Source organism: Harpegnathos saltator, unplaced genomic scaffold (genome assembly GCF_003227715.2).
Source record: "Harpegnathos saltator strain DR-91 unplaced genomic scaffold, Hsal_v8.6 scaffold206, whole genome shotgun sequence".
Taxonomy (NCBI): Eukaryota; Metazoa; Arthropoda; class Insecta; order Hymenoptera; family Formicidae; genus Harpegnathos; species Harpegnathos saltator.
Genome location: NW_020229991.1, coordinates 106239 through 178327, shown reverse-complemented (window position 1 = coordinate 178327; position 72089 = coordinate 106239). Strand labels below are relative to the sequence as shown.

The 72089-nt window shown below is 38.6% G+C and overlaps 1 protein-coding gene and 2 long non-coding RNA genes across 3 annotated transcripts; all 3 read right to left on the bottom strand.

The window, feature by feature from the left end:
• Nucleotides 1-40863: 40863 nt before the first annotated feature.
• On the bottom strand, nt 40864-41592 carry LOC112588391 (putative nuclease HARBI1). Its single transcript, XM_025298119.1, has 2 exons — nt 41570-41592; nt 40864-41500 (listed from the first exon to the last, which is right to left on the bottom strand). Exons 1-2 carry the CDS (start codon nt 41590-41592, stop codon nt 40864-40866), a joined length of 660 nt encoding a protein of 219 aa, XP_025153904.1.
• Nucleotides 41593-52130: 10538 nt separating this feature from the next.
• LOC112588388 (uncharacterized) lies at nt 52131-52619 on the bottom strand. The gene is made up of 2 exons (XR_003112823.1): nt 52570-52619; nt 52131-52211 (listed from the first exon to the last, which is right to left on the bottom strand). It is a non-coding gene; the product is annotated as an uncharacterized LOC112588388 (long non-coding RNA).
• Nucleotides 52620-53097: 478 nt separating this feature from the next.
• Nucleotides 53098-53701, bottom strand: LOC112588393 (uncharacterized). Its single transcript, XR_003112824.1, has 3 exons — nt 53660-53701; nt 53449-53589; nt 53098-53136 (listed from the first exon to the last, which is right to left on the bottom strand). It is a non-coding gene; the product is annotated as an uncharacterized LOC112588393 (long non-coding RNA).
• Nucleotides 53702-72089: the final 18388 nt, after the last annotated feature.

Below are 72089 nucleotides of genomic sequence, written 5' to 3'. Positions count from 1 at the left end.
TAATACCAGCGCTTCTAAGTGGCGCGCGTGGCCTGATGGGGACTGCCTTCAAAATCGGCGTGGCGCTCAACGTGTTAAAGACTTTATATTCTAATCCAAATAATATTTGTGCGCAGCGTCATTGAAGGCTTCCGTCCGCGGTACATTATGTATCGCGTGCATTTTTGCATCGAAACATTTGCCATCAAAACCTTTACTATTGGCGGTTAGACAAAGCGCATTTTCATGTACATATCGTTTGGTTGCAACGTTGTTTAAATGATATCTCACACCTGCAACTCATTCTTCCACGTATCGTTTAGTTGCAACATCACTGTCGGCTTCAGGTTGCGCTACATGTTTTATCTTGCGCGACTTTGCATCAAAAACTTTGGCAGTGTTTAAACAAAGGGCATTTTCATGTATGTAATTTTCAATATGTTCATCCCATTGATGCGCTCGATCAGTTTTCGCACCATTACTCTCTCGCGATACTCCAAACTTATTCATCGACATTTCGGAGCAAGTTGTTCCGACTGACAGACACGTGTCAATGCCATCCTGCTTAATTTATAATGAGACCAGCTTCGTGGAGTTCTTCGATAATCGATAAAATTTCGTGCTCGTGCGAGTTGTTTCCAGCTTGGCGCGAAACGTCAAGCAATCGCAGACGATCCACCAGCTCGTTGGGATTATCCCAATGCACGTAATCAATATTACTGTCATTTAAGGTCATCATAGTTTGCGATGCATATAAACCTTTTCCTTCCACTTTATTGCTCGATGCATCTGATACTAGGGGCACGATTATATGTTTATATTTGTGTCCCTTGTTACTGAGTATAGGATTTTGCGGGAGGTACCCACGTCTGTGAGTATTTGTCGCCAATAGTATATTTTTGTATTTTTGCATATCAGCTTCGGTCAGAATCGTCGGGGATTTTTTTGAATAGTAGCTCGTAAAGACCGGGTGTTCCAATGTATCCTGTTTCGCTTATGATTATATTATTGTCTTTGTCCACATCGATACGTTTATCGCCAAGCATCGCTCCATCGTTACTAAGACGTACGCCGTAAACATATTCTATAGTGTTATCTTTTCCACTACTTAGCACAGCTCCCATATATTTTTGACCCAACGGACCAAAATGATCCTGTAAAGTTTGTTGTCCTTTGTACGTTCGCAACTGACGTCTAACGGGTGTCACTACCGGTTCATCGGGGGTTTCGGAAACATTCTCATCATCATCGTCATCAGTGAGTAGATTGTCGATCGGTGAAGATTCATGTGACATTCCATATAGTTCTTCATATTGTAGAGCTCTCGTCGATGTAGGAACTATCAAAGGATCGTTTAATAGTATCTGTTTCGGTGTAGTCAATGCGACTGGTGAAAGTTTTGCCTTACGCTTTATCCTTTTTTCGGGTTTTTATATTATACTCTTTGTTTCTTCGTACTGATTGATAGTGGTTCAGTTTTAACATCAATGTTACTTTCCACATTAGCGCTGCTTCCCGCGATTTGCTTGAGAGGTTCAATAATAGGTTTAAAGTGTCTCTCCAATGCAGCATTTTCCACCATTCTACTGGTTTTCAAAGCGCGATATTTCTTGCGGGTCGATTCGCACATTTTCGCAATCTCTTCCGCTACCTTTTCACGATCCATGATTTTCACGCTACTGTTCATTATTGATATGTTTGTCTTGTGGATGTTGAAGATGTTACCATGTTGAGGTTACAATGACGATTGTGCATCTCACAGCACAGCAAAATCGTTAAATCCTTTCTTGTATCGTCCGTCGGTCATTGAGCTGTCCTTATCAATCACTGTGAAACCATATTTATCCTCCCAACATTTGCAACACAATGCACTGAAATCCTCATATGACATGTCAGTGTTCACGTGATCGTTGTACACATGTTTCAAGTTGGTACCATCCTGTTTAAAGAGAATCCGAAGATTTGCATTGTCCATTTTATAAGATGCTTGAGTATTTTTGTGTACGTCTGACAGAGATAGAAACAGTCAATGCTCGAATGACGACCCATTGCAAAGTATTCTCTTATCGTATCTTATTTGTCACATGCAACACCATCAAAGATAAAAATAGAATTTTTGAGCACTTCGGTCATTGAAATCACATCGCTGTTATTGGAGAATGTAAAGCATCCAATTTCATCTATAGGTGTCAGCAAATTTTCCAAATAGCGATATTTAGGTTGTTGCAACGATTTCGAGTACACATACAAGTTCTCGAAACGTAGACCGTGCTGACTTTCCAACACGCTGATGAGAACGTTCGTTTTGCTGCAATTCGTGGACCGCATATGATGTCGCGTATTGTGTTCGGAAGCATGTTTCCATGCCTTCGCGCCTCTTGCTCAAGCATTGATTGCGTTCTATTGTCGAAATTTGTTACGCATATCGGCATCGGTTGGTTCACGAACCGCATATTTCCCCGTGAGTTACAAAATTGATTTCGCTAACGGATCGTTGCGATTTAATAATTAGGTGCGCAACTAAGTTCTCGCTGTTTTTTGATGAAAATGCAACTTTATTGTGAAAAAATGGTTACAAATGAATCATTCAAAATATTGCCCATCGCTAGCGACAACTTTTTCCCATCTTTCTGGCAGAGCTCGAATACCGTCACGGTAGAAGTGTTCGTCTTTTGAGGCTATCCACGAATCAAGCCATTTTGAGATGTCTTCATATGAGCGGAACTGCTGATTAACCAGACCATGTGCCATCGAACGGAACAAGTAATAATCGGACGGCGCAATATCTGGGGAATATGGCGGGTAGGGTAGGACTTCCCGTTTGAGCGTTTCTAAGTAGGTTTTAACGGGTTTGGCAACGTGAGGCCGAGCGTTGTCATGCTGTAGAATCATTTTTTCGTGCCTCTGCTCATATTGTGGCCGCTTTTCGCGCAGTGCTCGGCTTAATCGCATCAATTGAGTTCGATACCGTTCCCCAGTGATGGTTTCATTCGGTTTCAACAGCTCATAATAAATAACACCGCCCTGGTCCCACCAAATACATAGCAAAACCTTCGCAGCGTGAATATTCGGCCGAGCCAACGACGTAGAAGCATGACCGGGCAGTCCCCATGATTTTGTTCTCTTTGGGTTGCTGTAATGAATCCATTTTTCATCACCCGTAACGATGCGATGAAGAAAACCCTTCCTTTTTTGCCGCTGGAGCAGTTGTTCACAAGCGAAAAAACGACGCTCAACGTCTCTTGGCTTCAAATCATCGTAAGGAACCCAAGTTCCTTGTTTTTGAATCATTCCCAACTCATGCAATCGCTTGGAAATGGCTTGGCGGGTAACTCCTAATGCTGAAGCAAGCTCTTTTTGCGTTTGGCACGGATCCTCATCGAGCAATGCCTCCAATTCAGCGTCTTCGAAGGTTTTTGGCCTTCCTTCACGCGAACGGTCGTCAACATCGAAATCACCGTCTTTGAAGCGACGGAACCAATCACGGCACGTTGTTTCACTTAGAGCAGCATCTCCGTAAACTTTTTGGAGTTCTCGATGCGCTTCAGCCGCCGTTTTCTTCGAATGAAAGGAGAAAAGCAACACTTCCCGCAAATGACGATTATTTGGCACAAAATAAGACATTTTCACACAACCAAAAGTATATGACGCAAAAACAAAATCACTAATGTGTCAAAGCGGTTTGTTTACCATATGTCTAAGCTTGGTTTATGACGTTTTGGTTATGTCACAATCGACCAGCACTTACTACTGGAGCCATTTCTTGAAAAATAGCGGGAACTTAGTTGCGGATCTAATAAATGCGACGTTGATTTAACTATATATAAGCGCGTCGATCTTGGAAACACCCATTTTAGAAAATGTTGCTCCTGCTGACAGATACTCATAATATTCGAGAACTAACCTCCGAACAACTGGAATACATACCGAGGACTGTGCTGTTACGAGAATTTGCAAAGTATATCGATGATTTGCAGGACAGACCCCCTGAACATTTAAGAGTCGATCCAGAGGTTCAGCAGTTTCGTTGGTGTTTGGAACATTACAGTCGTCCGTGGCAGCGAACGCATATCGACGGTCCGACACCGCTGATCAAGGACTGTAATGAATGTCGTCGACAAAAGTTAAAGTCGACAGTGGTCTATTGAATCGCGCGATAAATGGGCTTTCTATCGAACTGCACATTCCTGGCACGTTCCCGGATATCAATTTTGTGGACCTGGGACTCGCCTGGTAAAACGATTAGCCAGAGGTGACCAAGGCATTAATTTATTGGATGCAGCGTGTCGTGAGCACGATATAACCTATTTGCGTAGCAACAATCTCACCGATCCGCACGCGGCGGATGAGACTCTCGCTGTGAAAGCACGGAAACGCATAACTTCGAAAGAATCAACTCTAGGCGAAAAAGCTGCTGCTGCAGTCGTTTGGGCTGCTATGAAAGCCAAAACGAAAATCGGCATGGGCATGGGCACGAAGAAAAAGAAATCGTCCAAGAAAGAAATCCGAAAACGAGCACTTCCAGTAGCAAAACAGGGTGGTATTTTATCAATTCTACCATTACTGGGAGTTCTCGGTTCACTAGTCGGTGGAGCGGCGGGTGTCGCAAAAGCGGTGAATGATGGCAAAGCCGCGCAACGCCAGCTGGAAGAATTAAAACGTCATCATCGCGCCATGGAAGGTCGCGTTATGAAAGGTCGCGGAATCTATCTTACTTTGTACAAGCGCGGGCAAGGCGTTACAGAAAAAAGAAAACGTCAAAGAGACGGTAAAATTACCCACGGGTCCAATGACTAATGTACAGTTGGAAAGACTAGCGAGGCGTATGCGTATATCTTTCTTTCGAGATATGTTCATGCGTGACGCCTTACCGATAGATGTAGTACGTCAAAACGAGAGTGGTATTGTAAATTTATACAACATAGATACACCAGGTACTCACTGGATGGCGTATGCGAGAAGAGGAAATCGCGCAGTATATTTTGACAGTTTTGGTAATCTTCGACCACCCAAGGAATTGATTCGATACCTTGAGAGAGATGTAGTGAAAATTGTGTACAATCGCACGTCTTATCAACATTACAACCAGAGCATTTGTGGACAATTGTGCATGCAGTTTCTCCAAACAGTAGAGGATCAATTTAAATGATGATGATGGCATTCCACTAACAGCAGTCAGTATTCGTTCGGCAGTTTGCAAACATGTCGCTAACGCTTACGTTGACTGGCAACAGTAACACCCTTACGGTGAGCTACTTTCCCGCTATAGATTTGAGCGATGGTGATTACGAGCTCGGTTTAACGGATTTCGAAGCGTACAATACGATACCAAACATAAATTCGTCGAATAATAAATTTTACTATGGTGCTAACGATGAAGAAATTACGATTCCTGAAGGATCATACGAATTGCGCGCCATATACGAATATCTAAAATGTGCAATTTCACATTCTCCAAAAGCAGTGCGTTCCAATAATAATCCATATAGAGATGATGAGAATGAATATCCTATAATAATTCGTGCCAATAATAATACGATGAAGAGTGAAATAAAATGTGATTATAGAATAAATTTAACAAACCGAACAACATTGGCTCGCTTTTGGGATTCTCATCGAGTCGCATATTAGAACCGCACCGATGGTGCGAATCGGACGCACCGATTAAGATTATCAACGTGAATATCATTCGTATAGAATGTAGCGTTAGTGTTGCGTACAGTAACAGTATGCGTGTACATACGATACATGAATTCTCGCATAAGATGCCATCAGGATATAAGATATCGGAAACACCGGCATATGTCATTTATCTTCCAATCATCGCACGGAGCATTACAGATTTAATGGTACATGTAGTTGATCAAGAAAGACAATCGCTCTATTTTCGAAGAGATTACCGTTAGATTGCACGTACGACGGCGATGATAATAAACGTAATCTATGAAATGCTTGTGGTGAATCAAGTGGAACATGTGAAACAAGCGGGAAATATATTTTTTACGAGACGCGCGATTAACAGTACAAAATCCCTCGTTCGAAAGAAACTCAGGTCGTTGCACGTTGAATTTTTAAAATCTCTGGGATTCATCGTACGAAACGATTGAGAAAGATGATTGACAATTTGAACATTGGAAGTGAACCGGTCTTTGACGATCGCATTGTCAAGATTGAAACACTTACGTACAATCCATTCGCTAACACAACGTTTGGATATAGCGACGAGATACGAATACCCATACAGCAGCAGGATTTATACATATTGCCATGCGAAATTTATCTCTATGTCGAGGGAAAGGTAACGAAACAAGTTGCAATCGATGGTGCGACTGTAACGTTGGTATATATTGGGTGAGTGCAAAAGTTCGTGCGGAGTTTGTGAGTAAGAGTCACACAGTGATTAGGCAAACAAAAATCTTTATTCAATCAATGATATATTCTCCATCGTTTTCTATAATCTTTTCCCAACGTTCTGGCAGCATACGGATGCCTCGATCATAAAAACTGCGCGGTTTAGATTCGAAGAACGAAGAGACGCCGTTTTTTAAGGCCTCCAAAGAGTCAAAGTTTTTTCCATTTAAATAATTTTGCAATGACCGGAACAAGTGATAGTCAGATGGTGCGATATCGGAGAATATGGTGGATGCGTTAAGACATCCCATTTCAGGCTCTTCAGTTTGCGCAGCGTCTTTTTCCAAACGTGTGGTCTGGCGTTGTCGTGATGAAAGACGACTCCCTTGCGATTTAACAAAATCGGACGTTTCTCTTTTATTTCTCGATTCAGATTAGTTAATTGGCGACAGTACTTGTCCGAATCAATCGTTTCGCCAGCGGGGAGAAGCTCGAAATAGATTATGCCCTTGCAATCCCACCAAACAGAGAGCATCACCTTCATCGGGTGCAAACTGGCCTTTGGCATTGCGTCACCATGCTCACCTGATTGTTTCCATGTCCGTTTGCGCTGAACATTGTTATAGAGGACCCATTTCTCATCGCCCGTCACTAGTCGATCCAAAAACGACTCGTTATTGAGCCGCCCGAGTAAAGAAACGGCTGCAGAAATTCTCTTGATTTTGTTCTTCTCGGTCAGCAAATGGGGCACCCATATATCGAGCTTCAAATCGAATCCCATCTTTTTTAAACGCCGAAAAACGGTTGATCGGTCAACGTTTAGTGCTGTAGCAATTTCTTCTGTTGAAATTCGCGGATTATTGAGTACTAAAGTACGCAAAACATCGTCATCAATGCCAGAAGGTCGACCAGAGCGTGGCTCGTCTTCAAGGTTAAATTCTCCGCGCCGAAATTTAGCAAACCATTTTTCCACAGTTCGTTTAGCTGGTGCTTCATCCTGATAAACATCCTGAATGTTTTTTACGGCTGCGGCAACGTTTATTCCCTTCCGAAACTCGTAAAGCATAATATGCCGTAAATGCACCTTATCGATACTCATTTTTAAAGTGATATTTCTCGAAGCAGTTTGTATGAAAACAAATGATTTTTTTTTTAATAACAGCTGAAGACGTCACCTTTCCAACGTTATATAATATATAGATGGAAGTATTAATGACAACACTTTACGACGCTTATAACTCCATCTATTGAAACTCCGCACGAACTTTTGCACTCACCCAATAATTGCATTGCATTCATGTTTGATGAGATCCGTTATGAACTAGATGGTGTGGAGATTGATCGTAACAGAAACGTGGGAATATCTTCAACGCTAAAAAACCATGTATCGATATCTTTAGACCAAAATACTATCATGAAAAATGCCGCGTGGTGTACGACTGACACTATTTCGCCGGACGGATACTTCAACTTTTGTGTACCACTCAGCGTGTTGCTAGGATTCTGTGCTGGATCCTAAGATTGAGCTATTCAAAATACAATGGCGAATGCCTCACGTAATCTTGAACGATATCAATAAACTTTCCATGCTGAAAACTTTGGAGAACGGACGATACTTGAGTATGAGTTTCCGCTCGTAGGATCTGTATGAATTTCCTCTACTGCAAAGCACGACCAAACACTTGCGGACCGTCAAAACTGCTATTAATTTGGAAAAACCTCGATACGTTATTTTTGCGCAGGCCGGAAGAATGTCATGTCGGAAAATATAGCTCGTTTCGATGACTGCAAATTGATCAACGTGAAGCTCTATCTGAATTCAGAGTGTTATCCGCACGACGACATGAATTTGGACTTTGCAAAAAATAAATACGCCGTACTTTACGAAATGTATAGACGTTTTCGTAAATCGTATTATGGATGCGACAGTACTGAGGTATAGTTAGGAATTACCGACTTCGGCAGCTAGGTCCTTTCGTGGTTATCGATTGTTCGCGTCAAAATGAGTCCGTCAAGAGTGCCACTGTGGATGTGCGGATAGAATTTGAGTGTAAGGAGAATATACCGGCGAATACTACTGCATATTGTCTCATCCTGCATGATCGTGTAGTTGAATACAGTCCGCTAACCAACATGAAGCGCAAATTTATTTAACATCAGAAAGTATGTACGAGAAAAGAATAATACATGCAACAAAGTGCTATAAACAACATTTCTCTCACGGACGTGTCCAAGAATATTTCACCACGGATGTGCCGAAATGGAAATTTTGTGGATCTACAAGGGTACATGGTTGGAAAGAGATTCATTGTAAAAGAAGCGGCGATATTGAAGAATGGAACTATTCTTTCACACTACATCTTTACGAGCCCGATGTCATGGCATCTGCTCATAAGATCAGACAAATCGAGGGTTAACGGCTAATCATCATGGATTACGATGGGAAGATGGAACCGTCAAATATTGAAGAGCTGAACATTAGATTACTACAGCTGTGGTGGGCGATATGTATGGCGAGCTTGAATATGTCGCATCTCAACTTGTGTATGTAAAGGGGCATGAAGAAGCGAGAATGGTTGTTATACCTTTTGGATGACAATGTGAGAAGCAACGTGATCATTAGGACCGTGGACACCGATTAGGATGACATGCTTTCTTTGCAAAAATTGAATAATACTTTTCGATGTAATAATCATATGAAAAATTGTGCCTTACAGAATGTACTATACTTTTCAATTGGTGGTCTTGGAGAGAATTGTACGACGCTTAATAAAACATTATTTCAAATGTACAGATGTTTCTTCCAACACGCTTATCCCCTTTCACCTTTTAGGATTTTATATGATAATTGTGTTTGATAAAAATACAGTTCTTTATTTACGGTATGATGATTATTAGACGTTCGAGAGTCGTTCGATAGACGTTCAATAGACGTCCGATAGACGTTCGAGAGACGTTCGAGAGACGTCCGATAGACGTTCGAAAGACGTCCGATAGACGTTCGATAGTAATCGCGGGTTCCAGGTTCGATAGTAATCGCGCGGCCCAGGTTCCTATCTACATCCCGGCACGTTTCTCTCTCTAGACATGTGCGTGACGTCACGGTCGCCATCTTACCCGTAAACGTGACGTCTACTAACAATAAGCGACTGTGGTGTAAGAGGTTGGAGCGTTCGATAGTAGCCGCAGGACCCAGCTTCGAGTATAATAACACCCGGCCCGTTTTTCTCTGGACATGTGTGTGACGTCACGGCCACTATCTTAACCGTTAACGTGACGTCTACTAGCAATAGGCGACAGTGGTCTAGAAGGTTCGAGCGTTCGGATAGCAACCGCGCGGGGCCCAGGTTCGAGCCTACCTACATCCCCGGCATGTTTTTCTCCGGAAATGTGCGTGACGTCACGGCCGCCCGCCATCTTGCCCACAGAATCAAACAATTCTGAGGAGGAGGGAGGGTATCAATAAAGAGGGGTATCAATAAATAGGGTGGGTATTAATTATAATATTTTATTAAAAAGGTCAGGTTCGAAAAGATTTAATTAAAAAGGTCAGGTTCAAGAAGATTTCATTAAAAAGGTCAGGTTCAAAAATATTTCATTAAAATGGTCAGGTTCAAAAAGATTTCATTAAAAAGGTCAGGTTAAAAAAATTTTCATTAAAAGAGGTCCGGTTTTCGAAAATTCATTTTAGAGTGGGTTAGAACCCGCTTTGTTTTACTATTGTTAAGGTAGCTACATAGAATCCGGAGGCTCAAAATTTTATGCCTATGTCGTTCGTACTCCACAAGGTAAATTCCATGAAGTTTGCAATGTAAAAGGGATAACCTTGAACTTTGAGAATTCGAAATATGTATTTTAGTAGTATAAAAAATTAATCAATCACCAATAAAATATCAATCGATGAGAACGAGAAGGAGGAGAAGGAAGATGCGGGGAAAACTTCGATAAATCTATGTTTTAGAGCGATTCGACGTACCGCGTTTCACGACATTGTAACGAGAGATGAGAGTAAGTCATTCGTGCCGGTGTTAACAAAACATAGATTCGATGACACAAGTCACTCTGTGCCATACGGTTACGTAGTGGCGTAAGAATAGTAGAGCGTGTTCTTTCTCCTCTAAATGTAAACATTTAGTTGTAGAGTAAGAAAAATATAAACACTTATTTGTAGAATAAGAAGAATATAAATATAAATAGACGTTTCCCCAAAAGCGGTCAATCTGTATATCGCGTGTGCACTAACTCTGTAAGAAACTTTTGTACAAACTATATGTATATATTCTATTAAAATAAAGCTTTTGCAAAATAAAGAAGAAATAAGTTCTTTTACAAATATACACTCAAACGCAAAAAACCCGGTACATTAAAAATTTGGGAAAAAATTACAAAATTTCAAATGATCATAACTTGGTAAACAATGAAGATATAAATATGCACAGAAATGCAAAATGAAGCTTGAAACGTCCTCTTTAAGAATATCTGAATGGCAATTATGCTCGGCCATTTTTTTCAAAATGGCGGATGATAAAGTGAGAGGATGCAAAATTGATAATCAAAGGTCCGTGTTTGCGATGATGCATGGTGTGCATCAGGTATCGCAGCGTAATGGGACCAAATGCACATGAAAGTATAGTGTTATCCTTAAAATGCTACTTTACCGAGCTCGATGTGATCATTTTTCACTGAGTTGTTCCAAATTTTGCTAAAAATGCGGTTTTCTTGTTAAATTTGCATAATTCAGTGAATAAGTATCGCATCAAGCTCTATAACGAAGTATTTTAAAGAAAACATTCTATACATTTAGGTACTTTTCGTCCCATTGAGCTGCGACACTTACTTTGCTCCATGCGCCGTCGCACGCTCGAACCTTTTTTTAGCAACTTTTCATGTTCTTCTTTTTATCACCCGACATTTTGAAAAAATATCGTTGCGCACAATTTCGATAGATCTTTCGAAAAGTACGGTTTCAAAGCTTTCAAACCGTTTTTGAAATTTGCTGCTAGAATATTTATGTGTCGAGATATTCAATTTCGAATTTGCAACAAATGTCGATTCAACGAGGCTTAAGGGGCTAAGAGGCTCTGCGGTTCGTTTGGCTCTTTCATAATTTCAATAGCTGTGTTCATGTTTCTCTATATAATAATTTACATTACCAGCACAATATATTCAATGATTTGCATTTATTATTTTGAAAGCCAGGGAAATGAAAGTAAAATTCAATTTAGGTTCTTCATTTTGCGTAATCGATATTACGTAATAAAGATGAATTGCGTTTTAAGATACCGCTGTCATTAGCTCAAATTATGGTTGTAAGTCTTCCCAATATAAACCGCATGGAGTTTTACTGGTAGGAAAAGTTCCATTGTATGTAGTGTGTGTGTGTGTGTGTGCGTTTGTATACCACAAGGATAAGGACCCCGTGGTTCATCAGCTCCACAGTATTTCAAGATTTCACACCCTCCTTGTGGTGTGGGTGTGTGTGTGTGTGTGTGTGTGTGTGTGTGTATGTGGTGTTACAGCAGAGATAAGGACCCCGCAGTTCGTCACTCCTGCAGTAATTAATGACTCCAAACCCTCTCTGCTGTGTGCGTGGTGTGTGTGTACTAATAGTGGATATGACTGCCTCGTGCGCGTATTACCTCATTCATACGATCAGGCATACTCCTTATTAGTCTTTTAATTTCATCCTGCGTAATTGTATTCCATTCGTTTTCGAGAATTATTCGCAGTTCTCGCAGTGACTGAGGAGCAGGTACGTGATTTCGTACTTTCCTGCCGAGGTTGTCCCATAAGTGTTCAATTGGATTTAAATCTGGACTATTTGCTGGCCAATCGAGTCGATTTATGCCAACTTCATCAAAGAAATCAAGCACTCTTCTCGCAGTGTGTGGTCGAGTATTGTCTTGCATAAACAAGAAGTTCTCTCCGATGAAGGGTGCGTACGGAACAACATACAGAATGAGTATGTCTTTCACGTATACATCTGCGTTCATATTCTTGTCAAAAAAGTGCAGATCTGTATGAGCATTAGTTCAAATTCCTGCCCAAATCATTACAGAGCCTCCATTGTAGCTATGCCTCTCACTTACCGTACAGTCTCCAAATCGTTCTCCACCGCGACGATAAACTCGTTCTCGTCCATCTGGAGAATAGACACAAAAACGAGATTCATCGCTAAAGAGTACTTTGCTCCAGTCTGCGTAAGTCCAGTCTCTATGCTCAACTGCAAAATTGAGTCGAGCTACGCGATGGTGACATTTAAGCAAAGCTGCTGCTGGCGAAAGCAGATTTTGTTCCTTTAATCTTCTCCGAACGGTGTTAACGGATACATTAATGTTGCGGACATCCCTTAAATTGTTTCTAATTTGAACAGATGTTCGATGTCTGTCTCTTAACGAATTTGAAACAATAAATCGGTCATCATTGTGATTGGTACATCGAGGACGTCCCGAACCAGGCCTTCTATGGAAAGAATTGGTTTGTAAGTACCTGGCATAAGCACGTTGCACAGTTGACACTGACAAATCAAGTGCCTGAGCAACGTACCTTCGACTTCTGCCATCTTCAATTAAAGCAATAACTTGAGCAGCCTTTTCAGGATTTATCGTCGCCATAATCGACGCAATAATTTCGAAACAATCAATTATGGTTTAAATTGATGAAGTTGCACGAAGCAACGCGCCTCGAAAGGAAAAGATCACGGGAAAATAAAAGTCGCACGAGGCAGCGCTTATCGGAGTGAACACGTTCGGAAAAGGAAAAATGTTTGTCTTTGTTTATTGTCTTGGCACATACATTTAAGAAAAATCCAGTCAAGCCAGGCGTTAAAGCCCGGCGCACCGACAGAATCTCAGCCAAGCCAGAACGTAAGCCCGGCGTACTGACAAACTCGCGAAGTCCAGCGTACAAGAGATAGTGCCACTATCGGCGGTGGACCGTACGAAGGCCAAAAGCTGTACGAAGGCAATCTCTGATCGTCTCTGCGGGCACTCTTATATGCCCTGGGCAGCTCGAACTCGCGTGCGAGCCGAGGGGCTCGCGCGCGCGACAACCCAGATCGCCGCGTCGCGGCGGCTCCGTGGACTAGGAGCGCCAGGGAATTTCGACGTTCAGGTGGCGTCCAGCGACTCGGCATCCCGCGCGCCGGGTCACCGCGAACTCAGGCGCGATCCTGAACAACATATACAAGCTGTGTACCATAATGGCCAATCGTAAGGAGAAGGTAGAGAGCTAGGGACAGCTTCGCGAACTAAAGTGTATACCACAGTGATCATGCGTAACTGAAGGGTAAAGAATTATAACTTTTGATAAAAATTAAATTTCCAATTCGCAAAATTGTGTAAATTATTGTATAGAGAATAATGAACGCGGCTATTGAAATTATGAAAGAGCCAAACGAACCGCAGAGCCTCTTAGCCCCTTAAGCCTCGCTGAATCGACATTTGTTGCAAATTCGAAATTGAATATCTCGACACCTAAATATCTTAGCAGCAAATTTCAAAAACGGTTTGAAAGTTTTGAAACCATACTTTTCGAAAGATCTATCGAAATTGTGCGCAACGATATTTTTTCAAAATGGTGGGTGATAAAAAGGAGACCGTGAAAAGTTGCTAAAAAAGGTTCGAGCATGCGATGGCGCATGGAGCAAAGTAAGTGTCGCAGCTCAATGGGACGAAAAGTACCTAAAAGTATAGAATGTTTTCTTTAAAATACTTCGTTATAGAGCTTGATGCGATACTTATTCACTGAATTATGCAAATTTAACAAGAAAACCGCATTTTTAGCAAAATTTGGAACAACTCAGTGAAAAATGATCACATCGAGCTCGGTAAAGTAGCATTTTAAGGATAACACTATACTTTCATGTGCATTTGGTCCCATTACGCTGCGATACCTGATGCACACCATGCATCATCGCAAACACGGACCTTTGATTATCAATTTTGCATCCTCTCACTTTATCATCCGCCATTTTGAAAAAAATGGCCGAGCATAATTGCCATTCAGATATTCTTAAAGAGTACGTTTCAAGCTTCATTTTGCATTTCTGTGCATATTTATATCTTCATTGTTTACCAAGTTATGATCATTTGAAATTTTGTAATTTTTTCCCAAATTTTTAGTGTACCGGATTTTTTGCGTTTGAGTGTATATGTATTTCTATCCTTAAATATCCTTCGAATCACAATAAAATCTTAGCAAATTATATCGCTAGAAGCAGTCTCCTTTATCCACAAGCGTTCGCTCGTACGAGTTCATTGAATGATTATTAGCTCACAGTTTCACGTTGGAAAGCTAATATTGCTAGTGACGCTAAAATAAGCTATTCCCGCGGCCGTGAGCGCCATGTGAAAGAGCTTATTCAACGTGGCGTTTCCGCGGATATAAGCTGGCGGATATGAGCTAGCGGGACCGCGCGACTGCCACGGAAGTGCCCTCGGCGCAAGTTATAAGTTCATCGCCGTTTCTTCTTTTCTTCAGTATTTATTTAGTTTCACTAAGTAATCGAATCACTCATTTAGCAAAATGTACGCGCGCTGGAAACATGCTTGGATGTCGATTGTTTGCGGGCCTACAGGTTGCGGAAAAACGATTTTCGTAAAGATTTTTCTTCGCTATTTACACAGGATGGAGGATACACGTTTCGACAGGATCTTATTTTATTATGCCGAGTGGCAAGAGGCTTACCGACAACAGCATAAAGAGGCCAATCGGGACGATGCGTAATAGAATTTCGAGAAGGCTTACCGCGCCCGGATGATTATTCAAACGATCCACTTGTTGCGAAATTGGTGATAATAGACGATCTCATGAGGGAATCGTCATCATGCGAAGTAATCGTCGATCTGTTCACGAAGGGGAGTCATCACAAAAAACTCAGTGTTTTACTCATTTCGCAAAATCTATTTCATCAAGGACGCGGACAACGAGATATTTCTCTCAACACGAATTACATCGTAATGTTTAAAAACCCTTACGATTGTGCTTAGATTCGTTTCTTGGCCCGGCAGGTATGTCCAGAAATTCCAAGATTTTTGGAAGAAGCTTACTATGACGCTACATTTTTTGCACATGTATCTGTTGCTCAATCTGAAACAATCTACTCTGGATGAATATCGGTTTCATACATGTATCTTCCCCACCGAAACTACGTAAGTAGAATAGTAAGGCCGGTTCTAACCCAGAAGCGCTGAGGGGGGCGTGGGGGAAGCGGGGAACTCAGGGCGCGAGGTATGACGTCGCGCGGGGGAAGCGGAGAACTCAGGGCGCGGGGTATGACGTCGCACGGAGGAAGCGGGGAACTCAGGGCGCGGGGTATGACGTCGTGCGGGGAAGGGGAACTCATGGTGAGACGTCACGCAAGATAGCGACCGTGACGTCACGCATACGTCACGAGAAAAAAAATGTATTGGGATGCAGGCAGAATCGAACCCGAACGCTCGCGGTTACTACCCAATGCTCCAAAGCTCCTAGACCACCGTCGCCTGTTGCTATTAGACGTCTAAATAAAGGTTCTTAAAGGAGGCATGATGACGTCATGAGAGAAAAAATGTCAGATACTACTAGACTCGAACCCGGGCCTCGCGGTTACTACCCAATGCTCCAAAGCTCCTAGACCACCGTCGCCTGTTGCTATTAGACGTCTATTAGTGAAGGTTCTTAGAATGGGCATTATGACGTCATAAGAGAAAAAATAAGTCGAAACTAGGTCAGACTCAAACCCCCTTAGCCCTTCGTTTACTGCGCCATATCGAACGTCTATCGAACGTCTATCGAACGTCTATCGAACGTCTATCGAATGTCTATCGAACGTCTATCGAACATCTATTGAACGTCAATCGAACATCTCTCGAACGTCTAATAAGCATCATACCGCAAATAAAGAAGTATTTTTATCAACGCAATTACCATATAAAATTCTAAGAAAGGGGGATAAGGGAAAGAAACATCTGCACATTTGAAATAATGATTATTAGATTTATTATATAGTGTCATACAATTTTCTTCGAGACCACCAATTGAAAATATTTAGTATATTCTGTAATGCACAATTTTTCATATGATTATTACATCGAAAAGTATTATTCAATTTTTGCAGGGAAGGCATATCGTTGTAATCGATGTCCATGGTCTTAATGATCACGCTGCTTCTCGCATTGTCATCCAGAAGTTGTAACAACCATTTCCGCTTCTCATTATGTAAAATAACTAGTATGTTTTAACTGAAATAGTTACATATCGAACATCTCTCCAACGTCTCTCGAACGTCTATTGAACGTCTCACGAACGTCTATCGAACGTCTATCAAACATCTATAGGTATTTTTATCAATATAATTAACATAATTAACATAAAAATATGCAAAATAAATGCAACACACTTTTGTTTGGCCACTCAAAGTATTAATTTCTGAAACTTCCAATTTCTTCACTTTTTCATTCACTAATTGATTACTATTGTCACTATCATAATTACTATCATCATGAGTATATGATTTATATCTTCTTCGTCTTCTATTTCTTCGTTTTCTATTCCTTCGTCTTCTACTTCTTCGTCTTCTACTTCTTCGTCTTCTACTTCTTCGTCTTCTACTTCTTCGTCTTCTATTTCTTCGTCTTCTACTTCTTCGTCTTCTACTTCTTCGTCTTCTACTTCTTCGTCTTCTACTTCTTCGTCTTCTATTTCTTCGTTTTCTATTTCTTCGTTTTCTATTTCTTCGTCTTCTACTTCTTCATGCTCTATGTTTTCACGATCCATACTGAAAGAGCTCTGACTGGTAAATCTATATGCTTCACTTTTGCCACTCTCCTCGTTATTATAACTCCCGGAAAAACCTAGCCAAAATAGTCATATCTTTACATGATGCAACACTAAATGCTTCACAGACATCCTATGATAAGATATGCATACCTTTCTTTATTTGATACCATAATAATACTTGTAGACCTATGATTTGGTATCAGCAGTCTGGGAGGTCGACGGCTGACAAAAATATTTTGGTCAAAATGTGATATTGTAATACACAGCACCATTATATTGCAGCGTTTACAAATTGTAATAAAAGTATAAATAAATTACTTTGTTATATATTATGATACATCTTTTTACTTTAGACCAGATCCTTTCTTCCAACTTCCCTTATCCCCTTTCTTAGGATGTTTTATGTTAATTATGTTAATTATGTTAATTATATTGATAAAAATACCTATAGATGTTTGATAGACGTTCGATAGACGTTCGTGAGAAGTTCAATAGACGTTCGAGAGACGTTGGAGAGATGTTCGATATGTAACTATTTCGGTCAAAACATACTAGTTATTTTATATAAACACTGTATATAATTTCAGTTCGCTGTATATTATTTCAGTTTGATAATTACGAGGGGACATTTAAAACACATTATATGAATTATTTCTCGTGACGTATGCGTGACGTCCCACCCATGAGTTCCCCTTCCCCCGCGCGACGTCATACCCCGCGCCCTTCTGGATGACAATGCGAGAAGCAGTGTGATCATTAAAACCATGGACATCGATTACAACGATATGCCTTCCCTGCAAAAATTGAATAATATTTTTCGATGTAATAATCATATGAAAAATTGTGCATTACAGAATGTACTAAATATTTTCAATTGGTGGTCTCGAAGAAAATTGTATGACACTATATAATAAATCTAATAATCATTATTTCAAATGTGCAGATGTTTCTTTCCCTTATCCCCCTTTCTTAGAATTTTATATGGTAATTGCGTTGATAAAAATACTTCTTTATTTGCGGTATGATGCTTATTAGACGTTCGAGAGATGTTCGATTGACGTTCAATAGATGTTCGATAGACGTTCGATAGACGTTCGATAGACGTTCGATAGACGTTCGATAGACGTTCGATAGACGTTCGATATGGCGCAGTAAACGAAGGGCTAAGGGGGTTTGAGTCTGACCTAGTTTCGACTTATTTTTTCTCTTATGACGTCATAATGCCCATTCTAAGAACCTTCACTAATAGACGTCTAATAGCAACAGGCGACGGTGGTCTAGGAGCTTTGGAGCATTGGGTAGTAACCGCGAGGCCCGGGTTCGAGTCTAGTAGTATCTGACATTTTTTCTCTCATGACGTCATCATGCCTCCTTTAAGAACCTTTATTTAGACGTCTAATAGCAACAGGCGACGGTGGTCTAGGAGCTTTGGAGCATTGGGTAGTAACCGCGAGCGTTCGGGTTCGATTCTACCTGCATCCTAATACATTTTTTTTCTCGTGACGTATGCGTGACGTCACGGTCGCTATCTTGCGTGACGTCTCACCATGAGTTCCCCTTCCTCGCACGACGTCATACCCCGCGCCCTGAGTTCCCCGCTTCCCCCGCGCGACGTCATACCCCGCGCCCTGAGTTCCCCGCTTCCCCCGCGCCCCCCTCAGCGCTTCTGGGTTAGAACTGGCCTTACTATTCTACTTACGTAGTATGTTTACATTCGGCGTGGATCCATCAGAAGTTATGAATAAAACCCATGCATACGATCATTCCGCGTAGTCTTGTCGCCGTAATGGCAATGAGTGGGGGGACTAAGGCAAATGCGAAAAAGAGCGATAGAACCGCAAACGCAGCAAAACGATCCATCGGTGAGAAAAACACCTCTCTTCTGAAGGCGTTGTCCTACATGACGGAGAAACAACGCGCTGCCTTTCTGCGAGAAGCTGAGTAGCATAGCTATGGAGATTCTAACTCAGGAGTGTCGAGGGGGACGCGGGGAAGCGGGGAACTCAGGGCGCTGCGTATGACGTCGCGCGGGGAAGGGGAACTCATGGTGGGACGTCATGCAAGATGGTGGTCTTGATGACGTCACGCATACGTCAGAGAGAAAATAAATCTACTGATGTAGGTAGACTCGAAACCTGGGCCCTCACGGTTACTACCCAATGATCCAAAGCTCCTAGACCACCGTCGTTTGTTACTAGTAGACGTCTATTGAAGGTTCTTACAGTGTGTATGATGACGTCACGAGAGAAAAACTGTCAGGATGTAGGTAGACTCGAAACCTCGGCCCTCGCGGTTACTACTCAATGCTCCAAAGCTCCTAGACCACCGTCGCTTGCTGCTAGGAGACGTCTATTGAAGGTTCTTAGAGTCTGCATGATGATGTCGCGAGAGAAAATATCTATCATGCATAATTCGAGTCAAAGAGGCTCGGCCTACACAATCTAAGGTTTGAACTATGCAGTAGTTGGCATATTTTTTCGAAGAAAGGTTGTAGTCTAAAGTAAAAAAGATGCATCATATAACAAAGTAATTTATTTCTATAAATAAACATATAGCTTCGTGCATGATACTTTTCAAAGCACATGCCAGCAGCTCGCAGTCAATAAGTGACTCGTCGTCAAAGCCAGCGCTTTCACGTATTGCTTTTACCGCATAACACATTTCGGTAATTTTTTTTCTCGAAGAACTTTTACAAAAGTTTGAAATTTTGATCTAACGAGATACGACTATTCAGACAACTGCGTATACAGGGTGTCCCATTTAACATGACAAATCGTAATATCTGGAAAACTACATGTCGGATAAAAAAAAGTGGGTAATGAAATTTGTTCGTCTCGAAGGAGGACATCCAATGATATCAAACTCGACCTCCCACCCCACTCTCGGGGGGTGGGGGTGGGGGGCAACTTTGAAATCTTAAATGGGAACCCCCATTTTTTATTGCAGATTCGGATTCTACGCCACAAAATACGTAAGCTTCGTCCGAAACTTTTTTTTGATTCGTGATAGATGACGCTGTAATCCCAAAAAATTAGATTTTCTGCAATTCTCCAGAAATGATAATTGGATTGAAAAACAAAAAAATACCTGTTCCATATTTTTAAAAATATTTTTAAGAAACATAATAACAGTTATTCCCCCCATCCCCTCGGGGTAGGGTGGGAGGTAACGTTCAAATCTCAAATGAGAACCCACATTTTTCATTGCAGAATTAGATTTTACATGAAGTTTTTATGGAAACAATTTTTTTCATTCGTGGCGTTGAATTTTTCCGAGAAACTACTTTTAGCGTTATCCAGGAACAACGACGAGAACGTCCTTATTCTCAAGGTCACGAGTTAAGATTATTATTAAGGTCAAACCGGAGTATTTTAGGATTGAAAATCCATACTTCTGACCTAAAAGTGTCAAGATTGAAGAATTTTACGTTCGGGTATGACGTTTTCAACCTTGACATTGTTCTCAAAATTATGCGTTTTACGTTACTTCACTGATCGTGAAGTCTACTGAAAGTAAAGCGCCTCGGACCACTGAAGGCAAGATGTCTCAAATCCGACCACTGAAGGCAAGGTGTCTAAAACCCGACCACTGAAGGCAAGGTGTCTCAAACTCGGCCACTTAAGGCAAAGTGTCAAACCCGGCCACTTAAGGCAAGGTGTCTCAAACCCGACTACTGAAAGCAAGGTGTCTCAAACCCGACTACTGAAAGCAAGGTGTCTCAAACCCGGCCACTTAAGGCAAGGTGTCTCAAACCCAACCACTGAAGGCAAGGTGTCTCAAACCCGATCACTGAAGGCAAGGTTCAGTTAGTCCCAGCTACCGAAGGCAAAGCATCTTGTAACTCGGACTGAGATTATAAGAGATGTTCAAAATGTTCCCCATTGACCGTTTGACAGTGTGCTAAGCGGACGTACAAATTGTCAGTCGCACTCCTTATCATTTCTGGACGTATTGCAGTACATTCGTCTATGATCCGTTGTTGAAGCTCATCCAGGTTACGAGGTTTAGTGAAATAAACTTTATTTTTTATGTAACCCCAAAGAAAGAAATCAAGTGGTGCAATGTCAGGCGATCTCGGTGGCCATTCGATTGTTCCTCTTCTACCTATCCATCGATTAGGGAAAGTATCGTTTAAATAGTTCCGAACAATGCGTCCATAATGTGGCGGTGCCCCATCTTGCTGGAACCAAACATCATCAATATTATCACCAACAATCCTGTATTGATGGAACAATTTGGTCTGTTAGAAGCTGCAGATAGGTTTCTGAGTTCAAATTCCCATTAAAAAAGGCTCATAAAAAAAGGCCCAACCACTTGATTATCATAAGGACCTGCCCAAACATCCAATTTTTGAGGTCGCTGCATATGTGCTTCAAATATCCAATGAGGATTTTCGTTGTCCCAATATCTAAAATTATGACGGTTTACCTTAGCAGTAATTTCAAAAGTCGCCTCGTCTGAAAAAACGATATTATGCAAAAGGTTCGGTTGCTGATCAATTCTTTGCATCATAACTTCTGAAATTGCATCCTGCGGTCAAAATCATACTCATTCAACTCATGGTGGAGATGAATTTTTTAGGGGTGGAACTTAATGGTCTTTAGATTTTTGGAAATTGACAATACACTCATTTGAAGCTGTTGAGATGCTTTTCTAATTGACAAACTGGGATTTTCAATAAATGATTGGGCTACTTCAAATTGTTGCTCTTCTGTCGTTTGGCCTCCCAGATTTTTGGCGATTTTTATTACTCCCAGTTTCTACAAATCGTCTGATGGTGCGAGATACAGTCGTATTGAATACAGTATTGAAATACCTTCGCCTTCATTACGAAAGTTTTCATTGAACAGCAATCTCACTTCACTGTATGACCTTTGTTTATCCCCCTATCCTCTCATCATCAAAAGCGAAACTCTCTTGCTCTATAAGAGAAGCCATTTGGAATTGAAAACAAAAAATTTGCGAAAATTTGGTATAAATAATTCGGTTTCTTTACCTTTAAATAAAAATAATAAATAATGTACCTTGATATAAAAATAATAAATAATGTACATTGATCGTTAATAATAATATGATAATAATTCAAAACGGACTAGAATGACATCAAAACTTGTTAAATCGGTGAAAACTCAAAAACAATCTATTATCTGTTTGACACTGATAGAATCGAGACAAATAAAAACCTTGAAGCATACACTTTATCGATAACGAATAAATTTTTCGGATACCGATCCTGGGATGTTTGAGCTCGCTAAAACCAAATCCGACATAGGATTTTGCAAATTCAAGGTGGCCGATTCAAGATAGCGGCCGATATTTAAGAATAACAAAAACTGGATCTCGTTTAAGGAGTTTTTGAAGTCGTTTCTGAAATCGAATCCGACGTTGGATTTTGCAAATTCAAGATGACCGATCCAAATTGGCGGCCAATATTAAGGAATTACCAACAATCGGAGTGTGACCTCGTACGTAACGTAAAATCACACTCTTCACATTATGGGGGGGTAACAGTATGTGTTTCCAGCCTAAACAAATTAATTGACCTTGATATGACTGACACATAACTTTAAGAACAAGGTCAAGGTTGAAAACGTCATATCCGAACGTAAAATTTTTCAATTTTGACACTTTTAGGTCAAAAGTATGGATTTTCAGTCCTAAAAAAGTCCGGTTTGACCTTAATAATAATCTTAACTCATGATCTTGACAATAAGGGCAAGGTCACGGCTGAATGTTGACTTTTACATTCTTATTCTTATGCGTAACATTGCTCCGTCGCAGGTGCATTTTTGAAGATATTCGCCTTTTCAACCTAAAACAAGCTTAGACCTTTATGTGACCTTCAGAGGTAAAATTTGGCAGTGTTCAAGATCATATCCGAAAGTAAAATTTTCCGCGCTTTTCATTTATGTTGTCAAAAGCATAGGGTCCCATTTAAGAAAATTGACCTAACCTTGAAATGACCTTCAAGATCATTGTCAAGGTCAAATCCAAGGTCACCGTCAGATAGCCAGGAAAAAATCATAAAAATCTAGTATTGCATTGTATTGCAAATCTAGTAATGCAATACATTGCATTTTTTTCTGGGACTCATATTTTTTGAGTTATTCTGCTCTTCCCGGACTTTTGTAACATCCTGTATATATTAAATACAAGGTGTCCCATTTTAAGCGTCCACCACAAATATTTTTCTTATTTTTTATTTTAGAGAAAAATGGTTCAGATACGTTTTGTATGGTTTTGAGGGGGCCATAAGATGGTACCATTGATTTGATCTTGAAGAGTCATTTGAAGGTCACGTCAAGGTTATCTCAATTTTCTTTAGGCGGCACCCCCTATTTGTTATTACATACTCTTGTAGCTGACATCGAGAGCTTCCCAAAGCACTATAATAAAATGTTTTTTGGTGAAGTACTTTTCGAGCCAAGAGTTTTTTTATTTTTGGTGAATCCTCATAACTTTTTTCAATTTCTTGTATGTTTGGATTAAATTTTTTTTTTAATTTAATATAAAGTTAACAAGTTAACGCGCGTTACTTGCATTGCTGTTATTGTTAAGAATAATAATAACCGTGACAACCCAGTAAATAGTATCATATAACTCAGTGTTCTAATAAATAATGATAAATTTTGTAAAAATTTATGTTATTGACATATTTTGTAATTAGTTTTTCTTGAATTTTCTTGAATAATAATAACCTTTAAAAAGATATCTTTTTTAAATATTGGACACTATTAATAAACGTGTAAGATATTTATAACACGGTATCATTTTTACTTGTAAAAACTTATATTATGTACATAATATACGAGGGCGGTCCGATAAGTATTTAGCCTCACCGCCCGATGGCGCCACTACCGCAAGAGAAATTTACTATCGTGTAGTACATTCTCGTAGACGGCTACTGTCGAAATTTCAGCCGAATCGTAGTTTTGTTTTGACCGCGTGTGGAAGCGGGCGTGTCCGCGGATTTTAGAAAAATGGAAAAAGAGCAATATCGGTCGGTGATTCGATTCTTGTTTTTGGAAGGGAAATCGCGCAGCGAAATCAAAGAGCGCTTGGATGCTGTGTACGGTGACTCTTCTCCTTCGATGGCGACCGTCAAAAATTGGTTTAACGAGTTTCAACGTGGTCGCACGTCGGTTTTTGATGAGCCACGCCCCGAAAACGGCTACCACGGAGGACAACATGACAAAAATCCACGATCTCGTATTGACAGACCGCCGATTGAAGGTGCGCGAGATAGCTGAGACAGTAGGCATCTCAAAAGACCGCTTGGGTCATATCCTGCATGAAATTTTGGGCATGAGAAAGCTGTCGGCGCGATGGGTGCCGCGATTGCTCACTCCGGACAACAAGCGCAACCGTGAGACCACTTCAGAGCAGTGTTTGACGCTATTTAAGCGCAATCCGAAGGAGTTTCTGCGTCGTTTCGTGACCGTCGACGAAACATGGATCCATTGGTACACACCAGAGACCAAGGAACAGTCGAAACAGTGGACTTCACCCGGCGAACATGCTCCGAAGAAGGCGAAGACTGTCCTATCGGCCGGAAAGGTGATGGCCACCGTTTTCTGGGATTCACAAGGTGTGATCTACATCGACTACTTGGAGAAGGGCAAAACAGTCGCAGGGCTGTACTATGCCGAATTATTGGGCCGATTCGACGCCGAATTGTAGAAAAAACGGCCCCATTTGGCGAAGAAAAAAGTGCTCTTCCACCATGACAACGCACCGGCTCACACCTCCGCCCTCGCCACGGTCAAATTGGTCGAATTGGGTTACGAACTGCTGCCCCATCCACCGTATTCTCCAGATTTGGCCCCGTGCGACTTCTTTTTGTTTCCAAACTTGAAAAAGTCACTCGCCGGGCAGAAATTTGAATCGAATGAGGAGGTCATCACCGCCATGGAGGCCTACTTTGCAGACCTCGAGAAAACGTATTTTTCAGACGGGTTAAAGAAGTTGGAGCATCGCTGGGTCAAGTGTATCGAGCTAAAAGGAGACTATGTTGAGAAATAAACCGCCACTTTTCCAAAATTTTCGTTTTTCTTTTGTAGGCTAAGTACTTATCGGACCACCCTCGTATATCTTAAAAAAAAGAAATAATTTGAATTTGTAATTTTTACTTGTAAAAACTTATGTCATGTACATAATATATATCTTAAAAAAAAGAAATAATTTGAATTTGAGATTTCTAAAAATATTAAGTATACGATTTCTCAGTTGGCGGTACTATTTTAATATATCACTTCTTTTGCATAATATAATATATATTATATATCTACATACCATATAACTGTCCTGCTACTGATACTTTAGTTGTTGGGACAGTAAATTTTACATGTAATTTTACATGTAATTACTTGTAAAAATTTATGCCAATATACAGGGTGCACGATTTATCTGAAGACATTGAAATATCTCGACAACTATGCATTGGATAAAAAAAAAGTGGTTAATGAAAGTTGTTAGTCTCGAAGGGGAACATCCAATGATACCAAACTCGACCTCCCACCCCACCCCCTGGGGGTGGGGGTTGGGGCAACTTTGAAATCTTAAATGAAAACCCCCATTTTTTATTGCAGATACGGATTCTACGCCAGAAAATACATAAATTTTGTCCGTAACTTTTTTTTTGATTCGTGATAGATGGCGCTGTAATCGCAAAAAATTAGATTTTCTGCAATTCTCCAGAAATGATCATTCGATTGAGAAATAAAAAATACCTGTTCAATATTTTAAAGAACATAATAAAAGTTATTAAAAAGATAAGGTTTATCAACCTAACCTAAAAGATAAGGTTTATCAACAAGTGCCAACAACTCGTGAAAACATGGTAGAACGCATAAGAAACGCTTGCGCTGAAACTCCCACAGATATGCTTCTATCCTGTGTACAGTCATTTGAAAAAAGGATCAATAAGTGTATTGAAGTTGAAGGTAAAAATTTCGAACACTTACTCTAATTAAATGAACAGTGAGAGGCAAGGGGACTTACATTAAAAAAGCACCCCGATCTGTGAGAGGCAAGGGGACTCACATTAAAAAAGCACCCGAAGGGAACATAAAACTACTACGTCCTCGTCGTTGTTCCTGTGTAACGCTAAAAGTAGTTTCTCGGAAAAATTCAACGCTATCTATCACGAATGAAAAAAATTGTTTCAATAAAAATTTCACGTACAATCTAATTCTGCAATGAAAAATGTGGGTCCCCATTTGAGATTTGAACGTTATCACCTACCCTACCCCGAGAGGATGGGGGAATAACTTTTATTATGTTCCTTAAAAATATTGAACAGGTATTTTTTATTTCTCAATCCAATGATCATTTCTGGAGAATTGCGGAAAATATAATTTTTTGCGATTACAGCGCCATCTATCACGAATAAAAAAAAAAGTTTCGGACAAAATTTACGTATTTTGTGGCGTAGAATCCGTATCTGCAATAAAAAATGGGGGTTTCCATTTAAGATTTCAAAGTTGCCCCCAACCCCCACTCCCAGGGGGTGGGGTGGGAGGTCGAGTTTGGTATCATTGGATGTCCCCCTTCGAGACTAACAACTTTCATTAACCACTTTTTTTTATCCAATGCATAGTTCTCGAGATATTTCAATGTCTTCAGATAAATCGTGCACCCTGTATATTAGGTTTCTCAGTTGGCGCTACTGTCTAATATATCACTTCTTTTGTACAATAGAATAGTGTTGTAGAGTTTTATTATAGTTATAAGTTTTACTTGTAAAAGCTTATGTTACATGTTATGTACACATAGCGCTTGTACTTGGTGCCTTTTTTTTACCTTTTTGCTTAAAAAGATAAGTTTTATATAAATTTTACTTGTAATAATAAATTTTACTTGTAAAAACTTATGTTATGTCCATATAGCGCTTGTACTTCGCGCCTTTTTTTTACCTTTTTATTTAAAAAGGTGAGTTTTATATAAATTTTACTTGTAATATAAAGAGAATTTACAAGAACATCTTATTATAATAAAAATGCTGGCATGTATGTATTAATCAAATTTTAGTTCAATATAGTTTTTTAAAGTCAAATTGGATATCATTGACATTTCGTCAATTATAATAAGAATAACATCTTTGAAGAAAAAAATATCAAAATATGTAGAATATACACACTTTCGATATGTATATTCTATAGTGAAGGTTTATAATTTATTATAATACTAAAGGGTTTTTCAATAAGGGCGGGTCGATATTGCAATGAAATAAAACAAGTTGTGTGTGAGGTATTAACGAAATTCTTTTTTTATTTGAAAGGCCTATGTATGACATTATGTGTGGAATATAACATCGTTCAAATGTCCGCCGCGGCTTCTCACGGTGGCACGGATCCGAGTGGTCCAATTTTCAATGATTCTGCCGCATAGATCCGGCTGAATTTGAGCGATGGCCTGGGTTATGTTGACTTTAAGGGCATCGGTCGATTGCGGCTTATTGGCATATACCTGCGACTTCAGAAAACCCCACAAGAAAAAGTCTAGCGGTGTCAAATCGTACGATCTTGGTGGCCAATTCACGTCATCTCTGCGAGAGATAACCATACCCTCAAATCGTTCATGCAGAATGTCCATCGTGGCGTCCGCTGTGTGGCACGTAGCGCCGTCCTGCTGGAACCACATGTTGTCCACGTCCATATCGTTCAATTTGGGCCAAAAATATTGGTTATCATCGTTCTGTAGCGCTCGCCATTGACGGTGATGGCCTCACCAAAGTCGTTTTCGAAAAAGTATGGACTAATGACGCCGCCGGCCCAAAATCCGCACCAAACAGTAATTTTTTGTGGATGCATTGCTACCTGTTGAACCTCGTGTGGGTTGGCGTCGTGCCATATACGGCAATTATGCTTGTTAACATAGCCATTCATCCAAAATGTGCCTCGTCGCTAAAGATGATTTTTCGGCCAAAATTGGGGTCCTCTTCCAAATGCTCCGAAGCCCAGTCAGCGAACAAACGGTGTTGTATATGGTCATTAACTTTGAGCTCCTGGGCCAGTTGGATCTTGTACGGGTGCAGGCCCAAGTCCCGACGCAAAATTCGCCAAATTGAAGTCTGCGAAATGCCGAGTTCTTGTGCACGGCGAGGAATTGACTGCCTCGAGTTCTCCTGCACACTTTCACTTATAGCGGCGATGTTCTCGGCCGCGTTCCTTTGACGTACGGGTGTTGGCTGATCGTTTACCGAACCGGTCGTCTCGAATTTGGGCACCAAACGTTGGAGAGTCGACTTTTAGGGGCCACCGCGTCTGCCGTAAAATGGGCGCAACGCGCGCAACGTTTGCACTAACGAACACTTATTTTGATAATAAAGTTATATCATTTGGACGTGCTGCTCAATCGTGTAACTTGTCATGGTGATTTGGCATCAGTGACTGAATAATAAACAACAGGTTAGACAGACGCCGCCAAAACAACATGGTCGCCACAGGCTGCCAACATCAACCCCCACCAATTGAAAAATCCTGTATTATATATATATATTATATATATATATATTATACATATATATATTATATATATTTATTAAATATACAGGGTCATCGAAAAGTATCGGACCCCCCTAATACCTTCAGTTAGAACGCATTTTGGAGAAAATGTCCAATAGCAAAGTTGTATGGCTTTAAGCGGGGAGTAAGATGATGACATTGACTTTGACCTTTACCAAGTCCTTCAAGGTCATTTCGAGGTTAACCTTATTTTTTTTAATGAAACTCCCAAAATTTTATTGCATATTCTTATAGCTTATCTCGAGAACTTTCCAAAGCACTATAATAAAACCTTTTTTTGTTAAGTACTTTTTGAGTTATAAAGGTTAGAAGTTAACAATTTTTTGACATAAAATGTAAAATATCTTGTAAAATATTATTTAGTTTTCAGTAATCCTAACGTTAATACTTTTATGCGCGAAATAATGAGACTGTTACGTCCTAGAGGAGGAACGCAACCCTTTCGTTCGCGAGTAAGGCGAACCTCGTTCGTACACGCGTGTCAGTGAACGGGTCAGGGACCCGACAGGTCCCTTTACTCGGGCACCGACGTACGACGAGTGGTCCGTTTTTCGGTCAGGGACGCGAATCCCTTTACCGGGGATAGGACCATGAGTTGACTGTTGGAAGGGTATATATGATTTTGAAATCAATTGGAAAAAGAACGAAATATAAACAGATTTATTAAAATAACAAAATGAATTACGGCGCGGTTCAATACAGTTGAGGAATGACTGTGTATGTGTATGTGTGTATGTATGAGAAGTGAAAGAAGGAGGAAATAATAAAAAAAAAGGTAGGAATATGAGTAAAGAATTAGTCGGGTGAGGGGGAGCGTGAGTGGTCGGGTGAATTTAAGGGAGTGGATAGTTCGGAGAAGGAAACTGGTGAATAAGATATCGAAGGGGTTGAAGGCGGGGACGCGTGTGTAGGAGAAGAAGGCGGAGTACCAGGGGAAAAACGAGGAAGGAGGTAAGGGGATAGGAGTGTAGGATCCGGGTGATAATCAATTCCTAACGCTATATTAACTATGGCTCGGAGGTAGTGGATCTGGGACGTAAGTTCATCTGGATCGCTAATATCAAAAGCTTCCTCGAACGTTCGTCAAACGTGGTGGAGGGTTATCCCTATGTTGTTATAATGACCCACTAAAACGGATTTCAATAATATGGGGAATTAATAAGATGGTGGTAGAAAAGGTAGAAGCAAAAAAAAACAGAACTTACTGCTGACTCCTGTTATCCTGAAGGTGAGCAAAAATAAAATTGATGTTTGGTAGCTCCTGCTCGATAGGTCACGTTGTGCTCGTCCACTCCCTTCCAATTGTCCAATTATGGCACAATAGCAGTGATTCAAACTTTTTATTTTTTTTAGTCCCAAAAATAAATAAATAAGACAGAGGACGTAAAAGAATATGTAGTACCGAAACAAAACCGAAGACGAATTTGAGTCTAAGGACGTGTTTTTACAAGTCTGATTTTTGAAACTAGAATCTATGTGAATCTGTTCTTTCTGTCTCTCAGAATAGAAGTAACGGTAGAAGTTGAAGTAGAAGTGAAGTAGAAGTGGCCGCGGAGGCGGATTACCGCGGTTTTTATAGTAATAATCGGAGGCAGAAGCTATCAGGGTGGGTAGAGAGATGGCCTTTGAGGAAGGGGTGGATTGGTCTTAGTGGGAAAAAGTCTCAGCCATTAGCAAAGTTAAAAGACAACGTGGGAGGAGACAGTTAGTTTTTGGAGATATGAATATGGAAGGGCTAAAGGGTGGAGCGTGAGTGTCTCATAGTTTTAGGTGGATATATGATTGGCTGAATGAGTTAGGCGCGACAAGCGTAGAGGTGGTGGGTTCTTGAGATAGAGAAATGTATACAAGTGGACGGCTGGAAAAATCAAAATGCCGTAAATCAAAGGCTGGGATCAGATTTTACGACTATCAGTGAAGTAGGCTTTGTTGGTTGACTGATTGGGCACATATGGTTTTGGATTGGGAAGATGTGAGTTTCAAGTTTTAGAGCAGGGATGCTCTGAGTTGCTTTGTTTCACTGAAGGTTTATTAGCGCGGAGTTTCAAGTTTTTATAGCTGGGACGACGGACACACTTGGCGAACACTACCCAGGTATAGGTTTTTACAACAGGGCATTGTTTCCTGTTATGGAATTTTCCCGAATCGCTTTTCATTTGGCGCGACGGTTGTTCGCCAGATGGGTCTGTTTCCTAATTTATATTTATATATGTATATATTCCTATTATAGTTATATTAGGAGAATATAAATCTGCGAGAGGAAAGAATTTTTACTAATTAAATCTACAGGACGTAACAAGACCAATTAATTGATTTAAAGAAAATACATTAATCGAAAAGTATCGACTCCCCTAATATTTTCAGTAAGAATGCATTTTGGAAAAATGTCCAATAGCAAAGTTTTACGGCTTCAAGCGGTTATACTAGTAGGCTATGACAGAAAACTGCCCGAAGGTGATCGCGAGAAGCTGCTCGAATGCGTGATGTCCGAAGGCGTTAGCGGGAATCTGCCCGAAAGCGTTGGCGGGGCCGATCTTTATTGTCTCACTCTCGCAGGCACCAATAGTAATACAAGCTCTTGAGCAAACAATGCGGATCACTGATTTGAATCTTTGATGCAGCTCTGTCTTCTTCTTAGCGAGCAGTAGTCACCTCGTGGACGAAAATGAACAGCCCCAAAATTGTTTCTGTAACAAAAGAAGCCATTGCGCTTCAATTGATTGTCCCAAACATCTTCATTTTGTTTCCAATAGCCCAGAATTTTTTCGTAAATGTTATTAATTGATCTATTAGATTTTCAGTTGCTCAACGAGCTTTTTGCTAGTGCTGGTTGAAATAAACAAATCGAAAGTTGGACCAACACTTAATAATTAGTATTTTTCTTTACTTAATTATTTAGATCAATTTACTATCACTTACCTGATTAATTCTTCTTTGCTCTAATTAAGAATGGCGAAGCTTTCTGAAAGAGATCGAATAACACTGTTAATGATGCGAGGATGGGGAGATCAACAAAGAGGGTATAAAACAGTAACGCGATTATTTAATGAAAATTTTCGGAATGAAAATAATAGGATCTCCAAAAGTACTGTAATCCGTACTATTCAAAGTTTCGAGGACATTGGTAGCGTCAAAAGCCGTCCAAGATCTGGTAGACGTAAAACAGCAACAAATAATGATAAGGCATTAGATATTTTACAGTCTTTCGTTGAAAGTCCCCACATTTCCATCAATCGCGTTGCACACGAACACGAAATCGGTCATGCATCTGTCAGTAAAATTCTGAAATTGAATAAATGGCATCCATACAAACTCCATTTGGTCCAAAAGTTGTCCGAAGACGATTTTGATAGACGCATCGAATTTTGTGATCTTATGATGGAGATGATTGTCGACGATCCTCTATTACTTAATAATATTGTTTTCTCTGATGAGGCAACATTTGAACTGACTGGAAATGTAAATAGACACAATTGTAGATACTGGAGTGACGTTAATCCTTACTGGAAAAGAGACAATCATACCCAATATCCACAAAAAGTTAACGTATGGGCTGGTATTCTTAATGGTAGACCAATTGGCCCTTTCTTCATTGAAGACAATTTGACAGCACAAGTATACACAGTCATGCTTCGCGAACAAATTGTTCCAGCTATTTGAGACATAGCTGGTGGAAATATGGATGAAATTTATTTCCAACAGGATGGAGTTCCACCTCATTATGGTGTCATTGTCCGTCAATATTTGAATGAGGTCTTTCAGGACTGGTGGATAGGGCGAAGGGGTCATATTGAGTGGCCGCCTCGGTCTCCGGACTTGACCCCACTTGACTTTTTTTGTGGAGTTGCTTGAAAAGTAAAGTTCATGCCACCAAGCCTCAAGATTTAGATGATTTCTTGATGATTTAGATGATTTAGATGATTTAGATGATTAAGAGGGAGAATAACTCGAGAGATAGAACTAATACCGCCGGAAACGTTCCGGAATGCGGTTCAGCTGTTTACAACAGATTGGCACATTGCCAGGCTGTTGAAGAGCAACAATTTGAACATTTGTTGTGAATTGTCTGGTACAATTGAATATTTTGCCCAAGCTGACCAATTGGAATGAAATTCGCCTTAACTGGTCGGAATCACACATCACTCTTGCCTTAACTGGTCGTAATCACACCCCATTCTTGCCTTAACTGGTCAGAATCACACACCACTCTTGCCTTAACTGGTCGGAATCACACACCACTCTTGCCTTAACTAGCCGGAATTACATACCACTTAACAAATTGTTAACTTCAAACCTTTATAACTCAAAAAGTACTTAATGAAAAAATGTTTTATTATAGTGTTTTGGAAAGCTCTCGAGATAGGCTATAAGAATATGCAATAAAATGTTGGGGTTCCATTAAAAAAAAAAGGTTGACCTTGAAATAACCTTGAAGGACATGGTCAAGGTCAAAGTCAAGGTCATCATCTTACTCCCCGCTTGAAACCATATAACTTTACTGTTGGACATTTTCTCTAAAATGCATTCTAACTGAAGATATTAGCGGTCCGATACTTTTCGATGACCCTGTATAGTTATAAAAAGGTAAAAAAAGGTGCTAAGTACAAGCGCAACACGTATTGTGCTATTTTTAGAAATTTCAAATTCAAATTATTTTTTTTTAAGTATGTATGTGTACATAACATAAGTTTTTAAAAGTAAAACTTATACAAAAATAGTAATATATTAAAACAGTAGCGCTAACTGAGAAATCGTATACTTAATATTTTTAGAAATCTCAAATTCAAATTATTTCCTCTTTTTAAGATATATATTATGTACATAATATAAGTTTTAACAAGTACAAATGATATCATGTTATAACAATTTTACACGTTTATTAGTAGTGTCCAATATTTAATTTATCATTATTTATTATAACACTGAGTTATATGATTGTTTTACTTGTTATTATAATGTACTTAACATTACTTTCTACAAATAAAAGTGATATCGTGTTATAAAATTTTAATACGTTTATTAATAGTGTTCAATATTTAAAAAAGATATCTTTTTAAAGGTTATTAGTACAAATTCAAATTATCTTTTTTAAGTATATATGTGTACATAACATAAGTTTCTACAAGTAAAACTTATACAAAAGAAATGATATTAGAAATCTCAAATTAAAATTATTTCCTTTTTTTAAGATATATATTTATTATGTACATAACATAAGTTTTTACAAATAAACATTATATCGTGTCATAAAAATTTAACACATTTATTAATGGTGTCCAATATTTTAAAAAGATATCTTTTTAAAGGTTATTATTATTCAAGAAAATTCAAGAAAAACTAACTACAAAAGATGCCAATAACATTAATTTTTACAAAATTTATCATTATTTATTAGAGCACTTAGTTATATGATTTAGTTACTTGTTATTATAACAAATTAATTATTATAACAATGCAATAAAAAATATTTAATACAAAAAATCTTGGCGCGGCTGCACCAAAAACTATATTGGATTAAAACTTGTTTAATACATACATGACAGCATTTTTATTATAATAAAATGTACTTATAAATCCTCTGTCTATATATACGGTGTAATGTTTTATATCTAATTAGACTTTTATATATATACATCTTCGATATAGTTTTTGGTGCAGCCGCGCCAAGATTTTTTGTATTAAATATTTTTTATTGCATTGTTATAATAATTAATTTGTTATAATAACAAGTAAAAAAATCATATAACTCAGTGTTCTAATAAATAATGATAAATTTTGTAAAAATTCATGTTATTGACATCTTTTGTAGTTAGTTTTTCTTGAATTTTCTTGAATAATAATAACCTTTAAAAAGATATCTTTTTAAAATATTGGACACCATTAATAAACGTGTTAAATTTTTATAACACGATATAATGTTTACTTGTAAAAACTTATGTTATGTACATAATAAATATATATCTTAAAAAAAGGAAATAATTTTAATTTGAGATTTCTAATATCACTTCTTTTGTATAAGTTTTACTTGTAAAAACTTATGTTATGTACACATATATACTTAAAAAAGATAATTTGAATTTGTACTAATAACCTTTAAAAAGATATCTTTTTTAAATATTGAACACTATTAATAAACGTATTAAAATTTTATAACACGATATCATTTTCATTTGTAGAAAGTAATGTTAAGTACATTATAATAACAAGTAAAACAATCATATAACTCAGTGTTATAATAAATAATGATAAATTAAATATTGGACACTACTAATAAACGTGTAAAATTGTTATAACATGATATCATTTGTACTTGTAAAAACTTATGTACATATTATATATACAGGGTGATTCATACCACTCGTACAGCCCTTTTATTTCGAAAATAGAACATTTTAGAGAAAAATATTTCAGACAAAAGTTGTAAGGCTTCAAAGGATCTATTTACTGATGCTATGAATTTAACCTTGGGATAACCTTGAAAAGTCCAGTCAAGATCAACATAAAAATCTTATAAATGGTTACCCGAATTTTTTATAACAACGTCTTTTCGTACCAATTAATTTAAACAACTTTTGTCTGAAACATTATTTTATTTAACTAATATTTTGTGACATATTTAAGGAAAACTGAATAACTTTTTCAATATTTAACTCACGATATTTCGCTAATTATTTGTCAGAAGAAAAAATGGAACTAGATTTTTTTCCTCTATTTAGTCTCAAGAATATATTGTTCCAATAGCGCCATGAATTTGGTTAATTTGGTGATTTTGAAATTTCAAAAAATCAGCAAACAAAAGTCAAGCGCTATTGTAACCCTGGCTGCGTTTCGTTTAACGCATGATGCGCATGGAGAGCATAGAAGTCGTTCCGTTTCACTCCATGTATACTTCATGCACGCATGAAGATAGTCTCCCACCACCATGCCGCGCTATAGTGTGTAGCGCATGAGAATGCATGAACTGTCTCAGCTCCCGAGGAGATGCAATCCATGCGCGATAGCCATTTAGGCGGGAAAGATTATCATCAGAAGTTTGTAAGAGTTTATGCACACTTGATTTATTTTATAATTCTGTAAAGATGAGCGGAAAAAATTAGAAGTTTATGTCAATGATGAATTATGGACATTTAACGTCTCCAACGCTGAATTCGAAGCAGCAAGAACTGGCAGTAAGTTAATATCTTAGAAATTCTAGAGAAATTTTTATTATAACCTTAAACTTTATCGTTTTTTAACTTTGCTGAATTCACTCTATGGTCCCTCAGACCAACCAAAACACAAAACAGATTTTTTTTCCAAAACCGATCTATTTTCCGAAATTGTACACATAAAGATTAATGTTATTTACAATTTTTTCTGCTTTTTTATTAACAGATATCACGAACTTAAGAATGAAACTAAAAATGAAAGTTCATGCAAAAAAACTTCATATTATATTTCTATTGCTTAAAAATTACAATCTCACAAACTGTAGTCTGTGTGTCATAGAAAATAGGATGGGTTCAGAAAAGTTAAAAAACAGCAGCGTGATATTAATTCCATAGGGATTGTGTTTTTGTTTATATATGAGGCCAATTTCATTTGCCTCATATATATAAACAGGCAGATATTTAGATCATATATATATACATATATAGAATATATATATATATATATTTAGCATACTGAATTTGAATCGAAATATTATTTTGTGGAATAACATTCATTTTCTAGGATGCTCTAAGCAATTAAAGTCTTATTTTACTTTGACAGATGAGGAAGTAATCAAGCTTTGGTGGCTAAAGAAAGTGAAAGAAAAAGCATAGCAGTAAATGACGAAGAACAAGCTGATAAATCAAGACAGCCTATATCTGAAGCAAACGAAGCTAAGAAGGATTCTTTCATTTGGCCTGATAAGGCAATTCTTTTGCTTTTGGAGATTTATCGAAACAAAGAGTCTGATTTTGTATCAGGGCTGATACGTCATAATAAAATATGGATGGATATTGCCAGTGAAATGAATAAAGCAAAGTATAATGTCACTGCTATACAATGTCAAAATAAAATGTCAGGATTGAAAAGAACATACAAAAATATATCTGACAGCAACAATAAATCAGGTAATCATGCAAGTTCTTAGGCCTTTTACTCTGTTATGGATTCAATATTTGGAAAAAAAACCTGGACAGAACCTGCATCAATAGCTAGCAGTGATGGTCCATCTAGTCCAGGGTGCTCTTCATCCTCATTAGATAAGTCGTTAGAAGCAGATGAGCTGAAACCAGAAAAAGGCGGGTGGAATCAATTTTAGAATCGTTCATTGCAGAAATGAAAGAAGATAAACAGAAGGAGAAGGAGAAGAAACAACGGAGGAGAGATGAAAGAAGAGAAGAAAAGGAAAATAAGTGAAAGCAGAACAGTAAAACACGAAAAAGTAGAATGGAGTTCCACCAATCCCTGCTTAAACTACTTGCTAAAATAGCAGAACAAAAATAGAGGCCTATTCTATAACTTATAATGATGTTATATATAATTGCACAGCTACTGCAAAAAATCTGTGCAGTGATACATAACATCATTAAAAATTACAGGATAAACCTCTTTAGGAATATTTCAAACAGTATTGTCATTCTATGCATAAAGTGCATAACTAGTCAAGATTTGATATTTTATTTTGTTTTTGTAGGTATAGTTAGCGTCCATATGAATTATGCATATACCAACACATTTACATATTCTGCATGCACTGCGACGGGATTTTCGCTCGCCGTCGGCAAACGGCCTTCGGTCCACGCGCCTCGGTCGTTCGCGCTTGCACCAAAGGGGTTGGGCGCCAGGTGCAGCAGGCTGCACCGTTCACCAACACGAGACGATACACCCCCCCCAAGACCGAGACACGCGAATTCGACGGGACCGGTAGCTCCGCGGTATTTTACAGTTGGTAGACGGGAGGGTTCGATCGGGAGTCCGGGATATAGTCGGGAAGACACAAGAATCGAGACGCGCTTCGCTTATCTCAGTCTTTATTCTGTCGGGGATCGGCACGATCCGACCCCTCGATACGGTACACTCCGCGAGACGCTCTCGCGAATTCGAAACTTGCTCTACGCCGCTAACTAATACGAGACACGGTACGCCCGGGATACCGAAATAGTGAAGCAGGTGGACGGTCTTACAAAGTCGGGAACCCCCCCGGCGGCGTGGTCCTTCGCTTTCCTTCCGCAGCTCGCTCCTACGCCACGTAGCCGCCCCCGGTAACTCCTTGGGCGCGTGGAACTCCACCAGAGCCTCTCCTCTCGCTCCCGGCAGACGATATCCCTTTTTGTTCGGTATTAGCACGACACTTCTTTTCACAGCGATATGTTCGATACTCCAAGCGGTACTTTTCTCGCTTTAGCCGACAACAGACTAACGATCCCTGAGATAAGAGATAGGAGAGAAGAAAAAGCGAAGACGGGAGTTCGCTCTTTTATTCTCCGCCAAAAACAGTGTCGCTCCTTTCTTCATTGTTGTGTCTTGCTACGTTTCTCTCCCCGTTCCTCGTTTCATCTCCCAATACGGGAATCCTTCCGCGGATCTTTGTTGTCGATCCGCGGAACGGGTCTCGGTCTCACTCTCGCGCGTTCTCTCTCTCGCTCGCGCTCCCGCTGTCGTGTCGCCTAGGCCCGCTTTGTCTAGCCGGCGTTCACGTTTCGAGCACGGGAACGCCGACCGTTTGGTGCGATATCCCTGCAGGCCTGTGGACAACGAAATCGGCAGCGAGAATCTTTCACTACGATACGGAATCGATAATAGTATTCGTAAAGAAGTGCATTCACCTGGGGTGGCGGTCTGGCTGAGGGGTGTCGTCCTCTTCCCTCCTCCACTGGTCCCTCCGGTCTTGATGGGCGGCGCAGGAGGTCCAGGGGCACAGAGCTCGGGGACGCGGGACCGTTCCACCTGCGCGCTCCTATTACTAACACTAATTACTGCGGGGGAGGGCAAGGCGGCGCTCCCCCCTCCATAATTCTCGCGCGATGTACTGTTCGCCCCCCCCGCACCCCTGCATAAGGGCCGAAGGTTCGGCCATCAAAATGTGTTTTGATATATGCTTAAATTCATATAGAAAAGCCTTAATGATGATATCTGTATATCTGATATAAGTTTAACGCTGTTTGATATTTCCTATATATTGACTCTTTTATTTAAATGATTGCATATTTAATTTTTGTTTAAATTGGAATTATGAGACCCCTTTAAAGTTTATTGTTGCATAAAAAAATTAAGAATAATGATCGCATACTTATTTTTAATTTGAGCTCGACTGATTAGATTAAACTTGTTCTTATTTTATGCAGTTAGATGCTTTAGGGAATATAAGAAAAATAAATTTAATAACATATTTAGCATATTTTTTATATTACTTCCAACGTGATATTCAATTTTCATTTAAATTGGAATTATGAGACTCCTTTTAAGTTTATTATTGCATCAGAAAATTAAGAATAATGACTGCATACTTAATTTTAGTTTGAACTCGACTGATGAGATGCTTTTTGATTATTGTATTTAGAAAATTAAGAGTAAGAACTGTTATGTTTATATCCACTGTTACTTTTTTTACTGTTTATATGTTGTAAAATATATGTGCAATAAATAGCCAACACTTATTTCAGATATATTTATTTCCTTTTTTCAGTAACACATGAGCAAAAAAAATTGTTTTTAACACATTGATCAATTGTTATAATTAAAATACATGAAATACATTAGAATATGTGGAAGTTATTTCATTTTTATCTTATATTGTAAACATCAATAAATTTTTAATATAAATTAAATTAAAATCATTTTAATAAAGGTCCCAAACCACCTGTCCAAAGTCCAAGAAACATCTAATTGTTTTAATTTATAAATCTCATTGTCAATTCATTCATGATTCTTATTCTTTTTTGGTTACCTAAATCTGCCCCTGGTACTATAACACCAGCGGCAATATTCTCAACATTGTTAGGACAAACAATAATATCAATATTGTCATTTTGTAATATGCAAATATAGTGCATTACACAGCATGCAATAATAAATTATAGTATCTTGGTCATTGTTCGAAACAAGACCGAACATATGATAGCTCCGGAGAGCTGGCTGGAAATAAGGGATCGCCTTGCGACGTCCGCCTGCGTCCAGGTTCGCTCGAGTCCGCTCGACGACCGACCGGTCGTCCTGATCGAAGGCCGGGGCCCCGTAAGGCGACCACGGAGTGCGCCGACGCACCGCGCTCAGGGACGGCGGCGAAGCGATCAAGAGAGAGAGAGAGAGAGGACACGCACGCAATGCTGGAGAGACGCCGAAGTAAAACGCAACGAACGCAGTAGACGCAATAGAGTGTCGCGGAAGTAATGTAGTAAAACGCAAGTGGAACAACGCAGGAGAACGACGCAACTATGTACAAGCGAAACAACGTCGCTTACGCAAGTCCCGCAAAACACACGTCCGTGACGTCAACGGTGCGCGGCACCCGAAGCACGCCAAGGACGTGCAACGAAACGACCTCCGTCGTTTCGGATGGCCTGCCCTTCCGGACGTAACAGCCAGCCACGGTCCCGAGGACGCGTGGGAATGGAGCTCCGAGAGCTCCGGCTCGCAGGACGACCAAGTCGCTCCTGCGAGAAAGCCAAGTTCCCAACGGACACTTGGACGAAGGAGCGCGAACGCTCTAGGACTGCGACCGAGCCGCTTCAAAATCGCCAAGGCCCCCCCTACGGACACTTAGGCAACAAGGGAGCTCGAAGCTCCGAGGAGACGGTCGAGTTGCTCCTAAGATCACGGCAACGCCGTGAGTCCGAGATCACAACGAGATTCGAACCATTAGCCTCAACCCAGCAGGGTGTATCGGCGCCACCTTCAATTCAGTAGAGTCTATAGAGCAGTGGTTCGAATCTGAACGAAAGACCGATCGCCCTAGGAAGCCTAGAAAAAGCGCGTCGGTAATCACCAGTACACGGTGCACTAACACGTAGCACTACGTGCTACCAAAACTGGCCAGGCAGAAGACAAGGCAAGGCAAAGGCCAGGCACGGCGCGCTTGGTTATATATCCGGGCGGTCGAATCTTGCCTGCGGGCAGCGGAATCGCGAGCCGCGCCGTGTAGCGGCCGCGGTTGGACCTAGTGGGGGTCCCGCGCGCTCGCTCGCGAGAACCCGCGTCCCACGCCGCTAGCGAGAACGCCCCGGGAACCAGGCCGCCGGCCCTGCAGCGTCGACTCGCACCGACTTTCCGTACGGCATCACGTGCATATTAGTATAAGCATATTAGTAAAAGGCATATTAGTAAAAGGCAGACAGTCAAGCAAAACTCGAAATCTCATTTTCAAAAGTCCAAAAGCTCTTTCAATGGCCATGCGAGTAGATGATAAGCAATAATTAAAGTTTTTTTGTCTTGCAATGAGATGTCTATTATCTCTAAATGGCACTATGACATGTGGATGAATTGAATATGCTGCATCTCTTAAAAGATGAGAATCGAAGGGAAAATAATTATGTGGCTGTTGGATAAAGTCAGCTAGAGGAGAGTTTCTAAAAACTCGTGCATCATGCACAGATCCTGCATGCCCAACATAGCAATGAGTAAATAAACTTCGAGCATTACACACAGCTTGTAGATGAATAGCGGGATAATTTTTTCTACAGACATAAGAAGCTGCATCTTTTTGAGGACTATGTATCTGTATAAATGAGCTATCAGTAGCCCCAATAACGCCTGGAAAACCTTTTACTTTTTTAAATGCTTCCATAGCATCGATAGCCTCTTCTTTTCTTGGCCATTTAATAAAATGTGGTGCTAGACAGTGGAGAGTATGAGTTACCCGTCTCACAGCGCGCAATGCAGTGGCCTTTCCCACACCAAACTTGACGCACACAGATCTGTATATAGAATGATATGATTATAGTTGCAATATTATGCTGTTTCTTTCAATAGTTTCAAATACATACTGATATGAATCTGGAGTAGCCATGTACCATAATGTTATTAAAAGTTGCTTTTCTGCAGATATTTGTTTCCTTCCACGAGCATTTGTGGCATTCAAAGGTGCCCTCAAAAGCCTCAGAATTATTTGAAATGTCTCTGGAAACACTCTACATACTACATGAAATGAAATATATGGCAGACCTGCATTTATTAATCATTGACGAGAAATACATTTGTACAAACCTAAAATGTTCTTTAAAGTTATTTTTGAATATCCTGGAATAACTCGTTCCACATAATCGTTTACTTTTTCGACTTGACGAGTTTGACCGCGCGTCTTATTCGCCATTAACATGACATATAAGGTACGCATGTCAATTTCCTCGTCATTAACATCATCTTTATTGTCATTGGAATCACTGCTGGATGATGAAGAAATTTCGTCATAATCTTCTTCGTCAATCTGGCTGCAGATAATAGAAGACACAACAACGAGTAACTTCTTATCCGCCATGTCTGTTTACAAACAGTCCAAAGATCGCATAGGTCCGTTCCGTTTTTCTATGCGCATTAAGAGTAATGGTAAAAACGGAACGAGCCAATGCGCTTATATGATGCGCTGCTGTCAATGCGATCCATGCGTGAAACGGAACGCACCCAATATATTCTTGAGACTAAATAGAGCAAAAAACTCTAGTACCACTTTTTCTTCTGACAAATAGTCAGCGAGATATCGTGAGTTAAATATTGAAAAAGTTATTAAATTTTCCTTAAATAAAATTAAAAAATGTTTCAGATAAAAGTTGTTCAAATTAATTGCTAGAAAAAGACGATATAATAAAAAATTGGGATATCCATTTAAGACCAAGGTTAAATTCATAACGTCAGTAAATAGATCCTTTGAAGCCCTACAACTTTTGTCTGAAATATTTATCTCTAAAATGTTCTATTTCCGAAATAAAAGGGCTGTACGAATGGTCTGAATCACTCTATATATATAATAATTTATACGCGTATAATATATTAACACGTTTCCAATATTTATCAAGAGGCATTATCTTATACAGGAACTTAATACCTCGCCTGTAACAAAATTGGATATCTGAGGTATATAGTCATCGACAAGTTTCAAAGTCTGCAAAAAACAGTAAATACTATATAATAATAATATATAATATATAAGTGAATATTATAATCCGTAACCATTGAATCTGCATCTGCTTCTGTATAATCAATTGCAGTAGTAAACATAACATTTCTTGTATTATTATATAAAAATAAATATAATTCATTAATTATATTATAAAGATTATTATATTTGTTTCAGTGCAATATAAATAAAATATACTAACATCAAAGCTGAATCTGTATCATTCAAAGGATCAGATATATCCAATCCATTACTTGCATTTATTCCTATTTTCTCAGTCATAACATCTATTATTTCGACAACCTTATCGTGTGAAATATTGTAACATGCTTTAGCTTTAGAGAAATTTTTGTAATTATTAGTATTTGATATATAGTAACTAATGCATATAAAACTTCGTTCTATATGCCAGATCCAGGAATTACTCTAACTATAAGAATAAGATTGTAAGTTAATTACATACAAATAATATTAATGAATAAACGCATAAAACCTATTTCAACTAAAAATATATTAAAAGTTAAGTATAAAACTTTATATTAAAAAAAATTATACTTACTTGATCGTCTTGTTTTCGATGAGAATGTGAATATCCTCCATCGGTCGCAGATATCGCAGATACAAATTATATTATCTGTTATACAAGCAATTGGAAAATTGCCCAGATATAGCGCATGAAGAGGAAGAAGGGGCCGACGACCTTATTGAAATATATCTTTTTTTATCTTTTATTTATTCTTAATATTCTTTCATATAATTAGTTTTTTGTAATTTGAATGTATTAAAACTTTCATTTATATTACTGTAATCTTTGAAAAGATGAATCTGCATCTGCTTCTGTATAATCAATTGTAGTAGTAAACATTACATTTTTTGTATTATAAAATATACTAACATATCAAAGCTGAATCTGTATCATTCAAAGGATCGTCAGATATATCCAATCCATTACTTGCATTTATTCTTATTTTCTCAGTCATAATATTTGTTGTTTCGACAACCTTATCGTGTGAAATATTGTGACATGCTTTAACCTTAGAGAAACTTTTGTAATTATCTGATATACAGTAACTAATGCATTTAAAACTTCGTTCTATATGCCAGATCCAGGGATCTGATATACAGTAACTAATGAATTTAAAACTTCGTTCTATATGCCAGATCCAGGGATTACTTTATCTATTAATGACATACAAATAATATTAATGAATAAACACATAAAACCTATTTGAACTAAAAATATATGAAAAGTTAAGTTTAAAACTTTATATTAAAAGAATTATACTTACTTGATCGTCTCGTTTCCGATGAGAATGCGAATATCCTCCATCGGTGGCAGGTATTCGGCATCGTTCAACAACTAATGAAATGGTTCTCTTATGCCAAATATCAGGTGTAGTAAAAAGAAATCCATTATTTTTCCAATAGATGGCTTTAGTTATCTGTATCTCGCGTTGTATAAGTCCGATCGGGTTCCACTAGATGGCGTTAGAAAGATGAGATTTCGTACTAAAAAAACTTTTGTGACAGTTTTGTGATTAGTTGACTCAGTTTTGTTTGAGCGCGCGTCAAAGATGGACACTAGCAAAGAGAAAATACGCTATATTTTACAGTTTTTCTTCGATAAAGGCGAAAACGCAAGCAAGGCTGCTGAAAATGTGAATAGTGTTTATGGTCCTGATACTGTAACAGCCAATCACGCGCAATTTTGGTTTCGTCGATTCCGTTCCGGTAATTTCGATATCAAAGATGCACCACGCACTGGAAGGCCAATTGTCGAAAATATCGATAAAATCATGGACATTGTCGAGTCCGACCGTCATGTAAGCACTGTTTCGATTGCTCAAGAGCTAAAGATTGCATAAAAAACCGTTTGGAACCATTTGAATAAGGCTGGATACAAAAAGAAGCTCGATATATGGGTGCCATACGAGTTAACGCAAAAAAACCTCATGGACCGAATTTCCATCTGCGAATCGCTGCTGAATCGCAACAAAATCTACCCATTTCTGAAGCGGTTGGTCACTGGTGATGAAAAGTGGATCACTTACGACAACATCAAGCGAAAACGGTCGTGGCCGAATCGCGGTGAGCCGGCGGAAACGGTGGTCAAGCCAGGATTGACGGCCAGGAAGGTTTTGCTGTGTGTTTGGTGGGATTGGCAGGGAATTATCTACTATGAGCTGCTCCCCTACGGCAAAACTCTTAACTCGGAACTATACTGTCAACAATTGGACCGTCTGAAGGAAGCAATCGCCCAGAAGCGGCCAGCTTTGGCCAATAGGAGAGGAATTGTGTTCCATTAGGACAACGCCAGGCCACACACATCGATAGTGACTCGCCAGAAGCTCCGGGAGCTTGGTTGGGAGGTTCTTATGCATCCACCTTATAGTCCGGACCTGGCACCAAGTGATTACCATCTGTTCCTGTCCATGGCGAACAATTTTGCTGGTGAAAAATTCGCTTCAAGAGAGGCTTGTGAAAATCGACTGTCTCAATTTTTTGCCAATAGGGACGAGGGCTTCTATGAGAGAGGCATAATGAAATTACCTTCAAAATAACAACAAGTTATCGAACAAAACGGCGCATATTTGACCTAAATCGGATCATTCTAACTATGGTAATTAAAGCCTTCAATTTCATGCAAAAATAATGGATTTCTTTTTACTACACCAGATATATCTTAAAAAAAGGAAATAATTTGAATTTGAGATTTCTAAAAATATTAAGTATACGACTTGGCGGTACTGTTTTAATATATCACTTCTTTTGTATAATATAATATATATTATATATCTGCATACCATATAACTGTCCTGCTATTGATACTTTAGTTGTTGGGACAGTAAATTTTACATGTAATTCTACATGTAATTACTTATAAAAATTTATGCCAATATATATTAGGTTTCTCAGTTGACGCTACTGTCTAATATACACAGTCTGTCCCAGATCCAATGAGACTGGTCTAAAAAAAATACAAAGCGTTTATTATTTTGATTTTTTATTCTTATTTATTCAAAATAGTCTCCTTCTGAGTCAATACAGCGCTGGAAACGTTCAACAAATTTTTCGAAACATTTTTTATACTCATCGGCTGGAATGGCCTTTAGTATGGCGGTCGAAGTCTTTTGGATGACCGGGATGGTATCGAAACGATTTCCTTTCATCCCCAATTTCAGTTTGGGAAATAGCCAGAAGTCGCACGGAGCCAAATCAAGTGAATACAGTGGATGATCGATAACAGTGATGCCTTTTTTGGTCAAGAATTCACGTACCATGGCTTTATGCGATGGTGCATTATCGTGCAACAAAAACCAACTGCTTGGCTCTCGATATTCCGGTCGAACTCGTCGAATTCTGGCCCACAATCGTTGTAGAACTCCCAGATAATATTCTGCGTTCACCGTCTGACCTTCTGGGACGAATTCACTATGAACATTCCCTTTAAATCGAAGAAAACAGTTAGCATTGTCTTGATTTTGCTCTTCTGAAAGCGTAATTTTTTCTCTTTTGGCTCTTCTGGTGACTTCCATACCGCACTCTGACGTTTTGTTTTTAGCTCGTATTGAACCACATTTCATCACCAGTTACAATGGCTGACACGCTTGCCGGATTCCTTCGGGACTTTTTTAACATGTCTTTGCAATGCTGAACTCTCCAATCTTTTTGGTCGTCTGTCAGAGTATGTGGCACGAAGCGCGCACAGACCTTCCGTTTGCCCAGATCTTCGGTCAAAATTCGATAGACTGTGCTTTTCGGTATTCCAGTTTCCTCTTCGATGAGTCTCGCAGACATACAGCAGTCGCTTCGAAGAATTTCTTTGACTTTCTCGATGTTTTCTTCATTGTGAGTGGTTTTTGGCGGCGGTGCTCGGTCATCGTCTGCAAGGTCCTCACGACCGTCACGGAATCGGCCAAACCAACGGAAAATCTGTGCACGGAACATGCATTCATCCCCGTACACATTTTTTAGCGTTTCGTACGTTTCTGCACCACTTTTACCCAATTTAAAGCAGAATTTAATATTCGCTCTTTGTTCCATGTTGGTTTTTCGACCGAAGTACACAAAGTGACTTTACATAAAATGTCAAACCACAGTGAAATATCAACCGAATTCGCTCAAATTTTGAGGTTAAGTAGATGAAGGGTAGGACATTCACCTACCATCATTCCATCATAGATGTCGCTAAGAACTTTGATGGAACCAGTCTCATCATATCTGGGACAGACTGTGTATCACTTCTTTTGTACAGTAGAATAGTGTTGTAGAGTTTTATTATAGTTATAAGTTTTACTTGTAAATCTTATGTTATATACACATAGCGCTTGTACTTGGCACCTTTTTTTACCGTTTTGTTTAAAAAGGTAAGTTTTATATTAGGTGTAGTAAAAAGAAATCCATTATTTTTGCATGAAATTGAAGGCTTTAATTACCATAGTTAGAATGATCCGATTTAGGTCAAATATGCGCCGTTTTGTTCGATAACTTGTTGCCATTTTGAAGGTAATTTTATTATGCCTCTCTCATAGAAGCCCTCGTCCCTATTGGCAAAAAATTGAGACAGTCGATTTTCACAAGCCTCTCTTGAAGCGAATTTTTCACCAGCAAAATTGTTCGCCATGGACAGGAACAGATGGTAATCACTTGGTGCCAGGTCCGGACTATAAGGTGGATGCATAAGAACCTCCCAACCAAGCTCCCGGAGCTTCTGGCGAGTCACTATCGATGTGTGTGGCCTGACGTTGTCCTGATGGAACACAATTCCTCTCCTATTGGCCAAAGCTGGCCGCTTCTGGGCGATTGCTTCCTTCAGACGGTCCAATTGTTGACAGTACAGTTCCGAGTTAAGAGTTTTGCCGTAGAGGAGCAGCTTATAGTAGATAATTCCCTGCCAATCCCACCAAACACACAGCAAAACCTTCCTGGCCGTCAATCCTGGCTTGGCCACCGTTTCCGCCGGCTCACCGCGATTCGACCACGACCGTTTTCGCTTGACGTTGTCGTAAGTGATCCACTTTTCATCACCAGTGACCAACCGCTTCAGAAATGGGTAGATTTTGTTGCGATTCAGCAGCGATTCGCAGATGGAAATTCGGTCCATGAGGTTTTTTTTGCGTTAACTCGTGTGGCACCCATACATCGAGCTTCTTTTTGTATCCAGCCTTATTCAAATGGTTCCAAACGGTTTTTTGTGCAATCTTTAGCTCTTGGGCAATTGAAACAGTGCTTACATGACGGTCGGAATCGACAATGTCCATGATTTTATCGATATTTTCGACAATTGGCCTTCCAGTGCGTGGTGCATCTTTGACATCGAAATTACCGGAACGAAATCGACGAAACCAAAATTGCGCGTGATTGGCTGTTACAGTATCAGGACCATAAACACTATTCACATTTTCAGCTGCCTAGCTTGCGTTTTCGCCTTTATCGAAGAAAAACTGTAAACTATAGCGTATTTTCTCTTTGCTAGTGTCCATCTTTGACGCGCGCTCAAACAAAACTGAGTCAACTAATCACAAAACTGTCAGAAAAGTTTTTTTAGTACGAAATCTCATCTTTCTAACGCCGTCCAGTGGAACCCGATCGGACTTATACAACGCGAGATACAGATAACTAAAGCCATCTATTAGAAAAATAATGGATTTCTTTTTACTACACCTGATATAAATTTTACTTGTAATGTAAAGAGAATTTACAAGGACACTTTATTATAATAAAAATGCTGTCATGTATGTATTAATCAAGTTTTAATTCGAGATAGTTTTTTAAAGTCAAATTAGATATCATTGACATTTCGTCAATTATAACAAGAATAACATCTTTGAATAGAAAAATATCAAAATATGTAGAATATATACACATTCGATAAGTATATTCTATAGTGAAGGTTTATAATTTATTATAATATTATATAAACTTAATAGATACATACGTACTACGTACATACGTACCTATATTGGTATGTATGTATATACAACCATACCAATATATATATCAATATATACTCTCTCACTTTCTTTCTCTCACTCTCTTCCACTCTCTCTAGCTCTTTCTCATTCTCTTTCATTCTTTCATTCTCTCACTCTCACACTTTCTCTCACTCTCAAAACTTTCTCTCTCTCTCTCATTCTCTCTCATTCTCTCTCATTCTCTCCCATTCTCTGTCATTTTCACTCATTTTCTCTCTCACTCTCACTTTCTCTCATCCCCAAACCTTCTCACACTCTCTCACTCTCCCTCTCCCATTCTCTCACCCTCTCTCATTCTCTCCCATTCTCTCTCATTCTCTCTCATTTTCTCATTCTCTCTCTCTCTCTCTCTTTCTAATAAAAATCACTCTTACCCTCTCTTTCTCTCTCTCTCTCTCTCTCTCTCTCTCTCTCTCTCTCTCTCTCTCTCTCTCTCTCTCTCTCTCTCTCTCTCTCTCTCTCTCACCTTCTCTCATTCTCTCCCATACTCTCATTTTCTTTCATTCTCTCTCGTTCTCTTCTGTGCTCGTCCATTCTGTCATTCTCTCTCATTTTCTCTTTCACTCTCACACTTTCTTTCACTCCCAAACTCTCTCAAGCTCTCTCACTCTTCCACTCTCTCTCACTCTCACTATCTCTCATTCTCTTCCATTCTCTCCCATTCTCTGCCATTCTCACTCATTTTCTCTCTTACTCTCACACTTTCTCTCACTCCCAGACCCTCTCACGCTTTCTCACTCTCCCTCTCTCATTCTCTCGTTTTCTCATTCTCTCTTTTTCTAATAAAAATCATTATTTTATTATTTTGTAACGGCCGAACTCCGCGGTTCGGTCGCTGCTACGCGTTTCGCGCGGATAAGGCTCATCGGAGTCCAGGTTCGGTGAGGAGGAAAGCAGGGAGACGTTTGAGAAGAATATAAGTACGTTAGCTTTATTCTATACTTAATTTGGTACAAGAGTTCGGCCCCGAAGGCGATGTCGCGGGTTGCGTTTATAAGGCGCGTCGGTACGGTACGGTGCGGTGCGGTGAGCGGTGCGAGCGCTCGTACGAACGGATAGGCCGTGCGGAAGGCGGGGCCTATTGCGCGACGCGTGTAGACCGTAACGACGGTAACGGCGCGGTGATCGGTCTCGCTTCGCGACGCTGGGCGTCTCGGACAATTATCGCCCAATACTCGCTTCGGAATTGCTCGCGTAAAAATGGTCGCCGGACCGGAGATTTCGATTCTCGGTCGAACGCACGCACGCGAGTCGCGGGAGACGCGAGATGATTTCGTCCGTCGGGGCCGAGGACTCTCGACAGAGAAGGCGTACGCACCTTCCCTTTTCCCTACGTTCGTGGAGGAAAGCGACCAAGTGCTGCGGACACTCAGCGGAGACGGCGGACACACCGTCCCGGGTTCTTGGTCGCTAGACGGATCGCCTAAAGGCTGAGTACGCTCAGCGGAGTTCGCCGACGGGCGAACCCCTGGCTCAAGGCGGCGGGTAACGGTGATAGACTGTCGAGTACGCTCGACTGAGCACGCGTACACACGAGCCCAGGAAGACGGGAGACGGCCAAGTATCGAGAACGCTCGATTGAGACTGCGGACGCACAATCCCGTGTTCTTAGTCGCCGGTCGGGTAGTCGGAAAGCGGAAGGCAGAGCGAAACGGTCCGGATATTCTCTCTTTCGGCATGAAGCGTCTAGATCGAATCGGCGGTACGGATCGGTCTGGTGACTAGGAGCTCGATCGCCGCCGTTTTATAGTTGTTCGCGCTACGATTGATACGGCGGCGATCGAGCGGCGCGCCTATCGGCGCGAGGCACGGTGACGGCGCGTGATCGCGGCCGCGCGCGCTAGCGGCAGCGCGTGATCGCCGCGGCGCGCGATAGCGGCGGCTCGTGATAACGACGGCGCGATCGTCTTCGAGTTCTTCGGGTGGCGCAAAGCGCCGTTCTTCGGCCCGACAGGTGGTCGGTCGGGCCGGTAGTAACGAGGTGCATCTGCGCCTCGTTACAATTTATTATTATATTATATATATTTATTATAAATACATTATTTATAAATATATATCGCATTCGCTGCTATATGCTTCTTCAGCGCTCTCGTAGCGATGCACACATAGCCCCACTCCTTTGCGTCCGTTTCTTTCTTATCTTATTACTGAGTCGAAATTTTCTTTTGTTAATATTGGGTGAGTGCAAAAGTTCGTGCGGAGTTTGTGAGTAAAAGTCACACAGTGATTAGGCAAACAAAAATCTTTATTCAATCAATGATATATTTTCCATCGTTTTCTATAATCTTTTCCCAACGTTCTGGCAGCATACAGATGCCTCGATCATAAAAACTGCGCGGTTTAGATTCGAAGAACGAAGAGACGCCGTTTTTTAAGGTCTCCAAAGAGTCAAAGTTTTTTCCATTTAAATAATTTTGCAATGACCGGAACAAGTGATAATCAGATGGTGCGATATCAGGAGAATACGGTGGATGCGTTAAGACATCCCATTTCAGGCTCTTCAGTTTGCGCAGCGTCTTTTTCGAAACGTGTGGTCTGGCGTTGTCGTGATGAAAGACGACTCCCTTGCGATTTGACAAAATCGGACGTTTCTCTTTTATTTCTCGATTCAGATTGGTTAATTGGCGACAGTACTTGTCCGAATCAATCGTTTCGCCAGCGGGGAGAAGCTCGAAATAGATTATGCCCTTGCAATCCCACCAAACAGAGAGCATCACCTTCATCGGGTGCAAACTGGCCTTTGGCATTGCGTCACCATGCTCACCTGATTGTTTCCATGTCCGTTTGCGCTGAACATTGTTATAGAGGACCCATTTCTCATCGCCCGTTACTAGTCGATCCAAAAACGACTCGTTATTGAGCCGCCCGAATAAAGAAACGGCTGCAGAAATTCGCTTGATTTTGTTCTTCTCGGTCAGCAAATGGGGCACCCATATATCGAGCTTCAAATCGAATCCCATCTTTTTTAAACGCCGAAAAGCGGTTGATCGGTCAACGTTTAGTGCTGTAGCAACTTCTTCTGTTGAAATTCGCGGATTATTGAGCACTAAAGTACGCAAAACATCGTCATCAATGTCAGAAGATCGACCAGAGCGTGGCTCGTCTTCAAGGTTAAATTCTCCGCGCCGAAATTTAGCAAACCATTTTTCCACAGTTCGTTTAGCTGGTGCTTCATCCTGATAAACATCCTGAATGTTTTTTACGGCTGCGGCAACGTTTATTCCCTTCCGAAATTCGTAAAGCATAACATGCCGTAAATGCACCTTATCGATACTCATTTTTAAAGTGATATTTCTCGAAGCAGTTTGTATGAAAACAAATGATTTTTTTTTTAATAACAGCTGAAGACGTCACCTTTCCAACGTTATATAATATGTAGATGGAAGTATTAATGACAACACTTTACGACGCTTATAACTCCATCTAATGAAATTCCGCACGAACTTTTGCACTCACCCAATATATCGGGTCATGATTAAGGGCAGGAGTTGAATATGTACTCTCGAATCTTAATAAACTCAGTAGTTAAGTATCATCACACTAAAATTAAATAATATCTTATCGATCATTATAAGTTCACGTTTTACATAATTGTAAAAAATTCATTATGATCAAATGTACAACAAAGTAAATATCAAATGGTATCAAGGCGAAATATAGTTGGAACTTTTTGAGATATATTCAAATCGATGTTATTTGAAATCATTTTATTTATTCACAACATGTATACGTGTATCTTTACTTTGATATTTTTATGTTTCGAGATGTCCATAAAAACTTGAATATATTTCAAAAAGTTCCTTTATCTACATGTGCAAAAAATCTCTATTACTACAATTTTGCAAAATTGGGCCGACAAACGAAAATGTAAAATTTAATTAAAAATAGAGAGACATACAAATCAGGCAGTGCTTATTTCCTTTCTAATATTTCAGCTGTATGTATTCGCTTGATGCATCACTTATACGTGTAAAAGTCCATATAATATATATACATATATTAAAGAAACTCCATTTCTCGCTCGATACCGGCGAATTTTAATTGTTCCGTTGGTCCATATCTGAAAATTGTCGCATGATTTTAATTGTTTGCAATTAATAAATTAAACAAAACATTACAGCAACATACCTATAGTCAAAAAATAATTCTTCACTAGGTTGAATCGCTCTCTTAGCAAAAATACCCATTCCATGATCACCGGTCACCATCATCACTTTTGCATAACAGTTTGGATTTATCGAGTGATTAGCGAACTTTATTTTATTCCCTTTCCGTGTCGCGTCTGTAACAAAATCTGAAACCGACCAAAAACTTTTAAGTTTTGTTATTTTTCAACATTTAATTAACCACTATATCTATCTCTACTTACCATTGTTAAGATTAAAAGGAAACTACACATATATTTATCATATACTTTTCTCCGCCTGTCAGCTTCGTCTTGACTGATAATTTCGCTGCAATATTCCTAGATGAATTCATGTTTCGCTGCTGATATTTCAAATTGTAATTGTCAATAAGTTTCTTAAAAGTCAATAAATTGTCAATAAAGTATATTTCAAATAAAAAATTCTACTTATTGAGATTATATTGATTTTCACTCTAATAAATTAAATTTTTCAAAACTTATAAAGACCACGTTGCACGCTAACATTTTTGCAAGATTTAGAATTGATTTGGAAATGATCTGCACCATACGCTTGGCAAAGATCCGGATCACATTCCCTGACAGCCAGATAACAAGGACACTGATTTGTATTGCATCACGCCTCGCATCTACACTCAGGAAATCTGTTCTGGCATTCGCTGCTGCACTGATAAAATTTCTTGCAGAAGTTTTGTGCTTGTATACATGGGCATGAATTATCACACTGACGGCCGGGATGATCACAAGGTGCAAAATTGTGCATGTGATTAGCACCTATTCATTCAAATGAAACGTATGAATTAGAGGCAAATAAGATGAGGGGATAGTATAAAATTTAACATACCCGAGTCCTTCTTAAGTCGTATTTTCCGGCAATGCATAGACCATAACTGATGCTTTTTTCTTTTTTCGCGGCGGTGTGAAGTTCTTGAGATTTTCTATAGCAAGAATGTCCGAAGCTTCTTTCTGCGCAAATTCGTAAACTTCCTTGCATGTTTTTGTTAATAATCATTTTTGTTAATAATCATACTTACTTCTTAATCAATCACTGATGTTTAATCAAAAATTATCCTAATCAATCACTAATGTATCCCACTGATGATGACGATGCACTGATGTTGCGTGCTTAATGTATGTATATATTCTTAATCAATCACTGATGTTTAATAAAAAAAAAATCCCAATCAATCACTAATGTATATCCCACTGATGACGATGCACCGATGTTGCGTACTTAACACACCATTTCTTCCCAATGTTGCGTGTACGCGAAGTTTAACTTCACAAAATGCAGTCAAAATGAACTTATTTCACAATTAGTCTAACACTTCGTGAAAAAAAAATAATTACTGATAATGAATTATATAAACTTTGTGTTGCGTATACGCAACATTGGGAAGAAATGGGAAAATTATGTACCAGGTGTGTCGGTAATTCCTTTCCGGTTTTTTCGCTAAAGAAAACACGTTATTTACAATGGATAGTTAAAATATATTTATTCAAAGTATTGGCCATTTGATTCTATATATTTTGTCCATCTCTCAGGCAATTTATGGATACCATTCTAAAAGAACTGTTTTTTCCTTTGAGCTAAACCATTCATCGAGCCATTTTTTAACTTCTTCGAAATCGGCGAAGTACTGCTCTGCAAGCGCGTGCCCCATCGATGCGAAAAGGTGGTAGTCGGATGGAGCCAGGTCTGGAGAATACGGCGGGTGCGATAAAACTTCCCATCCAAGTGATTTCAACACTTCTTTGACTGGTTTTGCTGTATGAGACGGCTCGTTGTCATGCTGCAAAATCACCTTATCATGTCTTTGAGCGTATTGTGGACGTTTTTCGATCAATGNTTGAATGGGCTTCGGATATGTTGTACAGCATCGAAAACTAAGGGATACGTATTTTTTTATATCGGCTTTCGGACATGTTTCAGGGGTGAACTACCCTTTGAAAAAATAACGTTATCGTTTTTGCAAATATTTTCTAAATTATGAGTCCTATGAAAAAAAAAGTTTCAGACAAAGTTTTGCAATATTTAATGCTCTTTGCAACCGTGTTCATTTTATTAAAATTTCAAATGTTGATCTACTCTCTTCTCGTTACTCTGGAAAATTTTTAAGTTTTTTGTAAGGAAAAAAATTGGTAAAGCATTAATACCATAATCCATTCATATATAATATTATGAAGATGGTATTTATATTTTGGACAAAACGCAATGAGAAAGCTTCATGTATATGTGCCGCGCTGCCTGAGTAGATAGATACTGTAGATAGGTACGCTGTGATATTTCTCTGCAATTGCAACTATGCTTCAAGACGGCTTGTGCATATTTCTTATGTTATAATTAATGTAATGATATGAATATCACATATTAAGGCTTAGTCTCACGTTGCTCGATGTGTAATGATTTTCTATATGTTACTTATGAAGTGTGCATGGAGGTCGCATGGCACCTTCATTATTTCGACAAAAACAATAACACTAACATTCAAAAATCATGAACGTTGTCATGTAATGTTCCATATCAACTCATAAAAGTTAGTGTATAGAAATTATTAGCACAATCGGAGCATTGTGAACCAGTCCTTTACACAAATAAACATGTGAGCACAGATAAATCGCATATATAACACGTAAGCAAATGCGTTGGGCACGCTATTTGTACAGAAATTTCAAATGTATATTTTTTGAATTAATCTACCATCATTAAAATACTCAAATTATACTTAGATCTGTTTACAACAGATTTTCGAGTTTATATTTAATCTTTCTGCCGTTTGGTTTCTACTCGTCACTCACCCTTGATTTTTGAACGTGGACGCACGCCAATACTCGTCAATGTTATTATATCTCTTATCGACGCGAATAATGGTATTGTTTATTATTGAACCACGTACTTGATTTCATTGTGATTGCTTGTTTTGACTCGGTTGGTGACGATTACTTTGTTGAAGTTGTTTTCCTTGGCGAATCTACGTTGCTCCTTATTTTTGTTTAACCTACAGGTGAATCACGTTGTTATGAGGCCATTGGCGCTATAGGGTTTTGACTTTCACCACATAATATTTGCAAATAGCGGGGTTTCGACGTTTACTATTTGGTGATTCACGTTTATCTAGTCATAAAAACTCAACTTTCGTTTACCGGATTCGCTGACGGAATATTTTATAAATCCTTCATTGTTACAAAAAGGACTTTACACAGACAAGTTTCGAGTAACACAAACTTACATATATGACGTACAATTATAAATGCTATCTCCGCGATTCCCGAATGAACTATCACACAAATGCAGAATTATAATTTTTATATTTTACTATTGAAAAAAGTCGAAAATTACCGACTGGAACATACGTATGGATATTTGTAATTTTAACTATGATTATTAAAAGTAAATAATTGATGCACAACTAACAGCATACTAGATCAATTGTCTTTTTATTCTCATTTGTTTCCTGAATCACATATTTGTGATTTATGTTTATACCTGAATTTTACAGAAAAGTCGAAGTGAATAAAAAAGGGGACGCATTGTGCATGACGTGCATGATACATTGATAATAAACCCAAAATTAAAAAAAATATAAACTAGATAACTAACAGTTTATTATAAGATATTATTATGTATGTGTGTGAATGAATTTTATATTATCGCTTAAATGTTATCAAATATGATTCACCTATTTAGCACATAATATATTTAATAATATATTATAAAATTTAAGAGAAATATTATATACAATTAGAAGCCTGTAAAATTAAAACGACAATCGTAAAGCGCATATAACTAAATTAAAAAATTTTTATATAATATTAATAAAAGTTATTTTAATCAATACGTATGAAAACGTATTCGGTCATTATTTGACAGAAATAAATTGCTACAAAAAATATCCCCGTAAAATTTGAAACGCCAAACTTCTAGCTTTCAGCTGCTGGCGTTCAACTTTCATCTTTCACTGGCTTAGCGTCCAGCTTTTATCTTCGTTTCATTATATAAATATACCAGGCGTTCGGTAATCCTTCCGGTTTTTCGCTAAAGAAAACACGTTATTTACAATGGATAGTTAAAATATATTTATTCAAAGTATTGGCCATTTGATTCTATACATTTTGCCCATCTCTCAGGCAATTTATGGATGCCATTCCAAAAGAACTGTTTCTCCTTTGAGCTAAACCATTCATCGAGCCATTTTTTAACTTCTTCGAAATCGGCGAAGTACTGCTCTGCAAGCGCGTGCCCCATCGATGCGAAAAGGTGTAGTCGATGGAGCCAGGTCTGGAGAGTACGGCGGGTGCGATAAAACTTCCCATCCAAGTGATTTCAACACTTCTTTGACTGGTTTTGCTGTATGAGACGGCGCGTTGTCATGCTGCAAAATCACCTTATCATGTCTTTGAGCGTATTGTGGACGTTTTTCGATCAATGCACAGTTCAAATTGATCATTTGTTGTTGGTAGCGATCAGTATTAACTGTTTCTCCAGGTTTCAACAGTTCATAATATACGACACCAACCTGGTCCCACCAGACACAGAGCATGGTCTTGCGACCAAAGCGATTTGGCCTTGCAGTCGATGGGCCGCCTTCGCCAGGTGATAACCATGATTTTTTTCGCTTGGGATTTTCGAAATAAATCCATTTTTCATCACCCGTTACTATTCGATGCAGAAATGACTTCCTTTCATACCTTTGAAGCAGCATTTCACTGACGATTTTTCGATTTTCCAATTGCCTGTCATTCAATTCATGTGGCACCCATCTTCCCATCTTTTGGATCTTTCCCATCGCTTGTAATCGTTCACAAATTGCTACTCGGCTCACATTCAACTTTTCTGCCAATTGTTTTTGAGTTTGTGTTGGGTCTTCATCCAATAACTCCTGCAATTCCGCATCTTCAAACGTTTTCGGCCTACCAGGACGTTTTTTGTCTTGAACGTTGAAATCACCACATTTGAATTGTCGAAACCACGTTTCACATGTTCTTATGGTTGGAGCATGCTCACCGTAAGTCTCTACCAGCAACGATGACTTTCAGCGGCTTTTTCTTTTGATTAAACAAGAAAAGTAATGCGTGCCGCAAATGTACGTTTCAGGCACAAAACTCGATATTTTCAAAAATTATTAATCTATAACGCTGTTATTTTGGCGGAACGTAACTTGTGTAGTTTTGAGTTAATGTCAGTAGAATAGAATGACATATGTATCAAATCATAACATTGCATACTTATGACTAGTGACATCTGTTACAAAAACCGGAAAGTAATTACCGACATACCTGGTATATAATATATAAAAAATATATATAATTCATTATATAAAATAAAACAAGCATACGATCAGAAATAATATAACTTAATGTTTTAAGAACATAATGGTATAATCTCTTTATGCCAAGACATGTGTAAGTTTGGATTATATAATACAAAACGTTAGAGATAATCGGTTTTTATTTGATTAAAATGACGAGAAAAGATGGTTTAATAAGATTAATGTTCATACGAAAACGAAAAAAGAATTTTGTCATAGTTTAACTTGTGTAAACATACCTAGCAAATTGTGGTAGAGATGCGGAGAATGTAGTAAACGCATTAAACAATTTGTAGCATCTTTCAACTAAAAATAATATGAAAATTAATAATGGTATGTGATAAGAGACATTTAACAGTAATAATGGCAAAACGTTTTATTGCATGACAGCATCTCTGTAAAAAGTTTTCGACCATACTCCATTATGCTTCGTGGTCTCATTATACCCCAAGTTCCCCTATCATTCAGGAACAAATTGTTTAAATATAATTAAATAAAATGATATTTAATTAGATATGGTTATAATTATATATGGTTATATATATAATCTCATATATAAATTATATCATCTTATATATAAATATGTGTAATTATAAATATATGACAATTTATATATAATTTTATATCTTTATATATAATAATATGCGAACATATTTTATATATAATTATATATAATTATAAATTATATATAATTATAAGTTGTACATTTATTTCTGAGCATTTATAGTGCCGTGTATACAAAGCAAAGTCAACTGTGTCGCAGTGCATCAAAAACAATTTATTTGTACTTTACTTCTATAAATAAATTTTATTTTTGTTTCGCATGAAACAGACTCATGTGATCGTCATGCGCACTACAATTGGCTCATCTGATCGTATTGCGCACTATGCAGACTATAAAAATGTCTGTAATATTTGAAAACGGGCAGTTCATTTCATGAGTTCATAGTGTAAAGAATTGTGTTATACACTATAATTTTGTGAAATTATGTAAGTATTTATTGTATTGTATTATTGTTTTATGCTTGTCACTCTTCATATTTATATATTTAAATTATTATACATTTTGTGGAGTTATTAATATTGTAATATACGGAAAACCGGAGCAGCATTAAGCAATAGTTAAATTTTAATATTTTGTAGAATGATTCCATTTAACCCATGGAATGTTATACTGTTGCTATATGCAACATTCACTGCTCGTAACCTTCTACAAACTCCTGCAACTTCGGAAGAAATGAAAGTGAAGGAGAAGATTGTAAATATGCTCACAGACATGGAAAATAAAATGGACTTCCTAATAGAAGAGGAGGAAATACTTGATTTCTACGATACAAAGAGATCCCACAGGCGGAAAGAGTTGATTTGTTGGAACATGATGAAGATGAGGATTATTTTCCAGAAGAAGTTATTTGTACTTATGTTGAAGCAGAAATATCAAGTGACTATAAAAGGAGAGCTGTGGAATTCTGGAAGAGCGGTAAGATAAGACCAAGAACGGTTGAAGGAGTTTGACGAAAGTACAAAAAAGTTACATCAATTCGACAATTACGACGATGGGAGGACTGTATCGATGCAGGTGATAGCAGAAATGAAAAATTAAAAGCAATTTCTGAATATACACTAAACCGTTTCGCTGAAGCACTTGAAAAAGGAGTCATTATTCATGATATTAACATTGCTCGATGGGCTAATGGAGCACAAGAAGAGGAAAATATGTTTGGATTCATAGCATCACGTAGGTGAGGATACAAAGATTAAAAAAGAAACATAATATTGTGTCTAACCAAATTTGTCACGAAAAAATCCTTGTTATCCAAATCAGAGTTAGAAAATAAATGCGATACATTATTACAAATGTCAAATATTATATTAATCGATACGGGGTGGAAAATATCTACAATTCAGATCAGAGTGGGTTCTAATTAGAACTTCACACCGGTCGTACCTTAGCACAAAAAGGTACAAAGAAAATAGAAAGGTACAAGAAAATCCGTAGTACAATCTACACTCAAACGCAAAAAACCCGGTACACTAAAAATTTGGGAAAAAATTACAAAATTTCAAATGATCATAACTTGGTAAATAATGAAGATACAAATATGCACAGAAATGCAAAATGAAGCTTGAAACGTCCTCTTTAAGAATATCTGAATGGCAATTATGCTCGGCCATTTTTCTCAAAATGGCGGATGATAAAGTGAGAGGATGCAAAATTGATAATCAAAGGTCCGTGTTTGCGATGGTGCATGGTGTGCATCAGATATCGCAGCGTAATGGGACCAAATGCACATGAAAGTATAAAGTGTTATCTTTAAATGCTACTTTACCGAGCTCGATGTGATCATTTTTCACTGAGTTGTTCCAAATTTTGCTAAAAATGCGGTTTTCTTGTTAAATTTGCATAATTCAGTGAATAAGTATCGCATCAAGCTCTATAACGAAATATTTTAAAGAAAACATTCTATACTTTTAGGTACTTTTCGTCCCATTGAGCTGCGACACTTACTTTGCTCCATGCGCCGTCGCACGCTCGAATCTTTTTTTAGCAACTTTTCATGTTCTCCTTTTTATCACCCGCCATTTTGAAAAAATATCGTTGCGCACAATTTCGATAGATCTTTCGAAAAGTACGGTTTCAAAGCTTTCAAACCGTTTTTGAAATTTGCTGCTAGGATATTTAGGTGTCGAGATATTCAATTTCGAATTTGCAACAAATGTCGATTCAGCGAGGCTTAAGGGGCTAAGAGGCTCTGCGGTTCGTTTGGCTCTTTCATAATTTCAATAGCTGTGTTCATGTTTCTCTATATAATAATTTACATAACCAGCACAATATATTCAATGATTTGCATTTATTATTTTGAAAGCCAGGGAAATGAAAGTAAAATTCAATTTAGGTTCTTCATTTTGCGTAATCGATATTACGTAATAAAGATGAATTGCGTTTTAAGATACCGCTGTCATTAGCTCAAATTATGGTTGTAAGTCTTCCCAATATAAACCGCATGGAGTTTTACTGGTAGGAAAAGTCCCATTGTATGTAGTGTGTGTGTGTGTGTGTGTGTGTATGCGTGTGTGTGCGTGTGCGTGTGCGTGTGTGTGCGTGTGTGTGTGTGTGTGTGTGTGTTGTGTGTGTGTGTGCGTGTGTGCGTGTGTGCGTGTGTGCGTGTGTGTGTGTGTGTGTGTGTGTGTGTGGTGTTACAGCAGAGATGGACCCCGCAGTTCATCACTCCTGCAGTAATTGATGACTCCAAGTAATTAATGACCCTCTCTGCTGTGTGTGTACTAATAGTGGGTATGACTGCCTCGTGCGCGTATTACTTCATTCATACGATCAGGCATACTCCTTATTAGTCTTTTAATTTCATCCTGCGTAATTGTATTCCATTCGTTTTCGAGAATTATTCGCAGTTCTCGCAGTGACTGAGGAGCAGGTACGTGATTTCGTACTTTCCTGCCGAGGTTGTCCCATAAGTGTTCGATTGGATTTAAATCTGGACTATTTGCTGGCCAATCGAGTCGATTTAGCCAACTTCATCGAAGAAATCAAGCACTCTTCTCGCAGTGTGTGGTCGAGCATTGTCTTGCATAAACAAGAAGTTCTCTCCGATGAAGGGTGCGTAGGGAACAACATACGGAATGAGTATGTCTTCCACGTATACATCTGCGTTCATATTCTTGTCAAAAAAGTGCAGATCTGTATGAGCATTAGCTGAAATTCCTGCCCAAATCATTACAGAGCCTCCATTGTAGCTATGCCTCTCACTTACCGTACAGTCTGCAAATCGTTCTCCACCGCGACGATAAACTCGTTCTCGTCCATCTGGAGAATAGACACAAAAACGAGATTCATCGCTAAAGAGTACTTTGCTCCAGTCTGCGTAAGTCCAGTCTCTATGCTCAACTGCAAAATTGAGTCGAGCTACGCGATGGTGACATTTAAGCAAAGGTACAGCTGCTGGCCTGCGCGAAAGCAGATTTTGTTCTTTTAATCTTCTCCGAACGGTGCTAACGGATACATTAATGTTGCGGACATCCCTTAAATTGTTTCTAATTTGAAGATGTTCGATGTCTGTCTCTTAACGAATTTGAAACAATAAATCGGTCATATTAAATTGATGAAGTTTAAATTGATGAAGTTGCACGAAGCAACGCGCCTCGAAAGGAAAAGATCACGGAAAAAGAAAAGTCGCACGAGGCAGCGCTTATCGGAGTGAACACGTTCGGAAAAAGAAAATTGTTTGTCTTTGTTTATTGTCTTGGCACAAACATTTAAGAAAAATCCAGTCAAGCCAGGCGTTAAAGCCCGGCGCACCGACAGAATCTCAGTCAAGCCAGAACGTAAGCCCGGCGTACTGACAAACTCGCGAAGTTCAGCGTACAAGAGATAGTGCCGCTATCGGCGGTGGACCGTACGAAGGCCAAAAGCTGTACGAAGGCAATCTCTGATCGTCTCCGTGGGCACTCTTATATGCCCTGGGCAGCTCGAACTCGCGTGCGAGCCGAGGGGCTCGCGCGCGCGACAACCCAGATCGCCGCGTCGCGGCGGCTCCGTGGACTAGGAGCGCCAGGGAATTTCGACGTTCAGATGGCGTCCAGCGACTCGGCATCCCGCGCGCCGGGTCACCGCGAACTCAGGCGCGATCCTGAACAGCATATTCAAACTGTGTACCATAATGGCCAATCGTACGGAGAAGGTAGAGAGCTAGGGACAGCTTCGCGAACTAAAGTGTATACCACAGTGATCATGCGTAACTGAAGGGTAAAGAATGATAACTTTTGATAAAAATTAAATTTCCAATTCGCAAAATTGTGTAAATTATTATATAGAGAATAATAAACGCGGCTATTGAAATTATGAAAGAGCCAAACGAACCGCAGAGCCTCTTAGCCCCTTAAGCCTCGCTGAATCGACATTTGTTGCAAATTCGAAATTGAATATCTCGACACCTAAATATCCTAGCAGCAAATTTCAAAAACGGTTTGAAAGCTTTGAAACCGTACTTTTCGAAAGATCTATCGAAATTGTGCGCAACGATATTTTTTCAAAATGGCGGGTGATAAAAAGGAGAACATGAAAAGTTGCTAAAAAAAGGTTCGAGCGTGCGACGGCGCATGGAGCAAAGTAAGTGTCGCAGCTCAATGGAACGAAAAGTACCTAAAAGTATAGATTGTTTTCCTTAAAATACTTCGTTATAGAGCTTGATGCGATACTTATTCACTGAATTATGCAAATTTAACAAGAAAACCGCATTTTTAGCAAAATTTGGAACAACTCAGTGAAAAATGATCACATCGAGCTCGGTAAAGTAGCATTTTAAAGATAACACTCTATACTTTCATATGCATTTGGTCCCATTACGCTGCGATACCTGATGCACACCATGCACCATCGCAAACACGGACCTTTGATTATCAATTTTGCATCCTCTCACTTTATCATCCGCCATTTTGAGAAAAATGGCCGAGCATAATTGCCATTCAGATATTCTTAAAGAGGACGTTTCAAGCTTCATTTTGCATTTCTGTGCATATTTGTATCTTCATTATTTACCAAGTTATGATCATTTGAAATTTTGTAATTTTTTCCCAAATTTTTAGTGTACCGGGTTTTTTTGCGTTTGAGTATATATCAGCAACCACATATAGTTATACCATACAGCCGACTATTTACATTGATGGTAGATTATTGTCGCCTCTATTAATTGTATTGTTATGTCCGAGCCACAAGGTTTGTGGCAGCGTCCGTTGTCCGTGAGCCTTAGGCATCTGATGCTGATTTTGATAACTGAACGAAGATTGTCTGGACGACGGAAAATCGATAAGAAGAAAACAACAACAGCTAATAGAGAGTCTCCGGCAAGCTGTCATCGTATACAGACGCGAGAATCGTAGATCAGAGAATTATTCTTGTTTAAAATTTGAGCGAGCTGCGCTGTAAATAGTAAAGCTTGTTATTCTTACGCGAGTGTTTTCATTTACCTGAGTGCAAGCGCGAGTGCGAGAGAGAGCGCAACAGTATTAAAAGAACCAACAGGAACGTTCGATCTACGAGTACAGGAAAATTTATTCAATGTTCCTAATATTTTTGTAATGGCTTCTAAATCAAGTAAATTGACATCAGATTATATGAAAACCTGGTAGAGAGAAATATTTTTTCCGAATGTCAGGCCACAATCCGTATTATTATTAGATTCATGAAGTGGACATTGTCCCAATGTAATTCAGGAAACTAGATCGGATTTTGTATCAGATATTGTTTTCCTAACCATTCCGGCCGATACAACGGGAAAAATACAGCCATTAGATGTATATGGCTTTCGATTATGGAAAAATTGTATTAAACATTTTTCTGATATTCCCAGATAGCCAAACCCGAGCGAGCAAATTCGGCGCAAGAGTTGACATCAAGTGTTGATGGCAAACAGGCAACAAATTTGCAACAAACTTTACGTTATCAAATTTTGCTAGCAAACTGCCACCAAATATGCAACAAGGCTTGGTATCGAGCAACTTGCAGCAAATTTGCAGCAAAAACCGCACAAGTTTTGCAGCGCATAACTTTGCACCAAATGGGCACCAAATAGCGAGCAACGCAATGCGCACAAGACACGAGAGCAAATTGGCAGCAAATCTGCAGCAAGCCTTGCACTCAATCAGCTGATTGAGATGAAGACGACGCATTGGGTTTTAAATGGTTCCTAACCTATATATTCTGAAATTATGATTGAAATTTTTCATTTAAAAAGAGAAAGGTGAATATATAAATAAATATTTGACAAAATAGAAAGCGTAATTTATTATATATACATATATATATATACACGCAACGTCGCGCCGTGACCGCGGCTCATGATGTGTGTGTGTGTGTGCATGTGTGTGCGCGCATGAGTGTATATGTAGTGCAAAGCACTATCTCTCTATTTTCTCGCGAATCAGCATTATTGTTACATATCAGTAATATAAGATTGACGGTAAAATGCCGGTTGAAACATGTGGTTCGTTATGTAACAATACGTAAATGTTCTATAATATTTGTGTGCTATATGCCATGTAATATATATATATGCTATATCGTTACATACTCAAAGCACATGTTTGAACTGACATTTTACTATCGATATTTTATTAGTCATATATAACAGTGGTGCTGGTTGCTGCCGTTATATAAAGTGTCCCACACACACAGTCCCTATCATTTTATATAGACATAAAACGGTTACAGACAAAATACAATGTACGACAAAGTTGAGTTTTTAAGTTAAGTTTTTCCGCATATCCAATACTCAAATGACACAGAGTTTAAAATGAATTCAGTGAATGTCAGTAATTTTGAGTTCATTTTCAAATGCAAAAAGGATCCTTTTTACAACTGAGTTTTTTCCTATTCAGAATTCTTTTCTTTTCAGAAATAAATTCTTTTTGCATCTGAAACTGAACTCTAAATTATTGACATTCGCTACATTATTTTTTAATTCATTTCAAACATTTCTTAAAGTTAGAAAAGAAGTTTATCGTGTTATTAGTTGGTAGTATTAATATATAGAATAATCGCGTAATTTATTCGAGTGGTATTTTTAAGTTATATAAGCATTTTATAAGAGAGAGAGAGAGAGAGAGAGAGAGAGAGAGAGAGAGAGAGAGAGATTAATATGGAGTCATACAGCATCGCACCGCATTGCTATATTAATTTTGTGTCAAACAGATTTGGATAGCTTATATCCACACCATCTTAAATCGATATTTTGAGTAGACTGGAATTTTACGTTTGTAACTTAAAACTTGTAACTCTTATATACCATAACGCTTTACATAGTGCTTTATAATGTAAAAGTTACAATTCTTCACAAATATGGATTTAACGATTTGGAAAGCAACAAGATTTGTAACTTGAGCTACTATTTTAACATTTTTACTTTATAATAATATATAGGGTCAAAGTTTTACTGCTAATATTAATAAGACTTTGTAGCATTTTGTTCATAACACATTTATTAGTATATGTTTTCATAACACATTTATCAGTAACACATTTATCAGTGTACGTTGAAAGAAATTAAGTTATATTATGACTTAAAAGCACATATTTATTGCTTCAATTCGATAAGCTCATACGATAAAAAAAAATTAAAAGGGACTTTTTTATTGTTGCTTTAATTTTACTAGCCTTGCTCCTCCGAATGTTACGAATAACACGGTATTTAATAAGAGACAAATTGAGTTAAAGAAAGAAAGAAACGAGTATTCAGATTAATACTTGTGATTACTCATGTACAGCTCAGAAGTTTTGTTTACTACCGTCCTTATTACCACGTAGTAAATCGATAAAGAGAAATAAATTCTATGTTTTTACATAAGCAATGCGAAAATGTAAAGCATACACGATTGATTATGTGCCGCGAATTTGTCAAATGCCTGCTACTTTGTAGACGATTATGCATGTTTCTAAGGAGCCCAATACATTCTTCTTACTACGTAACGGCTTGCGCTTTTTCGGAATGATAAATTTAGTTCTAAATATATAAACAGCGTGTTTATAAATTGTTTCGTGCGCTCTCGCGTAAGAAATTTTAAATGATTTTATGGTAAGAGAAACGATCGTATCTTAGATTAGTTTTTATTTTATGCTGAATATTTCGACGTCGCCCTGATAATTTATATGTTAACATTACGAGGGCAAGTTAGGTGATCATTAAAAACAATTATAATATTTTTTTAAGAGCCACTAAAAATATATACAATTATCCAGACAGCACAGAGTTATATATATTTATATACTTATATATCGAAGTATTCGGCATAAAATACGGAAAGCAAAAAAAACTGCAATATGAAAAAATTATTGGTATATTATTGAAAGACTCAAATCCTTTAATAATAAGCCAATAATTTTTTCGTAAGGATTGGGTTCCAATGACGATTTGATCCCGGCAACGCCAGATTCCAACGGTGTAATTTGTGTCCAGCGACGAGTCCTTGTAGTAAAGGCAGCATGAGATCGACGTCCAACGAGAGATTCTTCACCTTCCTCTTTATCCGGTTCTCCATTTGCCTCTACAAACAGCAAAAATATTTAGCCAAGATAAGTAATTATTCTATGTATTTTATTAGTGGTAATAAATAATATTGTTCAAGTAACAATAATATAAAAATATATTCAAATAAAAAGTTGTTCTTTTTTTTTTAACGAAGTGGGGAAATCCTCATGGAAACCCAAAACTATGCAGAGCCTGGATGTGTCGGACTCGTACCGGCTAAAACCCCACTCCGGTGCAATTAGACCATTGTGGAAGACCCCGGAATTGTTAAGAAGAGACATACATCGAGGTCGTCCACAGCCCACATAACTATAGAAAAAAAAGGCCACGGACTGCATCCCGTATTGGCCACCTTGCTGCGGGAGCCTCTAGGATGGAGAGAGACATCCCGCAAGGATGGTGCGCACAACAGTTTCGGTGAGTGCATACTACACTTCCGGATCCTCCCCCACACCATCCGAAACCAAGAAAAAACCTAAGAAAAAAAATATGAGGATAAGTCAATTAGTAAGTACTCAGAAAGTAAAAAAAAGGAAGTAATATGTGCAACAATAGAAAAATAAAATAAATACAATGTTAAAATAAAATATTGAGTACTTAAATAAAAACATTAGTAATATTTAAATAAAATAGGGATACTTATTAAAATATTTCCACGAAATTCGCCTGCGCACGCATAAAGAGTCGGGCCTCTGTATCTTCTTCTTCTTATTTATCTTCTCCGCTTATCTGGGCTCAATTTTCATACTAGACAAAACAGATTAGAAAATAGATTAGAAACAAGAGGATGCATTTACCCAGCAAACACAATGTTGTATGTAATGTACATGTTACTGGTAATTATTCGTAATTTTCTACTCAACAATACAACTGTTATCACAGAATGTTCTATCATTACAAAATCTCTTTCCTCGTACAAATCTCACAATCGTCGTATACAAAAGATATACTGTAATTTATTAGATTTACTACTTACGTATTCTATTCTATATGAATTAATGCGGGCAACAATATATTTAGTATTTCCTCTTTAGTAAGGCCCTCTTCATCACTATTGCTGTCAACTGCTGCTTTTTCGGATAAAGGCATCCTATAGTCCTTGGCATAAACTTGTTTGATGTCAATAATAACAATGTCGCTACAAATGTTACTACATTTGTATACATGAAAAGCCGAAGAGGGCAGACCAACATTATAAAAATTATCCACTTCTAAAAAACGTTTTACAGCCAAACAATAAGAATTGTTGTCTGTAATAATATTGAAGACAAGACAAATCGACCTATCTATCAAAATACAACAATTGTCTCGCATGCGGGTACTTAGACGTATTCCATTCCGTTCAATTTTATTATAAGAATTACTATTTTCGCTGCTTTTACATGGTATAGAAACATGAATGAATGAATCGATATTGAGAGTATCATTTCGTCCGTGATATCGTATTTCTGTCATTCTATTAGCAAATTATTGCAAAGGTAAGCCTGATTTCTACAATATTTTCTGAAAAATAGACATATTGTTTTCATACAGAAAGCGGAAAATGATTCCAAACTACCAAGACGCCTAACATCGTTTGTCAGATGAAGCAGACCGTGAACATTGTAACTATTAAAATTTGAACCAAACAGAGTATTAGCACGAAATACAAACTTTTGCAATGGAAGTTCCGCGAACGTGAGATGTTTCTACGAGTGACATTTGAAAAGTAAGATCCTTATAGCAGCGTGTAAAAGCAAGAAGTGCTTGTATAATTGTTCGTCTAAAATATCATACATTACAACAGGCCCTGTATATAATAGAAATTGACGAAATTCTGTTGCTTTATATTTAGAATATGAATCTAAAGATCTAGGAACGTCTTGAAAAATCTGTTGGACAATATTGTTGTAAATTAAGCAAACGGGCGCTGATTGTGGAAATTGCTACTGCCGGAAGTTTAACTAACCGTGAATACTTGCCATGTACCCATATGGACAATATTTTTTTCATTACGCCCAAACATACTAAATGCATGTACTCGAAGGGCACTTGAGAAACCATTTCTATCGGCAACATAGATAACGGGCTTGTACCCTCTTTATGATGATCTTCATCGAGATACAATTTATACTATTAGTCAGTACGAGGAGGATGATGGATACCATTAAATACGTGACGATCATTGCTCAGTGTCCCAGAAATTTTGCACTTGGAACAGGGATGAGAAGACATATGACCACGATGATTTAAAATGAAGGCTCGAGCAGGTGCGTCAGCTATGAAAGACCTTAATTTTATTGGTAAAAGGCTGCCACGAAAATGAACACCTCCCTTGGATATAAGTGCTGTAACATCAGCAATGAATTTTAAAAAAAAACAACAGGATCATTAGGCTTTTGTCTACTTTTATAATTCCTACAACAATTGGTTTGGCATTTCGCGCGTTTACTAATCTACATTGAATCGGCCAGATTTGAGTGGTAAATGACTTATCTAAAGTACATCCATCAGTATTGATATCAATTTCTAATTCTGTAGTAATGGAATGAAAAGAAGAATTTGAGAGACTTTCAACAATGCCTACCTCCAGATTAAAATGAACATATTCCCCTGGTTCAACTTTGAATATAATGACACGATGCCGTGATGTGTCTAGAAGAGTCCTAATATCTTTGGGCAAATTACTAAAGCAAGTGTGCGATCTTAAAACAGATAATATACTATTGCTTTGAGAGTGCGTTACTTATTCTGAACAAAAGAAGATGCTAGATTGTTACTGAACGATGGTTCAGACAAACTGGTAAGAAATGAAAAGGATGTACAAGAAATATCAGAAGAGGTTGAAGAAGAACAAGATTCCTTATCATCCTCAACGTTCATAGAAATTCTATGGACATCGTTAGTAACAAAATTAAAATTATTTGAAAACATTTTCTGTAACAGATGATCCGGTATATCTTGTAATGTTAATTATTACTACAGTACATGTGCATTGCATATACGTGTTTCATAAAAATTTTTCATGCGCAATCTGAGCCTGATGTCATGAATCACCCTATTTCGCTGTCTTATGGACAATTTATGGAGCGTTTTACGCGAAGTGGATAATTTTAAATGTTGTTTCATGTTTACGTAACCTGGTGTGTAGTAGGTACGAGCCAAATGTAACATCCAGAAAAGCAGCAGTTCCAAAATATAATATTTCTCTCTCTCTTTTCTCCCTCTTCTTCTTTTTCCTCGATATAGCAGGAAGCAAATAAACACAGTGTACTTCAAACACAGCTTACAAATGCGTCGAGTACAGGATCGCTACAGACTTCTATACACAAGCAATACTGCTGATTTCCCGCGAAACCGTCTGAAGTGGAAGGAATGTAGATAGAGAGCCTCAGAGGGAGAGAATAGCAAACACTGGGTCACGTGACCGGTCTCTTCTGATTCGTTGGGGCACATACCCACACAGCAGAAATGTCCCGAATATATCATAGGATATCCTAAAGATATTGAAATACTTTTAGGATAGTCTTATGATATATTTCGAGATATTTCTGCTATAATGGTATCTCGGACAATCAAAATATTAGTATAAACGGCTATTTCCAATGGATCATGTTGTAGCCGTCTATACCGATATTTTGATTGGCCGAGAGTGCATATGTGCCCCAATGAATCAGAAGAGACCGGTCACGTGACCTAGTTTGCCACTCTTTCCTCTGAGGTCTCTAATAGCGAATTCGGCCGCTTGCACTGATGTACATTGATAGCTCCCAACACAGACGCGGGTAATGCGTACCAATCAATATGCTGCTTTCCGTAATAATCTTCTAGCTCTTACGGAAAAGTAGCATATTGATTGGTCAACGCGTTGCCGCGCTGCGCGTCCTGTGTGTTGGGAGCCATAAAGTTTATTCATAGTCAGTTCTTATTTAAAATTGTCTCAAAATATTTTCATAAACTTTTTAGTCAACAACAAACCGTACGGATGTTATATAGAGCATTTTACTAGCCAAGAATATTTTGAAGGTATGTTTTTAAGACGTTCTTAAATGAAAAAATGAACTATGAAAAAGCTTTAACCGCACTCAGTGTGCACCAGTGCAAACGGCCGAATTCGTTATAAGTGTAGGACGTCATGATGTACGGAGCATTTCATTAGCTGCGTTCAGCAGAGAAAGCTGCTTTGCTACTATTGTAAAAATTTATGAATCTGGTGTATGCTCTTATTTTTGACTACATCTAAGGGCAATAAGCGCAATCCAATGTAAGAATTTTAGAATCAGTTGCAAAGTGCACGCTTTGCACGCGTTATAACCATGCATGTACAAGTCATTCATCGGAAAAGCAAACACTCATATCGTGTTATTGCGTCATGTAGTAGTATTCCAACACGAATCACCAGTCGCGCAGTTTGGAGGAACGGAAAAGATTTTTGATTGTTACGCCCATCTTCAAACACTCCTAATTGGATTTTGATAACGTACGTGCCACAGTGGGAACGTTACAAGCCATTCCGAGTTTGGGACTGTTAGCGAGTGAGTTCACTGAAGCAATGAGATTTTTGAGGAGTGTGTGAAAGATATCATATTATATTTGTGTTGAACAACGATTTCTTCCGATCTTAATCGAAGCCTATAATACATGGATCAGGTACCATAATTACCTAACAGCACAGATGTCCAGAGTACGTCTTAAGGACGTCCTAGTACGTTTCTTTACCCAGATCGTCCATAGGACGTCCCCAGGAGATCATGTGCTGTTTCTGGATAATAATATCCCACGAAAAAAACATCAATTTTATTGTTACTGTCATACTTAACGTTTACACAATTGTAGATTCGATTACTAAGTCTTTTCCTAAGCCGACCTAAGCGAAAACGTTAAACTTGCTCATCAACTTTCACGTCGAACTGTTTTCGTCATCCAAGCTTAAAGCTTGAAAAAATTC

What these genes read in the sequence shown, in the direction of transcription:
- LOC112588391 (XM_025298119.1), bottom strand. Translation starts at nt 41,592, where the DNA reads ATGGCTACTCCAGATTCATATCA. An exon ending in GCTACTCCAGATTCATATCA is followed by an intron (nt 41,501 to 41,569) that starts GTATGTATTTGA and finishes TTCTATATACAG; the next exon opens with ATCTGTGTGCGTCAAGTTTG.